General features: G+C 40.3%; 1 protein-coding gene across 1 annotated transcript; it reads right to left on the reverse strand.

Annotated features, from left to right (window-relative positions):
• Window positions 1-10,264: 10,264 nt before the first annotated feature.
• Window positions 10,265-38,374, reverse strand: OPRK1 (opioid receptor kappa 1). The gene is made up of 4 exons (XM_033202976.1): window positions 38,132-38,374; window positions 37,463-37,767; window positions 21,448-21,800; window positions 10,265-14,373 (listed from the first exon to the last, which is right to left on the reverse strand). Exons 2-4 carry the CDS (start codon window positions 37,717-37,719, stop codon window positions 13,841-13,843), a joined length of 1,143 nt encoding a protein of 380 aa, XP_033058867.1. The 5' UTR covers window positions 37,720-37,767; window positions 38,132-38,374; the 3' UTR covers window positions 10,265-13,840.
• Between the last annotated feature and the right edge of the window lie 33,715 nt (window positions 38,375-72,089).

The following is a 72,089-nucleotide window of genomic DNA, read 5'->3' on the forward strand; positions in this document are numbered from 1 at the left end:
GTGCTTCAGCATATGAGTTTCTGGTGGGCAGAGAGGGGAATAGAATTCAGTCTAATGTATGTACTTTAATTTCTCACTATCAATTTTCAAACTAACAGTGATCACAAATTCAGTACAGACTTGATTTACCAGGAGTGTGATACACGAACTTTATGAAAAGTGAGTCAGGAAACTTTTTTGTTTTCATTTGAGGAAAGCACTCAGGGGTGCCCAGCAGGACAGCATCCAGCTCTTCCAATCAGAGCTGTAACACTATTTCCTGAAACACCATTTTCAACTAAGCTTTGGAGTGACAAAAATACCTGTTATCACGGACTAATGCCTCCAGGAAAGAAACCCTCATGACGTGCATCTGTCCCCAATACGGCCACGGTAAATCTGAGAGGAAGAAGGCACAGGTAAAAATTAGGCTTGCTCATAGAATACGATATTTATGACCATTGTTTACACTTGCTTGTTTTACAGAGGAAAATTAAGAGTCATGGAAGTTAAAGACTAAGATATGCAGCTAGTTAAAAGCAGCGCATAAGCTCCAGGTTCCTGATCCACTGCTCATTATTCTTTGAAGGAAAGATAACTCCATATTGTTAAAGATTCTTTAGATCGTATATAGAAAACTAAAACACTTACACTTCTATTCTGAATATTTAACTGACTCTGAAATATGCAAGGCACTGTGTTGGGCCCTGAGGAATAAAAATTATGTGTAAGACTCTGAAGCTGCACTGAGAGGGCTTGTGTTTGTATACAGGTAGCTAATGGGAAGGAGATTGGAACATGTTCCCAAATGTTTCTAGAAAAAGATAATTTAATACAAATGTTGTGTGAATGGAACAGAAGGGTACCACGGGTACACTAAGGGTAAAGAAAGTACTTCCTGATGGAATAATCAATAAAGTTAAGATTCCTACAATAGATCAATGTCCAACAGGAGACCTTGGGTTTTTCAATGAAAGCCATTAAGCAGCAACAGCGATCTCAGTCCCGTAAAGGGATTCCATAAACCAAACATTCAGTTGGTATAGATAATAACTGTAAGATACCTTATTAAATATCCCACTATTAAAATTAAGTTTGACAATTATCTACCAATTGGATAATGCCACCAATCATGTGACAGTATTAGTGTTCTTGTTTTATGAACATTGTTGTGTGTGTGTGTGTGCGCGCACGTGCACGTGTGTCTTTGTATATGGATGTGTATGTATACATACATAACAGGGGTGTTATTGAGAAACATTTAATGAAGCTAATGTAAAGTATCAATGTCCAAAGCAAAAATTAAAACTAAATTTTTATTTTCTAGCTAGAACTATGTGTGTATACGTATAATAAAACTGCTTTCCAAGTGATGTAAGTTCAAGTCACTTTAATCATTCCCAAATCACCTGTTGAGTTTTAGCATTTCTTTTCCACATATCCCATCACACTGTGTCACTCCTCACTGGGTCTCCGCGGCACACTTGGTTGCAGTGAAGGAATGGCTGCTGTGAGTGAGGGTCTGTCTGCTCCTGGCTCCCCAGGGCTCCCAGAGGCCGCGAGTCAGGACATGTCCACCAACGCTGTGGCCTGCAGCCTATTCCACTGCCCCTGCCTGCTGAAGCTTGGGGTGAAGGGACAGTAATCCCTAGGCCTCTGCTCCCACCTCCAGCTCTGTGTGCCCGGCAGTCATGGGGCTGCCTGTATTTGGGCTGACTCACAGCCTCTGCTGGGGACAGCATCCTCATATGCTCTTTGCCAAATGGTGTGGAAGGCTTTGCAGCATTTATGCTTCACACAGAAGCTACAGTTTGAGTGTGTGTGTGTGGGGGGTGTGTGAGTGAGAGAGAGATTTATATGTTTGTTAGATAATAAATGATTCTATGCATTTAAGTCAATTATAGCCTGTCTTTTATGGAGAATGAAGGCAATAAAAGATTCCCTCCTCCCCACCCTTCACTTTACCTTATATTGTTGTCTGAAAATCTATTATCAGACTTAAAGGAAAGTTGGACTAAACTATGCTCCAAATATTCTGAGTTTTATAAAGCCAACTTTAAACCCCACTGGCCTTCCTGTTCTGTAAAGCTTTAATGAACTTGTTTCTCTATCTATTCATATAATCCAAAACCCCAACTGCCATTAATTCAGATCAAATAAATTGCTACTACTCTGAGAAGAAACAATTATGGACTCTTTGATGTTTTCTTCAGCTTATTAAACTTTATATAATTTGCCTTGGGAAATCCATTTTAACACAGTATCAAAAAAAGCCTATATCTATTTGTACTTCTGATTCCTAACTCAAAATCTCAAACAATCTAATATGCTAACAGATCGAGAAGATAAGCATTTTTATCTTTGTTTTCAGTGCACAAAGAAACTAGGTCTCAGAACTGTTAAATAATACATTCATAGTCATAAAGTCAGTCGATGAAGGTGATTTCAAATACAAATTTCTCTGGCTTCCAAAACCATGATTTTTTAACTTTCTCATAATTTTGTCATTGACATTTGCATAAATTTGACACAGTAATATTTAGGAATCTGAGATAATGTGCAATGACAAATTTACTTTTTATCACAAATACTTTATTATGATAGGGAAATTATTCATATCTAAGAGAAATTGTTTTCTGTGTCCTTATAAAATGTTTCAATGTATTGCTCATTTCCACTGTTAATAATTTCATTGCACTATTCTCCGCCACCACTAGGCTGTCTTTTTAGTTGTGTTCATTGTCTGGCTTTCTGTGGCCCAGCAGTAGTCAGAGGAATGGGGTTTACCTGAGTTTCTTAGAAGCCTTAGCATTTATGTATTACTATTCCTTAAAGAGGAGGTGAATTGGTGAGCTAACGAGGTTATGAAGAAAGGCTGTATCTACTTGGGATGAGTCTTTTTATCATGGAGAGGAGTAGATTTCCCACATGCACTGTGGAGAGGTAAGTGGGGAGGTTTTAGTGGAGGAATGGGGTGAAATTCAATAACCTTCTAGCCGTGTGCCTTCCAGTTTCTATTGCTACGTAACAAACTGCTGCAGAACATGGTGGCACAAAACAAACTCAGCTGCACTCACAAATTCTGTAGGTAAGGAATTTGGAGACAGCAAGAACGGATTGCTCTGAACCACATTGTCTGGATTTCCAGCTGCAAAGACAAAAGCTGAGAGTGACGGTACGGCCAAGGGTTGAAATCTAGGGCGTTGCCTTCACTCACCTGTCTGGCAGTTGATGCCCTCTGTTGGCTGGGGCCTCAGTGGAACTGGTACCTGTGGCATCTCTGCAAGGGCTTTCCTGGGATTTCTCACAAGATGACAGCTGGTTTCAAGAGCAAGAATCCCAAAAGGGAAAAGCAGAAATGCAGGGTATATTTTTATTTAGTCTCAGAAGTCACATACTCTGTGGATTGTGACAGTAACACTGGTTTGTCCACGTTCAAGGAAGGGATAGATCCAACACCAGATGAGAGACATGCCTAGGTCTTACTGTATGAAGATCATTTAGAATAAAAGATATTGTACCATTTGAGAACATCCAGTCTGCTGCAGTGAGTCAGATCTTAAAAATATACTTTTATTACTTTGTGAGCCATGTGATTTCCCAATAGCACAAGCAAGTAGGAAAAGAATCAATGATCTGGGACCATTTGACAATTAAATTTCTCATATTATGAGACTCTCCCTAAAGGACAATGAAAGTTGATTGTATATTCATTCTTCATGACTGAATCGTTACTCCTTCAGTATTCCTGTGATACAGAGTGTGATGATATAGAGAATGTGATGTAAAATAGTTGATACTTTACCCATCGATTGCCAGTCATTAGGATCTGTTTTATGAAAACGGTGAGAAAGACGCTAGCAAAGCCTGCTTGAGTAGATATGGCCAGGAAAGCTCAGTGCAACTGGCAGCTGATTCACAAAACACAGAAGCCTAACCATACCTGAAAACTTCACCAAAACAAGTCAGTAGCAAAGACAATGTTGACTCACAAAGTTTTTACTCCCTGTCAAAATATTTGTGGGTTTTTTTTGGAGGACGGTGGGATACGGGATAGTGTTAACATCCTTACTTATGTCTGAGCAAATATTTAAATGACATATTCTGAAGAGACCTCTCTTAAAGCAAATAATTCTTGCCTGAATGTTGATCTAACTGCAAGGACCCTTGTTCTTTAAAAGTAGCCCTTAGAAACAAATGCTGATATGGAAGAACAATTTCAAAATATGACTTAAAGAAAAGCAGAGATACAGTTTGAAATTTGAAAATGAAGTTGTGAGGAAGCTCATAGAATGAAAGAAGACACCTTGGAGGGTCATCGTATCACAGTGTGGTCATCAAAGCGGAGCTCCAAAATGTAAACAGGCTATGGGAAAATATTTTGTGCTTTACCAATAAAAGTCATCATTAAAGACAAACCTAATCAGTATTTGGTGGTGCACGCCTCAGTTCATCCCAGAGAATGATAAACACTCTTGATTTTCACTCAAATTGAAGTATGCTCCAGCTGGCATAGGTCACAGTGTTGTGTGGGGTTGCAAGGAGGATGGCAGAATCCCCTTCTTTGTAAGTAAGCTAAAGACACTTTATTTTGTGTCTTTTCCTCTCATTGTCCCTGCATCATAATCACTTCTCCATGCCAACAATATACCTAGATCTACATATCTCAAAATGGTGTGTCATTTAGAGGAGACAGTCATAGGATAAACTAGGTGCAGAGAGCCACCATATGACAAAGTCCATGAGTTGAAGAGCCTATCTTTACAGAAGGTCCAGGAAAAGCATTAATTTAGTCAGCAGAGGGAAGCAATTGTTGTATATTGTGTTTTGTGTTAGCAGTCCCATTTTTAGTGTTTTTATTTCTAGCAACTGAAAATGCTCATTGATTTCTAACAGATGCCACCTTGTACTATTTAAAAAATAATGTAGGCCGGGCGCGGTGGCTCAAGCCTGTAATCCCAGCACTTTGGGAGGCCGAGACGGGCGGATCACGAGGTCAGGAGATCGAGACCATCCTGGCTAACACGGTGAAACCCCATCTCTACTAAAAAAATACAAAAAACTAGCCAGGCGAGGTGGCGGGTGCCTGTAGTCCCAGCTACTCGGGAGGCTGAGGCAGGAGAATGGCGGGAACCTGGGAGGCGGAGCTTGCAGTGAGCCGAGATCCCGCCACTGCACTCCAGCCTGGGCGACAGAGCTAGACTCCGTCTCAAAAAATAATAATAATAATAATGTCAGTGTTGGAACTTTTCAAAGGTATCCCTTACTCTGAGGCTTCTGTGTTAAATTTTACTAATTTTAAGTATCTTCTATTATTTTCTATTAATACAAAATGCATACTCTTAGATATTAGTTGCTACTTAAAATTGATACTCGGGAATGTACATGTTCTCAGTGTGGGTTTTCTTCTTGGCGATATGTGAATTTGGAGCCTATTTCCCAGAGTGGAAGGGAGGAAGTAGTGCGAGGTGTCAAACTCCGTGTCCCTCCAGCCTGGGGCAGTCTGTGCTCATGACACTTCTGTTATTGTCCACTCACCCCACACCTTAGGTCACTCTCCACCTCCACCAGCAAACACGCTGTCCACATACATTCCTTTCAAAGCTGTCCTCCCCATTTTTCCATTCTCCCAGATTCATCCCCTTCCTTCTTGTAGAGTCATTGAGGAAAGGGTGAAAGTGTAACCAGATGAAACTGTGGTAGATAGCCACTGTATTCCTCTTTCCAGCATCACTTTCTCTTCTCTGGTAGTATGACCCCTCTTTCCAGTGGAAACCCATTCTATGAGGTTCAAGGAAAACTAACCCTTCTTGGAGCCTCTCTGCTAATACACACATGCACATGCACCCAAGGAGCTCTGGGAACATGTCGCTGATCCCAGACCCACTGAAGCACACATCCCCCAGCAATGGGATTTGTTCAGGGATAGGACAGTTAGAATCTCATCCTTGAATATATGGGTTCTGGGAAAAAAAAAAAAAAAAAAAGGGTCTCTCTGTTCCTCAGTTTTTATGAGCTGCATGAACTATGTGAGCCGGGACCTGCCAGTGCCACACTTAAAGAGACATGGACTGAAAATGAAGGTACCAGAGAGACACAGAGAGAAGCAGAGTCCCGGCGTCATCATTTGAACACTGAATCTGCCCATATCCCTCATCTGACACATCAGCTCCCTGAGCTTCACTGCAGGGGAAACCCCATGACTTGTGAATCAGCAACCCTGTGCTCCCTCTTAGGTGAGAAAGTAACCAAGCCAGTCCTTTCCCTTTCCTAGGACAAACCCTCACTTCCAGAACGGCTGAGCCAATGGTGACAGGCAATCCATTTGTCAAGAATGAATCATTTTTAGGTTTGGAGAAGGAAGCAAAACTCTCATTATGCAGAAAGACCAAAGACCTGTCTTTCCTCTTGCTAGATACTCAGGCCTTCTTCCCAGCACACAGTGACATCCAAATTTTATTTTGCAACTACTGATGGGAAGGAGATGACAGTAGGAATAAGTCATGTCCCCGCTACCCACTAGATCTCATGAGTCCATTACGTATCAGGCAACTATGAGAAGCAGCCCATGGGAATCCAGAGTCATGTTATTTTAGAATTGGAAGAAACCATAGAAATCATTGAATCCAATGATTTTGTAGTGAGATCAATTGAAAATAATAATAATTATATCAACTAACAGTGAGTACTTACTATAGTTATATGAGCACAATAACTTTATGTGAATATTTGGTCACTATTTTACTGAGGAGACTATAGTGTAGAAAAGATAGCATTTTGCACAAAACCACACCAATCCCAACTGGAGCTGAGATTTGAAACCAAGCAGTCTAATTTCCAAGTCTATCCTAGTTTTTCTCCTCCTAATCTCATTAGTTGCAATTCACTAACCTCCATGAACACTGACCCTGAGAATAGCCATCATTTTGCATGTAAAAATCACATTTTTCCCAACTCTTCCACTTGCTAACAATGTGGCTTTGGCAAATTTACTTGATACATCCAAGTTTTATACAACTAACTCATAGGTCTGTTGAGAGTAGTAATTCAGGACACATAAAACACTTGGTATAGCAGTAAATATAAGGATTTATAATTATTGGTGTTATCAGTAGCAGCACTGTTCTTTTTAAACAAAAACTTACTAATACCTTTCGTTAGTAAATAAGTCTCAAGCTTTAACCTGAATTTCTGGGTGAGATATGTTATGACATGGAAATATCAAGTTTTATTGATAATTTCAAAAATACAGAATATCTCCAGTTTGGGTGAAGTGAGAGAAATCTGGAACTAAAAGGGTGGTTCCTAGTCCTTCCTTCCTGCATCAGACATGGTCTCTCTTCCCCTAAATAATAGTTGGGGTTTCTAATGAAGTTGCAGTTCACCTCAAACAACAAGGAGAACATGTAAGTTATGAAACACATCCATTGTATAACCCAAAATCATAAACTCTTAGATTATAGGTTTATTATAAGTAATCCTCTAGCCAGGGACATCCTGCTAAAGACATTCTGCAGGTTTTTTCCACATAGCAAAAATCACTATCAGAGGTCTAGTTGACAAGGAGAATAGACACCTGTTTTCTTTGCTTTTCCACCTGGTTGCTGGGGGTGGGTGGGCTTCCTTACAAAGCAAATGAACTGGTTGCAGACCAGCTATTTTAACTCTTTCCTCCCTAGTTCCATTTAAAAATATTAAAAACAGCTACACTAGAGCCTGTAGTTCAGTCTGTGTCTTATAGGCACTTTTACAGCATAGCTCATAACAATGTCTCCTCCGCTAGTGTCATTCCAAGGCTGTATTGCTGCCAAATTATTTGGCTTCCAATATATTGGCTTCCTTGACTTACTTAAACTCAGATGAGTCATATATTATTGAAAGTAGTTGCCACTTTAACTGTCTCCAAATAGTTGAATAATTTTTATTTTAACTTTTCTAGTAATTTCAAGTGTAACATAAATACACAGATAAAACAATTTTAAAAAGATATCTGGGTGGATGGATAAATAGTGTAACCAAGTACCTTTAATTTTCTAAATTGTTTTATTTTTATTATTATTTTCTCTTCTTTTTTTTTTTTTTTTTTTTTTTTTTTTTTTGAGACGGAGTCTCGCTCTGTCGCCCAAGCTGGAATGCAGGGGCCAGATCTCAGCTCACTGCAAGCTCCGCCTCCCGGGTTCACGCCATTCTTCTGCCTCAGCCTCCTGAGTAGCTGGGACTACAGGCGCCCGCCACCTCGCCCTGCTAGTTTATTTGTATTTTTTAGTAGAGATGGAGTTTCACCATGTTAGCCAGGATGGTCTCGATCTCCTGACCTTGTGATCCGCCCGCCTTGGCCTCCCAAAGTGCTGGAATTACAGGCTTGAGCCACCGCGCCCGGCCTCTCTTCTTTTCTTCTTTCCCCCTTACTTCTACTCCCTTCTTCTCACTTAGTCCTTTAGAAATGCAAATGCCACCTTTCACCTCCCCTGGCCAGACCTTCCCTACAGGGCAAGTTCATCTATGTGCTCCAAGATCTCTCCTTGACAGTGGATTTGCAGACCAAAGCAAGCCCCAGGGAACCCTCACCTCCAGGGGGTCACCTCAGGAGAGCATGTCAAAAGCATGCCCACTTGGTCATTTTTACAACTTATTTCTGCCCAGGAAGGTACCAACTCAGCTGCCCAGTATATAACTGCCCAGTAGCAGGGGGACGCCTTCCCTAGCTCATTTACTCCCCTACCTTATAAAAGTGCCCTCTTTCTGCTCCCAAAGTGAAGCAGCACATTTAAATACAGGGTGCTTTGTGCCCGTCCCCAAGGTAGCTTCTGAATAAATTCACGTGTTTTTTTTTTTTGTATCAGACCTCACTCTCCCTAACTGGACTCTGCATTCAGCAAGCAACTACCCTGCTTTTTGGTTACAATAGACCTTTTAGAATAGGTTATGTCCTACTAAAATTTGTGCTGCTGTTCCAATATATTGCAGTTACTTGCTTAATTGCTTGTCATTTGTAGACTGTAAGATCAAAAATGTATTTGGCCACTTAAGACACTAATAAATCCACTAGTAAAGCACTAAGAAAAGGGGGGGGGGCGGTGTCTGTTTTGTTTACCACTGTTTATTCAGAATCTAGCATAGTTCCTGACAAAAATATATGAATATACTGAATATTCTCTCAAACACAAGTTATTGAAAAAAAAGTAACTGTCCTGTCTGTTCATTTGTTTTATGTTATCACTAGTTTTCACAAACATAGGGACCATCAGCAGGAATGTGAGGAATGTATAGTGCTCCCAAATAATCATAAAGAAGATATTATAAGGCCTAAAACTTGCTATATATTGAGTTTTCTCCCCAAATATATTAAAATTTTCTTTAGAGAATAAGTTTCTAATTATATTCCATATTCAGAATTTATATACCCAAACACACAACAACCAGTGCAAAGAAAGGACACTGATTCAGATGAAAAACTGTTTGCTCTCTTATTTCCTTAGACTTTTTCTAACTTATTTTCATCCTTATTTCATTAAGCAACCAAAGATTCCACTAACAATGGAAGTGGAGGCCCCTACCACACTTGCACTCCAATCCCTTATGAAATTGACTTACCAATCAAAGATAAACAGGAATAAGAAATTTGCTTTGTTTTGAAAAGAGACTAGGACTTATTAGTGTGTTCTTCCCAGTTAGCAAAATGAGTCCCTTTTTACTTCCCAAGCCTAAGTTTTGCTTCTACTTCCACAAATCTTTCTTTTGTCTAGATACTGGGTTTTAAGTTGTTCTTTGTTGTAAAATACCATTTGGTTTAGAATACAGAAACAGATCATTCTTGGCAGTGATGTGGTTGTATTGTACTGGGAGCAGGGCAGGGGCTGCTTGCGCTTCCAGGTGGAGCTGCTATTTCGTTATGCTTTTATTGATGGAACAGTTTGATTTTGAATGATGCATGCTTCTGTAGTGAAAAAAGTGGATTTTCATTGTGAGGGCAGTAGGTCACATTGATCCTGGGGTCCTCACAGCATTATTGTGAAAACAGGTGAATTATCTTAAGCAATTCACAGGTCTGGGAATTAAAGACCACAGTTTAGATACCCACAATTCCTAGGTCTGGAAACTAAAGATCACAGTTTAGATCCCCACGTATTTTGTTTCTATCCACTAATCACCCACAACATTGTCATGGATGGAAAGTTAGAGTAACCCTTACAGTTTTGAGAAACAGTTTCCATTGTTCTTGCTGAAGTGCAGCATCACTGAAGTAATTACAGAATAAATAATTTACCACAATAATTGACTGTCGTGATTTTTAGCAGGTACAATTTTGATTTTATTGCAAGGCACACAATTGTATATATGATGCATAATTATCTTTTAAAGTACAATATAAAATAATATACATTATAGTAAAGAACGTAAGAGTATACTCTTGTCTCAGAGAAGAAAATTGCCTTAAGGAAGCTGGATTATACCCTTTTGGGATGTGATTTTCAGATTTACACCGAATCATCCAAATAGCTCTTGGTTAGAAAATAAATCTCATTGATAGGACACACAAGCTTTGACAGCTTTCTCTTTACAATGTTCCAATTTAAAGTCAGCTAATGTGCTCCCTGCATTTGCGTGAGTCATCTTATTTCATCCCAGGACTAGATGAAACACCTATAAATTGTCTGACAATAGTTATACACGTTTAAGAACTTTATTTCTTAGTAATATTTCACAGAATAGAACCATTTTCTTAAGATTTTATGTGACTCTTTATTGATTTCTTTTCTCCAAGCTATTTTCCCAAATGATGTATTATTTTTAGTATTAAGCCTGGAGTTTTGACTTAAACTCGAGGGATGCTCTTAGATTGGTAACTACTCTGAGACACGAAGAGCGTTTCCACTCTCCTCCCAGTTAGAGCGGGGAGTTTCCCCCTCAGTGCTGCCCCTGCGTGGCTGGTTCCTTTCTCTGTGCCTTCTCTGACCCCTCGCTAGGACCTGTCTTCCAGACCTTCTTACCAGGGTGGAAAGATAGGGTTCATGTAAAGAATGGATCTGAAAGTTAAACATATGCAGTTCTGGTCTCAAAGAGACACAACAGACAGTGTCCTCCCCGTTGAGGTCAGAGAATAGGAACATCAAGAGATGAGAGATATCGGAGAGCCAGAGGGGTTTGAACAAATGCACTGCCTGGAACAATGAATAAATGGCAATGTAGTCCCTGCTTCACATCAGGACATAGGACATACAGAAAGCATGTACATGCTTTGACAAAGAAGTATATTTGTGCAAGTGGTATTTTCCCTGCCACGTTGTTTACTTTATCATTCCTTTAAAGCAGTACCCTAAAATGATATTCCCTTCTTCACTCCTTTTTCAATGTTGGGAAGTCGGTATTAACAAGAATCAAGAAGCTTGGACACCCTTCGTGGACACATACAAGCTACTGTTCTTTCCTTGGGTTGCAGACTTACATATGAGGAGATGCAGGAGAATCAGGCAAACCAATAATGGCAATTAATGCTATGAGAGCATGTGAAGTGCTAACTTAAAAGAAATGGGCCAGGTGTGGCCACTCACACTTTATAATCCCAGCACTTTGGGAGGCTGAGGCGGCTAAATATTCAGAGGTCAGGAGTTCGAGACCAGCCTGCACTATATGGTGAAACCCCGTTTCTACTAAAAGTATAAAAATTAGCCAGGTGTGGTGGTGCACGCCTGTAATCCCAGCTACTCAGGAGGCAGAGGCAGGAGAATCACTTGAACCCAGGAGGTAGAGATTGCAGTGAGCCAAGACCATACTACTGCACTCCAGCCTGGGCAACAGAGTGAGACTCTGTCTCAAAACAAACAAACAAACAAAACAAGAAGAAGACAGAAAAAATTAAAGGAAACACACTACTCTGATTACTCTGATTTCATCTCACAATCCTATCTCTGTTACATTTTGCACTGGAAAAGAATCTGACGAGAAAGTCTCTTGGGTTTTCCTGTTCCATAAAGAAGTTTTTATATTTCCTATTTCACCAGGGCTTGTTTCTGGAACTATCCTCTATATAGATATCCTTCCTGTACCATAGCCAAGATTTTTTACTATGGGATTAGTGTAAACCAGTATTTAAGCCATTCCTGTTTATATTCAGTTATAAAAATACAAGGCAGCTAGGAATTTCAATAAAACAAGAAATACTCAAAAGAGCACTTCATTTTCATTAGGAGAAATCACTTTCATTCTGCCATATGTCATCTGTGTTCAGTGCCATGATAACCTGGAGTAGAGGCAAACATGGTCAGAGTAACATTCTGAAGCCATGTGTAAAACCTTCAATGCAAGGTTTTGTTTCCAAAAGGTGAGAGTACACCCAGAAAGTGCATGGTGAACAGTACTTAACAGTTTTAATGATGTCTGTAGTTAGATAGGGCTATATATTTATTTTTTCTATTAAATTCCAGAGGATGCTGCGCTAATAATATATAGGCTTGGAGATGAGTGTTATTTCTAAATTATCCCTTTTTTCTTCTCAGGCAAATTACAGAAAAAGCCATTACCTCTGAAATGGTAAGTTTCAGGGGGAAAAAGAGGGAATTTATATGTCATCTGGAAGTTTTAGCAAAATTACCCTAAATGTGCTGCTCCTGGCATTATCCTCAGCAGGTATGCCCTTCACAGAATGCCATGCAGGATGCGTCCTGGCACCAGGAGGGACATCATGTCCTCATTCAGCACACATTTAGGAACAATTCTACTTCCTGCTGAGAGCCACAAAATAGTACCTTGAGATCTATAGAAGCAAAACACCTTCCTCTCTGTGAATAGAGAGGATCTGCGAATCGCTATATATTCATAAAGAGATGTGGCAAGTAAACTAGATCCTGCTAAGGCTACAACCTGGGAGCTAGTTAAAGCCTTTGTGATTCATTAACACATGAGTTATGAGCACTGTTACAGGACTAAATGGTATTCAGGGAGTCTGAAAGAGATCATGCCATGACTAATTCCCAGCAAAATTTCTCAGCATCAACTTAGCAACTCAGGGGATATCACTAGTGTGCCCTCAGGAAATCGCCTGGCTGGGAGGCAAGCCTATTCCTTATTTGCACATGTACTATTATTTACAGAAGATACTATATATATTTTCAGTGATATTCACACTATTTTATTTCTTGACAATGGGACATGCTTTATTATAAGACTGTCTACCTGAATAGCATGCTAAGAAAAAAACTGTAGTTTTCGAGAAATTAAACCATGTTAAAAACAACCTTTTGAATGTTTAAATAATTTCATAAATAGCAAGATAATGTTCTGGTATAAGTGAACATCAGATTCCTCAGATGTGGGTCCAAGCCATACATAAGCTGGAATTCTCACCACACAGTCACATGAAATGCGTGTCCACACAGCATACAGTGGGCTGGGCATGAACCCTGGAAATAGTTCTCATTCCCTTGGAGGTCGTTGCTGTCATTGTTAAACATCTGGATTGGATACCCACTGAGCTCTGAAAGCAATGTTTTTTCTTTTCCTTTTTTCTTAAACCGAGCTTTGAAACTACATTTCATAGGAAGGCCACAGCAGACGGGTGCTGAACCTTATCTAGGAAACCAGAAGGAAAAGACCTGTGCCCTCGTTCATCAGAGGAACTGAGGGTCTGCCTCACTTCTGTGCCCTAGAGAAGAGGTGCATGTGTTGCGTGGACCTTTCATCCTTGATGTTTCCACTGATCACGAACGTGGTCTGCATCTGATGACTTCAGACCATGAGATCTCTAAAAGTTTATTTAAAATTCTATCTTTTCGTGTCAGACCGCAGTAGTGATCTGAGTTAAACCCAGATCATTGAACTCCTCTCTTCCTGAAGAACTGTACGAAGACATCTCCACGACTAGTCATACTGGTTTATTGATCCCATCGACGTCCCTCAGGTAAGCAGGATCCTGAACTGTATTTCGGACTCTGCTAGTGCTCTGCCGCTCCATCCTCATCTTCAGTGGAAAGCAGAAGTCCCGGAAACACCGCTTAAAGTTTTCATCAAGGAAGGCGTAGAGAATGGGATTCAGGCTACTGTTGGTATAGCCTAAGGCGATGCAGAAGTAATAGCTGGAGAGAGCAGCTGTGCTGTGGGAGGTGCTCCCCAGAGCCTCCACCAGGATGAATATGTGAATGGGGGTCCAGCAGACGATGAAGACTGCCACCACCACTAGGACCAGTCTGGTGATCCTACGCAGGTTGCGATCTTTCTCTCGGGAGCCAGAAAGGAGCCGGACGCTCTTGAGACGCAGGATCATCAGGGTGTAGCAGACAATGATGATGAGGACAGGGATCACAAAAGCAAAGACGAAGACGCAGATCTTCATGAAGAGGTCCCACCAGGAGTAGTCATCATCTGGGAACTGCAAGGAGCACTCGATGACATCCACGTCTGGAGGAGGGCAATAAAAACCACAACACAGAAACCTGTTATTGTTATTACCGTGGCTGCAAAATGTTTTAAATGTGAATTTTAACACCTTTTATTGCAATGGTCCCATTATGGTAAGATGACATTACCCGAAGTAGATCACCAAATTACTAATGAATTCTGTATTTTATTAGCCATCTTAATCTTTGTGCATAGAACAATGATGATAGTCACTGTTTACTGGTAACAAACACAATACTGTAGAATTAAGATTAGCTGACAATCTTGCTCATCTAGCTGCAGAAGTTGATTTGACACTGATGGCTTGCAGAAGAGGTAAAGAGCTAATGTATAGCATGAGTACTTTTTTCTATTTCCATTCATTAACACTTCTACCAGACCTAAGGCTCTGGCAATAAAAAAGCTAATGTGTATTTGTAATAAATGACTAAATATTTCAAATCTAGCCACTGAATTTAACAAAAGCCAACTTGTTTGAAAAACATTAACTAGTTTACAGGAAATCATTATGTGGGTCAACAAACATTGATATGAAATTTGTTTAAATATGACTCAGGTATTGTGATTTAATGGAACCAATGACACTCACGATTAAGGGCATTACTGAAACACAAGTAAAACCTTTGGAGGAGGTAGGGGAGAATCATCATCATCATTAAGGGAATTCTGAGTAAATCAGGCACATTTATTTTCATTTTTACCAACATTATTATGTAACTCAGATAAAACAAACATTTGTATGTGATTACTTAGAAAATTGCTTTATTTGCTCTGCTTCTCTTTGCTGGGTAGTATTCTCTTTGGAGTAGCCTTAATATTAAGAAGACCAGGGACTCAGAATGGACACCTTCTAAACTATTTTTATGGGACCCCCATGGGCTCGCCTTTCCCCAAACACCAGTCAGCCCACATTTCCAACCCCTGCCCCAAGCAGTCAGCGAGCACAGAGCAGAGCTCTCTTTGCCCTGGTCCTTCCTCACAGACAAGGTAGTCATGAGCAACACCGTGAGTATGATTACTATAATGAAAATATTTTCTTCTGACATTGGAAAAATCTTCTTCAAAAATTGCACATGAATATTTTTTAAATAGCAAAACAGCTTTATTAATGTTTTCTAAAACATTTTAATGCAATCGTAATAGATTGGGATAGTAGAATATCCCATCTTACTAGAATTTTAATTACATATAATTTAAAATAAAAAGGATGTAATCATTTTGGGCAATTAATAAAGATAACTATCTTAGAGACCTTCATGTATCAATGAAATACCACATCAAACCTTGGAGTAGTAAATGAACACTTCCAGAGAAATTTGTTGTTTTTGATTTTTTAAAAAGTCATTGTCCAAAGTAATAGTACTATGAAGACTATTAACTTTTGCTTTAGTGTTTATGGTAAATTATTTTTAAATCACTACTATTATCATAGAATATAAGATACCCATTAAACAACTTTTGATGAGTGACACATGAAAAAAAAATCTGAGTTCAATATAAATATTCTATTCTGGGTTTTGACTTGTTTGTTGAATCTAGTAGAAGAGTTTCCTTAGAGGTAGGGACCATGGTTTGCTTTGTTTTTTTCTGCTTGGCTTTCGTTTCCAGCATTAGCTCTTTCTTGTGGCTGACCTCAGCTTATACGTCCTTCAGAGATGTTTAGATGGAGATCTGTCTCTTAAATGGCCTCTCCCCAGTAACTTATACTTTGTCTACATGTTATACTCACCCAATTTCCTAGACAGAAGCTTGTCTGATCTGTAATTGTGTGTTACTTTCCTAATGTTTTTCTCTCCATCCAGAATGTGAACAGCCTTGGTGGAGAACCTAGCCTGCCTTAATCAACATTGAATCCCTGAATTCACAGGGCTGCTGCTTAATTTGGATAGACCTTTAACTCCGAGGCTCAGCTTCCTCCCAAACAAACTGTCTTGAATGTAGTGGGAGATGTTAAGTATTAGATGACTGGGTGAAATAATCAACAACAGCTACTTTACAAGACTTTAGGAAACAAACGTTCCATTACAGAGTTGGAAATATCCTCCAGAAATGTCAATGAAGTTGAATTTGTAGCGTAAAGAGAGTGCTGACGCAATCATCAAGAATTCCAGTGCACTTCACGTTATGCTAAAGGGATCAAGCCAGGTACAGAAAGACAAATATCACATGTCATCAAGCATCATATTTGGGAGGTTAAAAAAACACCCTGAACTTACAGAGATGGAGAGTAGAACCTCTAGTGGTGACCACAGGTTGGAAGAGTCGTGGGGAGGGGGATATACAGGGTTGGTTAATGCATAAGAAATACACTTAGAAGAAAAAGGATCATGTTCAGTAGCACAAGAGGGTGACTACAGTTAACAATAATTTATTATATATTTCAAAATAACTAAAAGAGTGAAATTGGAATGTTCCTAACACAAACAAATGATAAATACTTGAGGTGATGAATATCCCAATTACCCTAATTTGATCATTACACATTGTATGCTTGTATCAAAATAGCACTGGTACCCCCTAAATATGTACAACTATTTTGAATCCATAAAAACTAAGCATTTTTTTTTAAAAAGAAATTCCTGTCCAAGCATGCCATTTTTCTTAAATGTTCTGTTTCAGGACAAAGGGGGCATTTTCAGGTTGAAGTATCCATACAACTGCCTCAGTTCAACAAGCAGACTTTCGTTTCCTTATATATTAATATCAGAGGGCAGCGGCTTCTGCTGGCTCCTGTTCCAGCATCTCATGGTTGTCATAATTATAGAGTTAGTTCTAATAGCTAAACTAAAGCTTTCCTTGTGGGTATTCATTTTGTTAAGAATAACTGTTTCTGCTTACAGTGATTATAATAAGTCTTAGCTACTATAATAAAAGTAAGAGCAGACTATAAATCCTCACATAATACACACACATATACTACTAGCACAGAGCAGAGCTCTCTTTGCCCTGGTCCTTCCTCACAGACAAGGTAGTCATGAGCAACACCGTGAGTATGATTACTATAATGAAAATATTTTCTTCTGACATTGGAAAAATCTTCTTCAAAAATTGCACATGAATATTTTTTAAATAGCAAAACAGCTTTATTAATGTTTTCTAAAACATTTTAATGCAATCGTAATAGATTGGGATAGTAGAATATCCCATCTTACTAGAATTTTAATTACATATAATTTAAAATAAAAAGGATGTAATCATTTTGGGCAATTAATAAAGATAACTATCTTAGAGACCTTCATGTATCAATGAAATACCAGATCAAACCTTGGAGTAGTAAATGAACACTTCCAGAGAAATTTGTTGTTTTTGATTTTTTAAAAAGTCATTGTCCAAAGTAATAGTACTATGAAGACTATTAACTTTTGCTTTAGTGTTTATGGTAAATTATTTTTAAATCACTACTATTATCATAGAATATAAGATACCCATTAAACAACTTTTGATGAGTGACACATGAAAAAAAAATCTGAGTTCAATATAATATTCTATTCTGGGTTTTGACTTGTTTGTTGAATCTAGTAGAAGAGTTTCCTTAGAGGTAGGGACCATGGTTTGCTTTGTTTTTTTCTGCTTGGCTTTCGTTTCCAGCATTAGCTCTTTCTTGTGGCTGACCTCAGCTTATACGTCCCTTCAGAGATGTTTAGATGGAGATCTGTCTCTTAAATGGCCTCTCCCCAGTAACTTATACTTTGTCTACATGTTATACTCACCCAATTTCCTAGACAGAAGCTTGTCTGATCTGTAATTGTGTGTTACTTTCCTAATGTTTTTCTCTCCATCCAGAATGTGAACAGCCTTGGTGGAGAAACCTAGCCTGCCTTAATCAACATTGAATCCCTGAATTCACAGGGCTGCTGCTTAATTTGGATAGACCTTTAACTCCGAGGCTCAGCTTCCTCCCAAACAAACTGTCTTGAATGTAGTGGGAGATGTTAAGTATTAGATGACTGGGTGAAATAATCAACAACAGCTACTTTACAAGACTTTAGGAAACAAACGTTCCATTACAGAGTTGGAAATATCCTCCAGAAATGTCAATGAAGTTGAATTTGTAGCGTAAAGAGAGTGCTGACGCAATCATCAAGAATTCCAGTGCACTTCACGTTATGCTAAAGGGATCAAGCCAGGTACAGAAAGACAAATATCACATGTCATCAAGCATCATATTTGGGAGGTTAAAAAAACACCCTGAACTTACAGAGATGGAGAGTAGAACCTCTAGTGGTGACCACAGGTTGGGAAGAGTCGTGGGGAGGGGGATATACAGGGTTGGTTAATGCATAAGAAATACACTTAGAAGAAAAAGGATCATGTTCAGTAGCACAAGAGGGTGACTACAGTTAACAATAATTTATTATATATTTCAAAATAACTAAAAGAGTGAAATTGGAATGTTCCTAACACAAACAAATGATAAATACTTGAGGTGATGAATATCCCAATTACCCTAATTTGATCATTACACATTGTATGCTTGTATCAAAATAGCACTGGTACCCCCTAAATATGTACAACTATTTTGAATCCATAAAAACTAAGCATTTTTTTTTAAAAAGAAATTCCTGTCCAAGCATGCCATTTTTCTTAAATGTTCTGTTTCAGGACAAAGGGGGCATTTTCAGGTTGAAGTATCCATACAACTGCCTCAGTTCAACAAGCAGACTTTCGTTTCCTTATATATTAATATCAGAGGGCTGCGGCTTCTGCTGGCTCCTGTTCCAGCATCTCATGGTTGTCATAATTATAGAGTTAGTTCTAATAGCTAAACTAAAGCTTTCCTTGTGGGTATTCATTTTGTTAAGAATAACTGTTTCTGCTTACAGTGATTATAATAAGTCTTAGCTACTATAATAAAAGTAAGAGCAGACTATAAATCCTCACATAATACACACACATATACTACTAGCACAGAGCAGAGCTCTCTTTGCCCTGGTCCTTCCTCACAGACAAGGTAGTCATGAGCAACACCGTGAGTATGATTACTATAATGAAAATATTTTCTTCTGACATTGGAAAAATCTTCTTCAAAAATTGCACATGAATATTTTTTAAATAGCAAAACAGCTTTATTAATGTTTTCTAAAACATTTTAATGCAATCGTAATAGATTGGGATAGTAGAATATCCCATCTTACTAGAATTTTAATTACATATAATTTAAAATAAAAAGAGTCAACATTTTACGTTCACAAAGTGGAAGCTTTGCCTTAAAAGAGTTTCTTGCACTTTATTTCTATTCGCTGTAGGCATGAAGAAACAAAATCCTATGTATGATTAATCATATTTTAAAATGCAGATACAATAAAGAAAGTTGGGCATTTCTTAAAATTTGCCTAGTAGTATAACTTGACACCTGCTGTGGCTATGCTAGAAATTCATTTTGTAGTTTCAGAGGGAAAAGATCAGCTTCATTAAAAAACAATGAATACAGTCATTATACATTTGTCCAAACCCATAGGACGCATAACCTGGAGAGTGAGCCCTCCTGTAAACTCCAGGCCCTGGGTGAGAACATGTCAGTGTGGGTTCAGCAGCTGTAATAAATGTACCACTCTGTGAGGGAGGATGTGCCTGTGTGGGGTAAATGGAGGTAAATGGAAGCTCTCTGTGCTTTCTGCTCAGTTTTGCTATGAACCTAAAACTATCAACTGAAACCTAAATAAAGTCTAAACACAAACAAACCATGTATCATGCAAGACAAGCTATGATTTTAGCATCTTGCCCTTTCACTATGACCTGGAAAGTCCTCACTATACACACTCAGTTATCTGCTATCACAGGTATTATGAATCCCCTAATAAACTGGAGCATTTACATACCTGCTGGAACATTAAACAGCATGAGTAAGGCCCAGAGTGACTATTCTGCTCACCTCCCCATCATGAATTTCTATGAGCAACAAAGATGCTTTCCATACCTTTATATTTTGCTAGTAAAGCAAAACTCTTTTAGAACAGTACCTCTTACCTTGGTTGCAGGTCAGAGTCACCTGGGGAGAGCTCAAAAATCTTGACACCCAGGCTGTACCCCAGGTTAATTAAATCAGACCCTTCAAGGGTGAGATGCAGGCAGCAGTGTTTTCTAAAGTACCCAGGTGATTCCAATGTGCAGCCAAGAGTAAGAACTACTGTCCTAGAAATACAGGAAAAACATCAACGTGGGGACGGGCATGGTGGCTCACGCCTGTAATCCCCGCACTTTGGGAGGCCAAGGCAGGCAGATCACGAGGTCAAGAGATTGAGACCATCCTGGCCAACACGGTGAAACACTGTCTCTACTAAAAAAAAAAAAATTAGCTGGGCATGGTGGTGTGTGCCTGTAATCCCAGCTACTCGGAAGGCTGAGGCAGGAGAATTGGTTGAATTCGGGAGGCAGAGGTTGCAGTGAGCCAAGATCGTGCCACTGTACTCTATCTAGCCTGGTGACAGACTGAGGCCCTGTCTCAAAAAAAAAAATTATATATATATATATATATATAATTTATATATATGTATATAATTTATATATATATATATATAGGCTGGTTTGCATGCGGTAAAACCTGATATGTCCAAAATCAAGTGGTTCTGCTCATCTGTAACTATCATCCATCTGTTAACTTGATTTTGAATGGCCTATAGTCAAAGCTGTTAAAATAGTGATTTGGAGGTTATCCTTTAGGAATAAAAGAGGAAAGAACGAACATATGTCGCCAATAATTTATATCCCTTGTTAAAGAGAAAAAAAAAGGAGTGAGAAGGTACATCCTAGAATTGCCAGGTTGTACTTTAAAATTCCACATGCCTGTGGTTTCTTACCTCATCCTCACCCCTCCACTTTCTACTAGGCATTGCCAGAAGAGGAGACAGGTCAGGCATCTCTCTTCTGGCAATGTCATGATTGCATTCTGTGTTTACAGGTGGAAAAGGACACAAAATTGTTCTATTTCTCATCTTCCATGGATTTAGGCACTACATTTCCATCATCTTTTGGCATCGATTTCTACTAGATATATGGCCTACTCACTCTCAGATTAAAAGTCTCTGTAATTTGAAGCTACATTTTTATGAATGGAATGAAAATGACTGCTCTTACCTTCCCTGACTTTGGTGCCTCCAAGGACTATTGCGGAGATGCCAACAGATGACGACAGCAGCCAGATGCAGATATTGATGATCTTTGCCTTCAAGGGCGTGCGGAAGTCCAAAGCCTTCACGGGGTGGCACACGGCAATGTAGCGGTCCACACTCATCATGGTCAAGGTGAAGATGCTGGTGAACATGTTGTAGTAATCAATGGAAATTACTATCTTGCACAGCACATCCCCAAAAGGCCAGGAATTCATCAAGTAGACCGTACTCTGGAAGGGCATGGTTGTAGTAACTAAAGCATCTGCCAAAGCCAGGTTAAATATGTAAATGTTGGTTGCTGTCTTCATCTTTGTGTATCTAAAAGAAAAGAAACAATAGCATTTCCCTCCATTTTCAAGTCAAACCCATAAGGTGAATGTGTTTGTGATAGCCTTTGGATTACTGATTTTGCTTCTTCATTCAATTATTCTTATATTCATTGAGGGTCTAACATGTAAAAGGACTGTTCTAGACATTGATAGAAAAAATGGACAAAGATCTCCGACTTTATTGTTTATTCTACTGCTTTAAAACATTTAAATAAAGAAGATACAGAAGATAGCAGAGATAGATGAATAGACATATAGATCTAGCATTGCATATAATACAGGTCTTTATTTTGTGGCTGACAATTCATCTTAATCCTGCCCAGAGTCGCTTGGCTTTGAGCATATTTCAAACACTATATTCATTTTCTTTGCCTTGTTTAAAACATTTTTTTCCTCAGAGTTCTTTTGAGAAATCAATCATTGTAATTATGATGTCATTTGAAACTACAAAATGGTTTTCATTTTGATATATGTTCAGTTGCAATCACTGAAACACAATTAGGTTTGCTGATTTTTGTTCTCCAGTGCACCATTAATTTGTCATTTTAAATATATTATATAAATAAAGCAGGTTGAATCCTGCTCTTACACGTGTCATAGCACTAAGCATAGTATGGTACAGTAGGAGAGAAATAATTCTTTCTTTACTCCTTGAGATATTTTATAAGCACGTAATATGTCTCATCTTCCAATTGAGGGAAGAGTAATTTTCAAGGTAGGTAAGAAAGATTGCTTTTATGCCTGAGTTATTCTTTATATCATAACATGATGTTTAGGACAACTTCATTTTCAACTAAGACTGAATTCAGAGGGTTGTTTTGCTTAGAGAATGCTTTGTCAAATATCCATAGAGTATTAAATAAAAGTTCCAAACCATACCATCAGGTTTTCAAAAGCCAAGAGCTGAAATATGTTGGGAAAATCCATATGTTGATTACTTTCTACAGCCTCAGATTTGAAGACCTTGTCACAATGCAAGTGTGCTCCATTTGATACATGAATTTCCACATGAGAAACAACTCTGAACATTTCATGATAGAACAGAACAGCCCTGGCTCCTCTTGGAGGCAGTGTGGTCTCATATGAACTCAGACAGTCCTGAGTCTGAACTCAGAGAATGACTTATCTGAGTTTCAGTTCCTGCTAAATAAGAACCATAAAACCTAACTCACAGTACATAAGACAAGGGCAGTAGATGGCCTGACACACAGAATCACACTCCAGCCTCAGTATCTGCTGCCTTTCCTCCCCACCTCTCATCTCTACTCATTAGGAAGTGGCTGTGTTTGGGGTCAGCTGGGAAGGCATTGTGAAGACGGGTACTAGAGTTGGTATCTGTTGGTTTCCATTTGGATGTTCTGCTTACTAAAGAGTGATTTAATCTGGAAAGCGAGGAGTTTACTTAAAAATGTGTTTTGCCTTTATACTTTCTATTCAGACACTCTTAAATGACCTATAAGTTTTAGAAAGTGACTAAACATGGATGGCCAAGGTCTCATAGCACAGGCTTTGCAAAAGCAGAGATAGCCAAGCAAGGACAGTTACTGAGAAGGAGCCCCATGTTTCCAATGAGAAAGATTTAAATGCTATCTATTCAGATATTTTCTTAAAAATATGGTTTTATGTTTGAAAAAAATGCATCTTACAAACCTACCTTCTACTCTTTCAACTCCTCCCACCCCAAAACCCCCGATACTAGCAAGGATTCCAGCAGGAATCTGACTCCTGCTCTTGTATTTTGTGACCCTGATATTCCCCCTCTTTCTTCATGAAGTCAGAGTGGCATTCTTTTTGCTATAAACTTAGGCAGACCTGGGTCCTAGTCCTTAATTTTCAAACTAACAAGTATACTTTAGAGGGTCCTTAACCACCCTGAGCCTCAGTTTCCCAATTGTAAAATGGAAACTATAATATTTATGTCACAGAGTTCCAGGGGTAATGAATGAATGCACCTGAACCAGACAGCATGTCTAATCTAGGTCATGTTCCCCAACTCCCACCTTCCTCCTTATGTGGGTGGAAGCTACCAGTTACCACAGGAAGCAGAAAAGACTATAGTTTCTAGGTAACATCCATGGTCATATTTACCCAATTCAGCTTAAATATAAAAGGTGAGAATAAAAATGAGCCCCAGGACCTGACACAAAGAACATGAATGGAATGATACATAAATTACCATGAAATGTAATGTGCATCTTTAAGTAGTCACATAATGTAGAGTAATAGCTTGGTTTTAGGTTTTCAAAATATTTATAGCCAATAGATGTATGAAACTTCATAAGACTTGTACATGTAAAGAATTCAAACCCCATCTTCAGATCTCAGACAGATGAGCACAGGCAATAATCACACTGACCACATTTCTGAAGTGCCCTGCGTCAGGCCCTCTGCCAGGCCTTCCCCAAGCTTTGTCTCATTTCGTCCTCACAGTCACTTCACGTGGTAGGTATTGGTATTCTATAGATGAAGTGACTAAGAATCACAGGATTTTCTTTAAAATTCTCAAAGCGATATAGCTATAAAAGGCACAGCAGAAATTTAAACCTAGGGGTTTGATCCCAATTCGTGTATTCTTACATCTCCCCAGCACTTTGTAATTTGCAAAGTCCAGTATTTTGACTTCCACATATCTTGCTTGATTCTCAAACCTAGTGCCCTTCTAGTTTCCCTGACAGACTTAGGTGTTTTCCCTCATATAGCTGAAGAAAGTGAGGCTCAGGTAAGTTAAGTGATTTGTTTGGTGTCAGCAGAGGCAGGACCTCAGTGGGAGGATCTGCGAGGGATGGCAAGGCAGGGCCCCTCTTCCAGGTTTCTGGAAGACACATGCTTATAAACCTGTAACACTAGATGGGGAGAACTCATAGAGTATAATTAAAAGTAATGAATAAACTATGACTTCAATGAATATTTATAGATAGTCTTCTGTGTACTACACTGGACTACTCTGTGAACGTGAATATAGAGCTAGGCTGTGGCGCTCAGAGGCAGTCTGGTTGAGCACTGGGGTATTGTTTGTATCTCACCGCAACAGAATTAGCCAGTCTTTTCATTCATTGTATGTCCACCACTGAAAAAACAAGCAAGCTTTCTCATTACACTATGATATGAAATTCTTTTCCATTTCACCCACACTGCTTTACAAAAATTCACAAGCATTTCAAGCAAAATGGCATCATCTGGGTGGGAAGTTCTGGCTTGTGTGGAGGAGCTGGAAGTGGGGTGGCAGCTCATGGCTGCACTTTTGAGCATACACACCGCAGGAACATATGGTATGAAAAGAGCAAAGTCCGTGGGCTGTCCTCGCTAAACTGACAACATAATAGACCTGAAAACAACAGTACGGTGCATGGAATGGGACATGAGGGGCAGGCCGGGAAAGAGGGCTTACCTAGGGAACTTGAGTTGTGAGCACTGGGAAGGCTATGGTGGCCAGGCAACAGGGCGGAGGGTGTTCCAGAGACTTAGAAATGCTCCCCAATGACACCTTAACTCAAGACCATCCTAGTGTACTTCTCTTTACAGAGAAATGAGGGATGGCTTCAAAACTGGCAGCCACTGGTGCTTGTGTGATGGTGAGGGGAACAAAGTTATCTGCTGAGATGTCAGGAACCAATGTTACCAGGCAGGGTTTCTGGGAAGACGTGACACTCACCATGCTAGAAAGGTGGCACTTGAGGAGGCGGAGCTGACCCTGCAACACAGCACCCTCAGGACTTTCTGTCCTTTCCACGCACAGACAATATGCAGGAGGTAGAAGAGGTAATTATTGGATTATTAGCATGCTTTGCTGTTGAGGTGCATTGCCTAGGTTTGTTTTCTGTTTTTTAAATTTCAGTGATGCTTCTTTAATCAGGAAGTCCTTTTTACCTTCATGACAATAGTATAATATGCCTTTAATCTTGATGACTGATTACCATATACCTTTCAAACCAACACACTTTCAGTTGCACTGATTTCAGTTATTCTGAGTCTTCCCTTGCACTTGTCCCCCATGGTAACGCATGCACCCTCTCTTCCCTCTCCACTTATGGGCATGGCCCCTCCCCTGTTTTTACCCTTTCATTTCTTTTAACACGTTTTTAAATCCCTACCCCATAAGTAGCAATATACTAGACTTTGAGGATGACTGAAAAACTCAGTATACAGACCCTGGCTCTGAGGATCTTTTAAACTGAGACCAGATTCTAATGTGAACTATAGGAATACATGGAAGGGAAAGATTGCTGTGTAGTGAGGAAATCAGGACATATTTTGAAGAGAAAACTTAGCGAGATCTTGAGCTTTGAAAAAGATTTGGACAGAGAGAGAAGTTTTCTGGCTAGTGTCTCATTCAGAGTCAATGAGGAAATGGATTTCCTGGTTCAGGGATCCTGCTAAGGAGTCACAGGTGGCTGCCTGGGATGGAACAGTAGTGTCAGGCCACAGAGGGACCTGAAAACCAGAAGGAAAAAAATCACTGTAACATTTATTGATGACATTATGTGACAGACACTGTTTGGGGAATTTCATATTATCTGATGAAGTTGTCATAATGATTAAATGAGACATGCATAAAATTACTTAGCACCAGACTGGTACTTGATAATTGCTTAGTGAACGCCAGCCTTCAATGTCACATGACTGCTCCTGCTGTTGTTACTGTTATTATTCATTACCTACCACAGCCCTAATATGCCATATCACAATCCCATAAGATACCACTGCCCCCACTTTCTTCTGAAGAAAAAAAGGTTGAGAAAACGTCTTAAAAATACTCTCTTGCTTTTCAGTTCTTGGAATCTACATGTAATAAGCAAAGGAACTCAGGCTTGTCTTATTCCAAGGTTTCTTTAAAAATCAGGTATTTTATCAGAGACATAAATACTGCCACTTCCTGCAGTTCAAGATTAAAAAACATTCTGTGAGGTCAAGTATGCATCATGAGGGTAGAAAACATTTAGCATGAGAAACAGGGCAAGGCAGAAACACTGTAATAATACATTAATACAACTCCTCAATGGACAAAACAATGTCATGTACATTCTGGAATTTTTCCATAGGCCCATTTTTGGGGGTGGGGAAACTGAGTTAAAAGGGAGTAAGTGACTTGCCTGAAACCATAAACTAGTGAGACAGTGAGAATTCAAACTTCAGCTCCAATATAATAAAAAAGAAACAGGAAACAAACAAACAAACAAAAAAAGCCCTGGTGATTTCCTAAATAGATTCCTTTAATACAGCAAAAACCTAAAGGTCCATAGAATGCACCTGAACAAATGCTGTTTGGTGAAAACACGAGTGTGATCAAATGCCACTGACCCACAGGAAGCTGGAAGCTCTCTTACAACACTAGAGGTGCCCTTGGAATCCAAAGATGCCCAGGACACCAAACTCATTGGGAGGAAAGCTCTGCAGCAGCAGGGAAAATGCAGTCCTTTTTCACAAATGATGGAAGATGAGCATGATGAGAGATGAGTTTGGGAGCTCTTTTCTCTGTATTGCCAACAAGCATTTTCCTGGGCGTGTCTTCCAGATGCATGGCATTCTAGATTTTATGTGCAAAATGATCACAAACAGTGGGGGAAATGGAGAGTGCTGGTCAAAGAATACAAAGCTTCAGTATAAGATGAAAAAATTCAGGGGATCCAATGTACAACAGGGGCTAGCATCAACAATACTGTATTGCTTATCTTGAAATTTGCTGATTGAGTAGATCTTAAGAGTACTCACCCCCGCAACACACACCATACACACACAAAATGGTAACTGTGTGTGGTAATGGCTGTGTAATCTGTGGTAATCACAAATTAATGTGTAGCAAATTACCATGTTGTACATGTTTAATATATGTAATTTTTATTTGTCAATTATGCCTCACCAAATCTTGGGGGGAAGATAATGAACCCTGATGTAAAGTATGGCCTCTGGGTGATGATGTGTAAATGCAGGCTCATCAGTCCCACAAATGCCCCACTCTGGGGGAATGTGAGAATGGAGACTGTGCATGTTGGGGGGGGCATCGGGTATATGGGAACTGTAACTTCCCTTCCATTTTTCTGTGAAGCTAAAACTGCTTTTTTGAAAGTCTGTTTAAAAAATAAAAATAAAATGAAGATTGATAACCGTGCTGATATCACTTCTCAGTGGAACTTACTTAAAAACATAGAGTGTTTCATTAAATTTTTCAGTTAGTTTCTGTTCACCTCAATGAAATTAACTGCTATACGCTCTTCTGGGTTATTTACTATTGAAATTGTAGGGTTTTTTTTTTTTTCTAAAGGGTCAGTAGTTTATTAATTTTAGAAAAAAAAGGAAGGAGGCAGAGGCAGGAGGATGGCTTGATCGCTCCACTGCACCCCAGCCTGGGCAACAGAGACAGACTCCATGTTTGTTTGTCTGCTTAAAAAGAAAGGTAAAAGAAAAGAAAAGGAAAGGGAAAGAGAAAAAAAAGGAAAAAGAGAAAGCAAGGAAAAAGGAAAATGGAAAGGAAAGATAAGGAAATTAAATTCACTGTTTCTCAAAGGATCTGACTTTGATATCCCTCAGTCTGTAGTATTCTGAAGGAGTCATAGTCACATAGGAGCCAGGCCCTTGCAGCTCTCCAGAATCACTCTCCTGCATGCAAAGTGCAAAGCCATCAAGAGAACAGCAGGCAGCCACGTGCGAGCAGGACTCCGGATGCACAGCCTCGTGCAGGGGCAGGCTGTCCATGCAGGGTGGTAGCAAGCAAGGAAGGAAGGGTAACGGGGAATGATGATTCCACGGGAATAGCCAGTGCCCCCGGGAGCTGCTAAGCTCCTCCTCTCAGTTGTTCCGGCTGGGGAATCATGCGCCTCTGGACCCAGAAGGAATGTTCTAGTGCATTCAGGGGTACGTGCAGGTTGAGCACTTCTCACGCCCAATAGCACCTATAAGAAAACAGCACCTGGCTAATGACTGGTGTGCACTTTCCTAGGGCACAACTACCTGGATGCCTAGCAGTATATGGATACTTAAAATTAGTTTTCCTATTTTTATACAGAAAGCTGACCTAAGTCAGAGCAAGCCACAGAGTGTGGGCACATGGAGAGGGGGATGATGGCCCTCCTGTGCTGCCCTCTCCCCATGAAGCCAGTCCTCCACTGGACAGGAAGCAACCCAGTCAGGCAGAGGGCGCTGAGAAGATTCAGGGCTGAGCAAATTGGGCTGTGATACTGGATTGATCATTTAACAACTGCCTGCCCTTGCGCAGTTCATTAAACCTCTGTAGTTGATTTCCTCAACTGTAAACGAGCTCTAACCATCTTCATTTCATAGGTGTGTTGTGAATTTGTGTGAGCTCAACAGGAGCTCTGAAAATCAGTCCTGTCATAGCTGATCTCTGACTGCATGTAACTCCAGCCATTCTTAATCCAAGGCTTCCCTGCCCAGCTTCAAACCAATTCTTTGGGATCTCTGAATTCATCACATGGTTTTGTCATCCTCCATTGAAATTCCAACCTGCTTGGCCAATGGAGAAGGCAAGTGTTAAACAAGCCATTTACAGTATTATCCCCCTTCTAAAATCTATTCTTCATATATAAGCCTTCCTTATCAAATACATAAACCTGCATCCCCTCCAAAGAAAGGGAAAAAAAGGGACGACTGCTGATCTTTCTGTTGAGGAATAAATAAATGTTATTCTGAAACCATCTCTTGTTAATATGATTCTAAGCATGTATTACGTGCACCACTGAAACCACATAAGCTAAACCTTCAAAAGGCAACTGTCCTGCAGCCACACAATTTGAGGTTTTTAGCTGAACACAGAGACTCCTGGGGCCACGACAATTAAGTGCACCCAAGTTAATTGGGAATGAAGGGAGGTGCCAACTGCACAGCCACATAAAAATATTGCTGCTGATGAGATGCAGCTGAATGAGTCATGGAGAGGAGCTATTCTGTACCAGTGAGAAGCAAATTCCTCCTGAAACTAACTCTGAGACAGGCATCAGAAAATATGTAAAGTCAACAAATCAAGAAATGATTTTGAAGGCTACAGTTTTGCCTGGAGTCTATTAAAGTTTAGGAGCTCTACACCTGATCACCCAACTGGTTTCTTGCATTCTTGCTGTCTCTGTCTCTCTCGCTGCAGTTGTATAGTCTCTGATCCCTGAAAAACAGTGCCACGAGGCTTTGGCCTCCATCTGTGATCACACATCCCACAGGGGAGAAAATAATTTAGCTAATCCATGTAAGCAGTTGCAATTCTCTCTTTCAAAAGGTTGTCAAATGTATACAAATTACTTTGAGAAATGAAAGATAGTCTCTTGAAAATAATTTCTGAAGTTATTTTTTGCTACATTTGTATTAAACTGTTTAAAGACAGGATCAATAAATTAAAGACAGTTTCAAGAAAAATTAGAACATACTATATTAACCAAAGCCTAAAATAAAACTGGTGTCCTGTAGGGAACAGCCATTGGTGAATTATACAGGTACCATACTGTACCTCTGCTTTTTTTTAATGCCTCTGTACGTGTGATTTGGTGATATTATCTAAGGTAGGCTATGTTGACACTTGTGAGAATGTGGAACATGTATGTACACACAACTACAGTGATTACAACAGGTACTTCAAGGAGGGAGAAGAAGAAACTTGGGAGAGAAGAGGCAGGCATTGTGCCAGACACTCTGTCACCCCATTCCGTCCCACACTTCTCTAGTTCCAAGACAGCCACATAGTTTTGGTGAAGCTGAGAAAAGAACAGCCATGAGGCCCAGACTGGCTCAGGGGTGACTTGAATGAGTCAGTAAATGGCACATAACCTAAGACGATCCCAGCAGAGGAAGCCTGGAACTTCTGTTCAGTGGACTGGGGAAGAAACACTGTATCCCTCCATTTATAAGCAAGAAGATGAGTATTTTTATAAGGACCAAGTTCTATGCCTAGCAAGTTTGGGTGAGTTGGCTCCCTTTGGTGCAGAAATTTGAGGTCAGGAAATATGGAAACCATTTCCATAGTACCTTTGCAGTTTTGTTTTCTTCTAGGCCCCTTACAAAGCTCCCCCTTTGGGGAGGTTTCAATATTGCTGAGGCTGAACTGTAGGGAAGCAAAGGTCTCCCAGAGGATGGTTCATGAGAGATGGAACCCTATAGGTCTGTATTCTGATAGCAACAAATTAATTACAACTAATGAGAAAAGGAATAGGCTAAACTTAAGACCAAGGATCAAAGAATTTTCTGATTCCTCCTATTTTTTCTTAACAAATTTTTCTTGTTTATCCTTACAATTAATTTACAAAAATAAACAAAAAGAGAACATATACATAATTGTTGTGAAAACTGAAGCTTGACAGAGTGTCCTGTTAAGGAGAACAGAAAAAGGATGGGCAGTGTTCTGAGCTGAACCATGACCTCCCAAAATTCCTATGTTGAAGTCCTAAGCCCCAGTACTTCAGAATGTGACTGTACAGTCCTGCCTTGGTATCCTTGGGGGATTGGTTCCAGGATCCCCCGTCGGATCCAAAATCCATGGATGCTCCAGTCCCTGACATAAAATGAGGTGGTGTTTGCATGTAACTTATGCAGATCCTCAAGATTACTTATAGTACCTACTACAATGCAAAGGTTATGTAAATAGTTGTTATACTCTATTGTTTATGGAATAATGACAAGAAAGAAAGTCTGTACATCTTCAGTACAGGTGCAATGTAAAAAAACAACATTTTTCAGCCATGGTTGGTTGAATCCATGAATGCAGAATTCACAGATATAGAATGAAGGCTGACTGCATTTGGAAACAGGAGCTTTAAAGAGATAATTAAGGTAAATGAGACCATATGGGTGGGCCCCAGTCTGATATGACTGGTGTCCTCATAAGAAGAGATTAGGACACAGATGTGTAGGGCAAAGGCTATGTGACGTTACAGGGAGAAGGCAGCATCTACAGGCCGAGGAGAGAGGCCTCGGGCCTCAGGGAAAGCCCTGCAGACACCTTGATCTCAGGCTTCTGGCCTCCAGAACTGTGAGACAATCAACAACAGGGCTTGCTGAACCCACCCAGTCTGTGGAGCTTTGTTATGGCAGCCTCAGCAAACTAATGGAGGCTCTAGAAACCTGAGGTGCCAGGGAGATCATCACACTGAGCCATTTAGAAGGAAGGAGGCCAGCTGAGTCTGCAGAAAGGAATGGATAACTGGGAGAGAGAGAGAGAGAGAATTAGATTTAGGATTTGTCAGAATGTACCTGACAGTTATGGCCACAAGAATGGATGAAACCATTGAAAGGGAGTGTGATGGTCAGTTTGATGAGTCACCTTGGCCGGGCTATAGTCCCCAGGTTTTCAAATACTCATCTCAGTGCTGCTGCAAAGGTGTTTTGTAGGTGTGATTAGAGTCCATAATCACTGACTTTAAGCAAGGGAGATCATCCTAGGTAATCTGAAAATGCGGCCTGATCCAATCAGTGAAAACCTTAAAAGCGGAGCCGAAGCTCCCTGAGGAAGAAGAAATTCTGCCTGGAGAGCAGCAGCTTGTCTCTCCTGACTTCCTATCTTACCCAGTCCCACAGTCAGCTATGCCACTTTTTTTGTGAGAAATTTCTTAACATGGACATCCCCTACTGGTCCTGCTTCTTTGGCTGATCCATGACTAATACAGAGAATGTGCAAAGTGAGGACAGAAGAGGGCTGAGAAGGCTCTGGAGAATATGAGCATTTAGGAAATATCAGAGGAAGGACATTCTGTGCAGGGGGGCAAGGAGAATGCCAGAGGATGCGGGGGAAGCCAAGAAGAGGGTGCTATTCGAGAAAGTGAGGACCTAAGGTCGCCCAAGCATGCCAGACCCTCCACACGAGCCAAGTGAAAGTGACCTAAAAGGAGCATCTAAAACACACACCAGGGCTTTGGTGAAGGAACATGGGGGGAGCTCAAATGCTCAGGGCAGAGGACCGGGTGGAAGAAAAGGAAGCAAAGAGGAGGGATTACTCCTCCAAGAAGCTTGCTTACCCATGACAGGCAGGAGGATGAAAGGACATTAGCTAAGGAAATGAGGAAAATGGAGGGTTGGTGGACAGTGGGTTGCTGATTATTTGTAAGATGACAGACGCTTGGGTATGTTCATGTGCTGAAGAGCAGGTGAAGAAGGAGAGATTGCAGACACAGTAGAAAGGAGATAGCTTATATGGTAAAGACCCCAGAAGGCAACAAGCTTCAAAACCCAGGAGCAGGAATTAGCCTTGGAGAGAAGGAAGGAGAAAATTCCTGTGAGACAAAACAGAATGCAGGGAGGGTGGCTGCCAGTGTACGTATGTAGAGAAGCAGTGTTCCTGAGGGCTGCACTCCAGTGTCTTGGTGAACTACTGGGTAAGACCACTCATGAAGGGAATACGATAAAGAGAGTAAAGAATGTGACCATGAAGAGAATATGATCAGGTGGAGGGTTTTGGAATAAGTGTAGATTTGAATTCATTTTTTAAAATGGGAAATGAAAGAAGGAATTGGCTCTTTCTGGAAAATAGAAGAGGGGCACAGAAAAATGTCTAAGGAGAATTAGGGTCAGATATACTTGAAGGTGGTGACTTTGTCTTGACAAAGATAAAATTGATTTTATCCAACAGCATCCGACTAGCTGGGTATAGGAATAAGGAAGGTAGGTTACTGGCTTGATCAAGGGTTAAGGCTTTAGTGGAAGACACTGGCAGAAGTACAGGAAGGCAGGACACTTGAGTGTGTTGTCAAGACAGAGCTTTAAGTGATAGCTCATGGAGTCTAGGATGGGGAAGAGAAAAAGAGATAGTCTGGGAGAAAATGTAGAACCTCCTGGAAAGAAAGAATCCAAACGTTTGCAGGAGTGGTATGGTGGGAAATGAGGAGCAGAATGGATAAGAGCACAGCATCTATGGTCAGGCCACTGGGATCATTTTGGCCCCGTGAGTTACCCAGGTGTGACCTTAGTTTATTTCAATCTTTTGTGCTTTAGTTTCCTCATCTATTAAGTGGGTATGGTAATGATATACCTATAGGTGCGAAGATTAAATAATTCGTGTGAAGAAGGTAGCTTTACCTGCTTGACACATATTAAGTGTTCATTAAATGTCAGTCACCTTCTTTAAGGGAGGAGAGAGTCGAACATGTATGAAGTTGTGGTAAGAGTGGGAGAATGGATGTTTACGATGTCAGAGGTAGGGCTGCCTCTGGCAGGGCAGAGGGGTATGGGTGTCATGGTGTTCATTAATTAATAAAAAATGAAGACTGCATGGGGGAATCCTGCACAGGAGGAATTCATGAGACCACAGGATTAGAATCCTGATGGTCAGCTGAGTGTAGTGGCTCACACCTGTAATCCCAGCACTTTGGGAGGCCAAGGCCGGCAGGTCACTTGAGGTCAGGAGTTTGAGACCAGCCTGCACAACATGGTGAAACCCCATCTCTACCAAAAATTAACTGGGCATGGTGGTGCCTGCTTGTAATCCTTGCTACTTGGGAGGCTGAGGTGAGAGAATTGCTTGAGCCTGGGGGGCAGAGGTTGCAGTGAGCTGAGATCATGCCACTGCACTCCAGCCTGGGCAACAGAGCCAGACTGTGTCTCAAAAAAAAAAAAAAAAAAAAAAAAAGAATCCTGAGGGTCACACCCATATTCACACCCAACAACCACAAACTCCAAAGCCTGCTGAGTGAGGAGGCTGGAACATTTACATTTTAAGGTCTCCACAGTGAAAGTTAATGTGCCCTAATTATCAAGGGATTATATCAGTTGGTACACACTAAATGATGAGAACTCTTGAAACTTTAAATCAGAAGATATGAGGCAGCACTCCAGGGACCTGAGGTGGCAAAAACTATTTGTAAGGCAGGTCTAAAAGTAGCCAAATCTTTTTCCACAGCTCTGCCTCCCCAGGTCTCAGCTGAACAGTCTAGATCTGCGCCTGCCCACACTCTGACCATCTAAGTTCCATTTCTACAATTATTTTCTATGAGACTGAACTATGCTAGGAGCCTTTCCCATGTAAAATATTTTAAAATAGTATCTTCCATCTTTCGAGCACAGCTACTCAGTCTCTTCAGTTACAAGGGCTGCAGGGCCTCCACAGCCTGGTTTGCACTCAAGCCTGATGATCACAACGCAAGCCACTTTATGCCACCCTCTCTCCAACTTCAGTCTCTTCATTTCCTAAGATAAATAAACCCAAGTACATCAATTCTTCTTCAAAGGTTTTATTTTTCAATCCTTGAACCATCTATCATTATGAAATAATGCTAAATACTCCTTTTCCCTCTTAGCTATAGACTTAAGTGTACTAGGTTCACTAGACATTAACCTTTTACTTGTGAAGAACTTGAGATGTATGTGCCCTAGCCATAAGTGAACTAGCTAGATTTCAGTAGGTTGGCATTCCAGGATGGCAGTAGAACTCTTCGCTTTTCATTTATCATCAAATGTAACCTTTAAGTATTGAGAATGGTGTGGGAGAATGGAGAACGATGTATGTGAACTATCCAACTCCTTTTATATTTTTAGCTGAACTTATCCCCTTATAACACACTCTAGTGTTGGATATCTTTGGGAAATCTATCCATTAAAAGTCCTAGCTAATCTACAGGATTTTTTTTCCTTCTTCCATGTCAAATGTTCCCCGCGGAGTTATATTTGCACATAACATCTAAATGTTATTTTAGGATTCTTCATTCTTTTTAATCCTAGTCTGCAAAAGGTTGTAGAGCAACTACAAAGCTCTTTTCAAACTGGAGACTTCAGGGGCTCATTTAAATAGCAATAATATGTATCTGTTTTACTTAAGCACCCAAATACGATATGGGTAGAAACAGAGCTAATTTTTTTTCTTAGAGCTTTCTTTTGTGTAACAATGTTTCTATTACCCCACCACCAAAAAAAAAAAAAAAAAGGCTTCTGTACCAAAGATCTCCTAAAATTTTTAATTAAAATTGGCCGGGCGCGGTGGCTCAAGCCTGTAATCCCAGCACTTTGGGAGGCCGAGACGGGCGGATCACGAGGTCCGGAGATCGAGACCATCCTGGCGAACACGGTGAAACCTCGTCTCTACCAAAAAAAATACAAAAAACTAGCCGGGCGAGGTGGTGGGCGCCTGTAGTCCCAGCTACTCAGCTACTCGGGAGGCTGAGGCAGGAAAATGGCATAAACCCGGGAGGCGGAGCTTGCAGTGAGCTGAGATCCGGCCACTGCACTCCAGCCTGGGCGACAGAGCGAGACTCCGTCTCAAAAAAAAAAAAATTTTTTTAATTAAAATTTAGAATGCAGTTGTCTTTTCTTTTGTCTAATTGTCTCTTTAGTGGAGGCCAGCCCTGAGATTACTAATTACTTGGACAAACAATTTACTTGTAAAATATTCCCTCCTTTGCTCATCATGGATAGAATTCCTGCGAAATGCAATAGGCAATTATGAAAACCAAGAGCACCAAGCTATAAACACTAGTTGTTGGTGAAATGAGCTTTATAATAAATGTTTGGAGACTTAAATGATGGTTTTTAATGTCAGAGCATACATAGGAATAAAAGACCTGACATTCTCAAGCAAACAAAACAAAAAACAAAAGATAAAGCAGTATTTTTATTATGATAATATTCCAAGGGAAAGATTTATGCTATCATTCATGATATGGTTGCTAAAGTTCATAATAAACAAAAGGCCTGTTTCAAAACTAAAATCAAGCTTAAAAAATCAGTTATTCGTCCTTTCAGAGTCCCTAGACAGGGTGACTTGCACCCCACCCTTATTTCACAGAGACTTCTCAAAGGAACACAAGTGTCCTACTCCCTCTCACAGGTGTGTTGACAAAACTCGAGTGCTTCCAGAAAAGGAAACACATCTATCTCAAGAAGAGTGCAGAACAAAGTTAGGTTTTTCTTTTCTTGTTTTTCTTTCTTAAAGTCAGAATCACTTTGCTTACCAGAAAATTAGCATATACGTGGATATTGGGATACTTATTATTGGAAATTGACCTAAAGAAATTTCCACACACACAAAAAAATAACAAAATAAAACCTTCAATTTCTCATGGTGGAAAAAAAAAAACAGCAAAGCAGTTTTTGAAAATCTCCACAGGCCATGCTTTAGAAGATAAATATTATTTACTGATATTCCTAACAAATGGGATGACATTTGGTACTAAAAAGGGTCATATATGCATATCAACAACGCTAGATCATATATCAGCTTTTGTTTCATAAGCCAAAACACCAGTCTGAGGAGTCACAGGAAATGAGGAATTATCGTCAGTGCATTGGGTGGGCTTGAAATTTATCTTAAGAAATATTTGCGAAGGGCGTAACAAAGTGCTACGAACTGGCACAGGTAACCAGGCAAATGGATTAACTCCTTTACCAGGAGACCCTGACCCTGTTGTCAGCACTCTGGCACCTTGCCCTGCGCAAAGAGTTTGCAGCAGAAACGCTGGGCCCTAGGGTGGAGTCGGGGTGGGGGGGTCACTCTGAAATCTTCCAGATGCCCCTGGCCGCTGGATTCGCCTGTGTGAACCTCTCAGCACTCCACCAAAAACTCCCAGAAAATCCTTCGCCTCTTCTAGGAGGCCACCCTGTAGCACTTCCAGCATCCTTCACAGAACAGAGTTCCCACCGCCTGGCTAGCTACCCCCACCACCGCTACAGTGGCGGGGCTCGACCCTCACTCCCTGCCCTGCCCAGCCCCCCGCGCCGCGCCGACCCCGCGCTCACCGGATGATCACGAACATCACCAGCGAGTTGCCCACCAAACCCACAACGAACACCACGGAGTAGACCGCCGTGATGATGACCGGGATGGCCGGGGAGATGTGCGCGGGCTCCAGCTGCGCGTCCTCCGAGCCGGCGCTGCCGTTGCTGTCGAGCTCGGCCCAGCCGGGAAACCAGGCGCTGCTGTTTGGGGGCAGGCAGGCGCTCGGGGCGCAGGTAGGGCCCGGATCCCCGCGGAAGATCTGGACCGGGGAGTCCATGGTGGGGCGGCTGCAGCGGGAAGACGAGGACAGGCGGCACCTGCGGGGCTGCGGAAGCGAAAGAACCGGCTGGACGCGGAAAGGCAAACTTTGCCCCCGCCCTGGCTGGCGCCGCTGGGGACCCGGAGCCTGCGGACCCCCACCCTGGCCGCAAGTCGCGGGGGACAGGACAGGGAGGACAGACTTCTCGCTTCCTTCTCGGCCAGCACGCGCGCCGCTGGGTGCCAGAGAGGGGAGAAGAGCGCTCACTCCTTCTCTCCCAGCTCCTGAAGTGCCTCCCTCACCATTTCTAGGCACCGACCCCTGGTGGAACTGTCCCCATACTGCCTATCTGAGCTCCCTATCAAGCCCCTTTCCCACCTCCCAGAACGGAGGTCTAGCTAGAACTGCGCCTCGAAAGCCCAAAGCTTACCTCTGGTTCCCAGAGACAGGCGAAGGCGACGTAATTTAGGGGACGCCCTGGTAGGTGCTGAACCGCGCGCGCTCAAGAGTCCCACTCAGCTCTTGGCGTCACCTGCTCTCGGACTTCGGCCCCACACTCGGCCCCAGCGCTGCTGTTTCGCTGAGCGCAGTCCCCGCCTCTCAGTGCGCGGCTCCCTCTACTGGCGGCGGCTCCGCGGGGCGGGGCGGAGCGGGACCCAGCCGGGACGCTGCTGGGCGCTGGGGACCAGCGGGCAGAGAGCTCGGCTGGTGCCCCCGCCCCAGGCCTGCCGGTCCTTGCCCCGCCCCGCCCGCCCGGAGTCAGCCCCCAACTCCCCAGCCTCTCAGCCCCGCGTCCCCTCCAGCCCCGCAGGCTCGCCCGGCCCACTAACTGCCCCAGCGGCACACAAGCTAGCCCCCGGCCATGCAGCCTTCCCCGAGACTTGAGACTGAGCCATTTAGATTTAGTAAAAAGGAGGGGCGTGCCTATTTTGTGCAAGTATGCACCTGGATTTTCATATTGTGTCTAGAACTTCTTATCTGCATAGTTCGCAGTCAGGAACTACTCTTATTAGAATGACCCATCCAAAGAAAGTAGCAAAATGATCCACTTAGAATAAGACCAGTTCATAAAATAATGACTTAAAAGACACATAAATAGAATATTTCCTTGTGTTCTCTTCCATTCCGTCTGCTGTAACTGGGATGACAGGCTGCAGACAAACTGCACCTTACGCGTATTACCTGAATTGCTGATAGTATCTGAGAAGGGCAAAACACTCTCCTTACCCGGGCCTCAGTGGTGCTCTAAGGAGGTGACAATGCCTCTGTTTTACATTTGTCCCCGCAACCATCATGTTCTCCTCACTTCTCCCTCACAGTAGCACCGCCTCCATCATACGGCCCGCCGCGAATCTGAGCGTCCATAAATAAACTGTCACCATCATTTCTTTGCATAACTCTGCTAGTCCAAGGATCACTGTCAGATTCTGCTGGAGTAGAGACATTCTCTTCTCAGGCAAAGGGACCGGCAAGACCCAAGGGGAGCAAGGGCTCAGCCCCTAAAATGAAGGTTCTGAAAGGGAGTGGGGAAAGTTCCCCTTCTCCATAGGGTACTGGAGGCAGGCCTGGGGGAGACTGGGGTTTAGGCACCTCAATTTTCCCAGTGGATTCACTGCCTCAGGCTGACAAACACAGGTCCCCACTGCATCCCACAGGTAATGTCCATGCCACACCTGGACACACTAATGGCTGATACAACCCTTCCCTCCATCAGCCAAGGGCAGAAGGGAGCTCCTGTCTCTTTCAAGACGCCATAACCCCAAAGTGGGATTTGACCACCAGCGTCTTCCCGCCTAGAGATGCACAGATGCACAACTCTTTTGAGCAGTGTAATACGAAGAGCATAAGGAAATCTTCTCTTTGTTCAACCATATCCTTCAACTCCTTCAAATAATTTTGAAAATGATTATCAAGTCTTAGAATTCTTTTAAGTCTGATTGCAAACTGTCATTGGAGGATCACATCTGCTTCAGTAACACATCAGACCTGCTGAGACCTCTGCGTGTCTAAGGGTGCCCTCTTCATAAGGAAGATGGCAGACTGTCTTCCCCACATGTCTGGGAGCTCCTTTCCTGCCACAGTGATCACATGCTGCCCCCAAACCAACCCAGCAAATAGCTTACTTGAAACTAACAAAAACTGGGCGGTGTCAGTGTTAAAAAGAAAGTAAAAATAGTATGTCAAAAGGAAATAAGTGGGAAGTTCAAAATTATCCATCTATCTTTTTATCTATTACCTATTTGTCTATTTATGATTCCATGCATCAAAGATACAATTGTGTTTGTGCTACACACTTTTGAAGGTGCCCATATTTTCTATCTAGGCTTTTTTTGTACTCATTTACCACATTGGTGGTTTTCTTTGGTTAGTGCACAGGTGGGTCTCACAGCTGGTAATGTTAGATCTGGGTTCAAACACAGGTATTTCTGGCTCTTGCCATATGCTTATTGAATGGAACTATTTCATGTAAGAAGACAAATACAGAACCACTTTTCCCCTCCAAAGACAAAATACATTTAGGAAGGGGATATTCAGCAAAGATGGAAAAAGAAAGGAAAAGTTATTATTTGAAAAGATTTAGGTAAAATTGTAAAGAGGTGAAAACCTTTAAAGAAGTTACCAAGTTGATACAATTTCAACAATTCAGACTCTTGAACTCCATTTCTCACATATATCATGAGTGCAGAGGGATTTCCCTTCCATAACAAAAGCAGGGGTACAAGTCTAGCCTGGGGTTATTAAACTATAATAGGAGGTTCTCATTCTCATGGATTTAAAAAAAAAAAAAGTCTTCTTCTAGTCGAGACAGTCTTTTGAAGGTAAAACAAGACTAATTATGATAAAAGTAGTTTTATTTCATTTGAGCACTCTTATCTTTCTTTTTTACCAAATTAATGGTCAAAATAAAGGGAAGACAAAATGAACAGAGCATGGAGAAGCCTTCAGGTGGCTCAGGTTGCCAGGGGAACCCACCCGAGTCTCCAAATGCAGGAAGTACGGCTGCTTCTGTCGAGTCATGCTCTTGGGAATATGCAATTTTATCATAATATTGGATAAAAGCTCATAAAATAGAAAGGAAAAATAAACTGCTAAAATGCTGTGCACTGTTACACACTGATATAAAGCACACGTGGTTAGGCTTGGCCATTCTACTCAATGCAAACACTATGCTTATAACTAAGTACATGGAAAGCACTTTTAAAGATGAAAATGTGGTGATTTTTATTGGATAATGCTACAATGCTAAGGAGCATCTTGGGTGGTGGGTGGCTTTGACATTTTTGTTAGAGAAACTAGATAACCCACCAGTAAATTGCAATTAACTCCCTTTCTTGTGGCTCCAACAACAGATATTGTTGTGCAGCAATGAGTGCAGAGCTGGAGGGAGCAACTTCGTTAGCTTAAGACCCTAGTGCAGCCAATGGAATCTTGCTGAGCCGGGATGCAGCTGGCTTCAGCTCACTTCACTCAGCAGATATTGCAGAGTATCCCCAAGTGGCTGAAGAAAAGGCACCCTCTGGGGGTACAACAATACCAACACAGAGACAATCTCTTCTCAGAGAGGATGTGCAATCTAGTGTGAGAGATGGGATCTAAATTTTTTTAATGTTAGGAATAATTAATAAATAATTAACAACAATTAAATCCGTCCAGCTTTGGCTAATGTTATGTAGAAAAGGTGTTTAATAAACAGTGATAGCCAATGCAGCAAATTTGCATGAAATTTAAAAATAGCATCCCTTTCATAACGCACTTATATCTGTCAGAAAACTGTCAAAATAAATACGCAAATCAGTCTTGTCTTCAGCGTGAAGCATCCTGTGAGATACTGCACACTTAGGTGGAGTGTAGTCTACACCTGTGTGCAGATTCCCTGAAGAAGACCTGGTGTCTGGGAACCCTGCTCAGTCAGAGAACATCAGGGAAGCCCTTCTTGAAATGGCATTGAAGCTGATATTTAAGGACTGCAGTTACGGCAGTTATCCAGGAGAGGCGGGAGAAAGAGCATTCCAGGTAGGGAACGGCATATGTGAAGAATGTAGATGGTCAAGAGTGGGGCATTTCTGTGGCACCCTGACGAGGCTGAGGTGCTTGAGCCTGGTGATCAAGAGCAGTTACGGCGCAGACCATGCTGAACCTTGTCAAGAATGTCAAAGATTTTGGATTTCAGCCTAAGAGTAATAAAGAGCCAGTGAAGGCTCTCAGGCAGGAGAGTGGCATGCCCAGATTGGGGTCTTTGAAGTATCACTTGTCTTTAGTTTGGTGAACATACCGGAGGGAATGTGTAGGTGTGAGGAGCTCCATATTGAATCGGAATCGTATGTTGTTGCAGCTAAAGTTGCTATGCATTTGCGTGTGACATAGATGACATGCAACCAGGACTTTCTCACGGCTGTAGACTTAAACTTGAAACTGCTTATACTGAAACTGTTGACTGCACTGAATCCACAGGTTTGAAAAGTCAGTGCCGGTCACATGTCAGGCTCTAAGTTGGGGAGTGGGAGAAAGATTGGCAACACAAAGCAATGAATGGCTTATAAGATGTACGGGCAGAATTATTTCAAAAGAAGTTTAGATTATCTCTGGTAGTAGAAGAAAGATGACACTAATGTAGGGATTGGAATTTGAGCAAGAATTTATCAAGAAGAAAAGCCATGGAGGCACACGTGTAAAGGTGTGAGAGCCTGACACGTGGTGGTGTGGGGCTTGCAGTGTTACAGACGGTGTGAGGAGAGGAAAGTGGTGCATCGGGACAGGCAGGTCGCAGACTCTGGGAAGAGTAGATCGGCCCCGCCGTGCTGGAATCGTGAGCTGACCGTGTGGTGGAAGTGGCCCTGACGGACGTGAGGAGGATGCCTTTGGACAGAGAACAGTAATAAAGCTCTCCTAACCATCTAGGTGAGAGGTGAATCGACCCTAAAACAACACAATTGCTAAGCAGATTTGGGAGGATAGGATAGTTTTGAGAACCATGTAGGAAATCAAATTGACAAGAAGTGGTTTGAATGAATGTGGAAGTAACGGAGGAGAAAGGGTTTATAATTACTTTAGGATTATGCTTGGGTGACCAAGTGAATGATGGTGCCATTAACTGAAATAAGAAATACAGGAGGAATCACAGCAAGCTGTAGAAAGAACAGAATGAGCTTGGGTTTGGAAGGCTGTGCTTGAGGCACCAGTGAGGCATTCATTTGTGTGCGTGGTCCAGGGCTGTCTAATGCTGGGCAGATTGTGTTGGAGAGACACAGGGCAGAGCCATGCAGGTGAATAAGGGCATGGAAAGTGAATATGGCAAGAAAATCAAGCTGATGAGAAAATTCTGGAGAAAGCATGCACTTTAATAGAGATCTATCAAAGAACACTGATGAAGAACAGGCATCAATGAAGGAGGAGGAAAAGAAACAGTCAGAGAAACCAAGAGGAGAAAGAATTTCAGGATGGAGAGGTGATCAACAGTGTCCACATGGCCAAGAAGTTAAACAAGTTATTTGGCAAAGAGAATGCCACTGGAGACACCAGTGCTATCTACAATTAAAATTACATTTTATATTTGCTCAATGAACAGAAATTAACAGACAATAAAATAGTGAAAGGGCAAAGACCCACTGCGCCTTAGAGTCTCTGCGGAAGGTACTCCTACCCTGGGGTAGAGGGTAGGGGTATGCCACATGGCTAGTGCAAAAGACACCTGCCTCTCTCTCACTGCCCAGGGCCACACCCCACTTTATATCACAACCATGGGAACACAAAAAGCACCCTTTGCCACTGGCCATGGGAGAATTTTGCACTCTGGAATGGAGGTGCCCTCTCTCTGGTAGGCAAGGTCTCAGGCCCTTAGCTTGTGTGATGTTACTCTCCCTTTTACTCATCGAAATTCAGTATGTTTTCACTGAGGTTAAAACACAGCCAACTCCACACACTATAGGTCATCACTAGTCTGGATTTTGACCAAAGGTCATCCTTATTGGTGACTGTGGGGAGAGAAGTCTCCTGCTGCAGTGGCCAGCTGCTCCAGTGTTGCCAGGCCATGGGTCACACATGGCAAAGCCACTTTGTGTCTCAGCTGATCAGCCTCTCTCTGCCTAGTTTTTAGAAAGTTGAGTTTTTCATAAGGTTCTCTGTAATAGAATTTTCAAAATCACTTTGTCCAAATCCTTTTGCAGGCAAATTAAATTAAGGCAATTATTTTTAAAAATAAATAATCCTTTCGCAAAGACATATTCAAGTTCCAAGGGATCTTTTCTTTTTCTCTCTCTGTTTGGTTTGTTTTCTGTCAAGTCCAGGAGGATCCTCTACCCCTACCCAAGCCCCTGTCAATACCTCACATTAATGGTTACTAAGACTGTTTCTGGGAATCACACTCTCTTCCTCAGTGTGGGGATGCTCCTCATCTGCCTTAGAAGAGGCATGGTAGGAAGATCAGACCCTTCAAGGATTATTTTCACAAACGTTGCCTGAACTGACTCTCCCGCTCTGATATGATGCCCCTCAAGTGGGTCTGGAGGACAAGTGGATGCCTCTCTACTTCCATCATTTCCGCCTTCACTGTACTTGAAAATTCTGGTTTGGAGTGTAGTTATAGGCACTTTCCATTCTCAGCTTCCGAGAACTGAATCAAAAAGGCCATTTTAAAGGGCTTGAACACATTCTTTACATGAAGGTGTTGCTCATAGTTCAGATGACTGCCTTACAGTTTCAGTTTATGGATGAAGACATGAGTCTCCAGGGAGAGCAAGAAGGCCAGGAGCTTTTCATCTTCAGGAATTACCATAATTACTTATGCACAATTGAGCAAGCAAGGACATTTAGGGCAGATGCACAAAAGCACTGCCCAGAGAGGGACTGGTTGACTACTAGTTTGGAGAATAACTGGCTTTCCTGGGAGTGAAGGACTCCTCAGTCCCTGAATGGCTGCATTTTGCCTTGCTCTTGAATGGACTGGGAAAGGCTGTGCAGAATCTCCAGAGTGTAGCCTGGGCAACCAGCAGACATTAAACTCTTCCTCCCTACTCACCTGGCTCCTTGGCATGCAAATGCTCTGACAAGGCGGCCATGCTGTCAGCTTCTGCAGAGGGAAGACAAACTTCACCCTGGGACAGCGGGTCTTTATTACCAAACCCACAGTGCTCAGTCCCCAGAACTTGGTCTGGTCATGCAAGTATTCTGATCACCCTCCACCTCACCAAACCCACTGTCCTGTATGCAAAGAGAGAAAAGCATTTTCAGTTAATAAATATTCATACTGATACTTTTACTCATACCTCCAATACAATTTCTGGCATCTACAAAGCATAAATTAACTGGATGAATTAAAAATAATGGCAGGCTGGGCGCAGTGGCTCGCACCATCATCCAAGTGCTTTGAGAGACCAGCGAGGGAGGATCTTTTGAGGTCAGCCCTGTACAACGAAGATTTTTTTAAAAATCAAAAATTATTAAATAAAAATAAAAATTAGCCAGGAATGGTGCCCACCTGTAGCTCCAGCTTGAACCCAGGAGTTCCATGTTACAGTGAGCTATAATGGTGTCACTACTCTGCAGACTAGGTGACAGAGTGAGACCCAGTTTCAAAAAAAAAAGGACAAATTATATGTTACATTTCACATTAAAGAAGCAAAGGAGAATGGATGGCCTCGGGACTAGAAAACATGCTTATAGAATATAAGCATGTGTTGGAAAGCTAGCATTACCTTAAGACAGTGGTTATATTTAATTTACCAACTTCGAGAGCATTTTGTTTTCTTTTTTCTTACATAAATCTTGAAGTATAATTATGACCAAGGTGGTAGAACACAAGTCTAGAGAAAACTGGTTGGTGGATTTCTTTGGATCCCATACAGCATTGTGCACATTTATTAAGATCAATAAATTCACTGAATTTAACAAAACTTAAGAGTTCATGACTCCAAAGGCAATATACTTGGAATAAGCTTTGTATCTGAAGGCAGTGATTGCTCAAAATTTTACTTATTTTACAATAAAGTTCACAATTATTCAGTTAGCACTCAGAGTCTAGAAACAAAAATCCTCTAGGTGGAGAAGCCGCAGCAGCTCATGACATCTAATAATACCATCTCTACTGACTCCTTTGTCTTAAAAGAAAAAGATCTTCAGTTTCTAGCATTTCACAGCATGTGCCATTCAAATTAAAAGCTTTAGACTGCACTCAAAAAATCATATTTAGAAAGAAGATCAAAGCATGGTTCTACAAACTATATGAAAAGAAAAAAAAGAATAGAGAATGTTTGAATAATCTACCCTAAGAAAGAATGAGATAATTGCAAGCATGTTTCACTTGACACAGGGGTGAATTCTGTGTGATTTATTCCTGCCCCCAACTCACAGTTTAACACAATGTGAAAACAAGGACGTTCAAACAGCAGAGGGAGTAGGTACTATAAAATATTACTCTTGGTAAAGAGATTAAAAATAAACAGAGATAGAACTGACATAAATACTTTCAATGACACAGCAAAATTTGAATCCAGCTTTATTTCAAAGGTATTGACATTTTTTATATTTCAAAATCTATGCAGCATATTAAGCTGCCTCTGTGGTCATGGTGATAATAATATCATGAATTTGTTTGAGTCTTTGCTTTCATCAAGGCACTTCATACAAAAAAAATGCCTTATTTGGTCATATCTTCCTTGTACTTTATGCAGAATAAAACACTATCCCTATTTTATAATTAAGAAAACACATTCCAAGAGGTTAAGCCCTATAACCATTATCACTTAATAAATGGAGGACTAGGAATAGAATCTTTCTCCTGAATTCCAACCCAGTGATTTTTTTTCACCTTCCCAGGTTGCACAAAAATTTTAGTTTGAATGAAAGCAGGGATGAGTCATAAGAGTAAAATTAAAATGTGAGAAGACTGTCAAGTGTTCTTTTTAACACTGAAGCATGAACTGTGGCTTCATTGTCTTCATTGTGCAAGAGCTACCTAATGTAATTTTAAAACAGAAACAAATGGTCACAATGGAAACAATTTTGAAAAACTGCGTCAATATTAGTATGTTAAACTTCTCTATAAAAAGGGTGTATCTGGACAACCAAAGCAAGTAGAAGGAAAGACTCATCGATTCCATAGTCAATGAAAAGAAAAATATCAAATTAGTGAATACGGCAAATATGTTTATTTGGGGAAAAATAATTGACATGAACAGGATTACATGAAGCATGTGAAAGTAACATTCAAAGTTATATAGGATAATTTATCAAGCTTAGATGGTAAACAATAAAAAATATTATGTATAGGTCAAAACAAGCAATATTTCTTTTTAGTTTAAAAAGAAATTTTAGTTTAAAAAGATTGTTGGCCAGGTGTGATGGTCCACGCCTGTAATCCCAGCACTTTGGGAGGCCGAGGCAGGTGGATCACTTGAGGTCAGGAGTTCGAGACCAGCCTGGCCAACATGTCGAAATCTTGTCTCTACTAAAAATACAAAAAAGTAGTCATGGCCGGGCGCGGTGGCTCAAGCCTGTAATCCCAGCACTTTGGGAGGCCGAGAAGGGTGGATCACGAGGTCAGGAGATCGAGACCATCCTGGCTAACACGGTGAAACCCCGTCTCTACTAAAAATACAAAAAAAAAAAAAAAAAAAAAAAACTAGCCAGGCGGGGTGGTGGGCGCTTGTAGTCCCAGCTACTCGGGAGGCTGAGGCAGGAGAATGGCGTGAACCCGGGAGGCGGAGCTTGCAGTGAGCTGAGATCCGGCCACTGCACTCCAGCCCAGGCGACAGAGCGAGACTCTGTCTCAAAAAAAAAAAAAAAGTAGTCATTCATGAGCGCGTGCCCCTGTAATTCCAGCAACCTGGGAGGGTGAGGCAGGAGAATCACTTGAATCTCAGAGGCAGAGGTTGCAGTGAGCTGACATCATGCCACTGCACTCCAGCCTGGGCAACAGAGTGAGACTCTGACTCAACAACAACAACAACAAAAAGATCGTTAATTGTTTTGCTAATATGTTCACATGAACCAAAAGTCAAAACTATTTACAAAGATATTTGGAAGCTTTTCTCTCTCCTATTCTCCTCCTCCCATCCTACTCCTATCTCATATAAGCAAACTAACTTTCTCAGTTTCTTTTACATGTGTTTTTGTGTTTCTCTGTGCAAACGCAATCAAATTATGTACTCCATTTTTTTACATAAAAATATTAATTGTTCCCCACCATTTTTTTTTCATGTAGTTGTACATTCTGGAGATATTTCTGTATTGAGACACAGGTTTCTCAATTTAAAAAAATTTTTTTTCCCTTTTTCAGAGCATTCCACTTTGAGGCTATACCAGAGTTTATGTAACCAATCCTTCACAAATAGAAACTTGGGTTGTTTTCATCTCCTGCTATCACAAGCAATGCTGCAATTGTATGTTTACATCATTGGGCAGGAGTGCAGGTATACCTGTAATTCTCAGAGGGGGGTGATTTATTCAAAGCATAGTTAAAGTAAGTAGTGTGCTAAAATCAGCTGTTAACATTTTGGGAACATTTGATCTGTTGTTAAAAACAGACTCTACTAAAAATTAAATTATATAAATGTTAATTATATATTATATTATAAAATTATATTATACTATAAAATCACATTATTATATTAATAAAGTATATTATAAATAAAGATATTAAACAAACAAATGAATCACTTCCTCACTATTTTACTGTGCTTTACTCTAGTCTGTGCTCTGGAGATGTCTATTATGTGGACATGGTGGGTACTGTATAATGGTGTGCTGTGTTCAGTGACATCACATTGGTTGCTGACTCAACCGTGATAGGGAAGTATTGAAACGACAGAAGCTAGCAGACGCTATTAGTCAGGGTCTTGTTTTCTTTTTTTCTAAAGAGCCACTGGTTAAACATTTACCTGCACACCACCCGTTAGATATCTTTGAGCTATTTGTAACCTGTAGCAATTTAGTAGACTCCAACTTTATAAAAGGAAATTAAATATTTTTAACTGACATCTGATTCTCACTCTCCACATCATTCACTTCTCTTATTGAATCTCTCTACTTTTTAATGGCCATATAGATTTTTGCATAGGTTCAATAAGAATCTGCTCTTCTTTTTACCAGGATGCAATTGGGAAAAAAAATCAGAAAAAAAATTGGAAAATCTTTTCTGGTGTTAATTTTGGCAAATTATATCTTCCTCTAGTTTCTTCCTTCCTTATGATTACTTAATTTTTATCTTTGAAATTTTCCCCTTTTCAAACATAGTGTTTTACCTATTCTATCATTTCTCATTTTTTTTTAGAACCAAATTTGAATTTAGTCTATCGTATTACTTTCTAAAAGCTTCGTAATTTCTGCTTTTACCTTTACTAATTCCTTTCTTCTGTTTTTGTTCAGTTTAATCTATTCCTGTTCTTCCGTCTTTTCCATTTGGAGGATAATTTATTTCTTCCTTTTTTCAATAGTTGAAAGTATGTAAGGCTTGAATTTTCCTCTGAATTCTCATTTTATTTTATTTCGAAGGTCTTTAAACACAATATTTTCATTGTCTTGCTTTCAGGAAATTCTTTAATTTTGGTTTCTACTTACTCTTTGATCCAAGAGTTGCTTGAGAGTTTTGTAAATGTTCAAAAGGAGAAATCTTTCTGTTTTCTAATTGTTAAAATTTATTTCTACTCTTATGTGACTATGATCAAATTGTCTGAACTTTTTTCTTTTCTCCTGTTTTGGAGTATATTGAAATTTACTTATGTGGCTCAATAGATGGTAAATGTGAATGTTCCATAAACTTTTGAAAAAGAAGATATTTTCTCCAATTTAAGGATACAGAGTTTAGTAAATGTCAATAACATGTACTTATTAACCGTGTTTAGTCTTTTATATTCTTATTTATTTACTGTCAACTTGATGTGTCTTATACGAAATAGGTGATCTAAATTCCCTCACCACAATTGTATTTCTTGTGTCTTCTGCAATTTCTGTTTTATGAATGTTATTGCCATATTTTTTGATGCATTGCTATTTACAATTGTTATGTTTTCATTGCACAATTTCACTTATTAACACTAATTTAGTTCTTTCTGTTCCACATTTCATCTTGTCTGATAGTAATATCTGGGAAGGATGGAGTTAAGCAACTATCCTACAATCCATTTCTCTTCAGTTATAGGATTTGGGAGAAACTCCTTGGGAATAAAGGAGGCAGTTAGCTCAGTGTAATCACTTTGTAAACATATCTTAAAAAATGCTTTTGAAAATATGTTGAATAATTGAAATAGCTAAGAAAAGAGTCCTTATCTATTGAATGCTTTTAGCAGGATGTTCCTGTTCTAGGATTGTTTGTGGTAAATAACTTGAGAATCTTTGAACATATGAGCCATGTCTCCTGGAAAATATCACATAAGTTATGTAAGTTATATAAATCTGAGATAAAATAAAGGCATTTCATAACCTAAATGCTCTCTGCCATGCATGTAAAGTGACCACAGACCCATTTAGAAATATCATCTTACGAGTTGGCCAGAGAGTATGTCCAGTGCAAGAAAAAGGGACCTGGTGAACATTTGAATGTCCTGGACACCTGGCTGCTATAGCTGTGTCACTAGGAAATTACTAATAAAGTTTGATATATAGTAGATTGTCTGGTTCATGGAACTCTGATTTAACAATTCAATCCTTTGTGTTAGGACAACATCACTACCTCTGCTTTCTTTTTCTTTGCCTTTTTCTAGAATAATGTTTTATTTCATCTGCAACTTTTCTAAATCTCTTTATTTAGGGAGTGTTCCTTATATGTAGCATGGAGTTGAGATTTGCTTTTTAATTCAATTTGAAAATATTTTTGTATTTGTAGGTAAATTAAGCCCATTTGTATTTATTAATTTCACAGACATATTTTGACTTAATTCCCTCCTATTATTTTGCATTAAGTTTTCTGGGTTTTGTAAAGTTTTTGGTGAGTTTTGTTTTACAGCTTCTAATAATATAAGGTACTATTTTTTCTTGTTTTTGTATTTAGTTCCTCTGATACTTAGAATGGGTTCTGTTTATATTGGTCTGCTAGGATTGGCATAACAAAGTACGACAGACTGGGCGGCTTCACCAGCAAAAATTCATTTTCTCACAGTTCTGGAGGCTGGAAGTCCGAGATTAAAGTACCAGCATAGGAGGGTTCTGGTGAGGCCTCTCTCCTTTGTTCTTTGATGGCCACCTTCACGATGTGTCCTCACACAGCCTTATCTGCATGTATGTAAAAAAAGAGAGAGGGGGCTCTGGTGGTTCTTCTTCTTCTTGTAAAAACACCAGTCCTATAGAATTAAAGCCCCATCCTTATGACTTCATTTAATTCAATCCAATCACATTGAGGGTTAGGGCTTCAACATATAAATTTGTGGAGACACATTTTAGTCCATAACAATGCTTATAAAGGTGAAATGGTTATCCTCATAATCACGATTACATAAAATCACCTTAATCATCTGTGTCTGAAGAAAATACACAATAGTTTCTGTGGTAAACTGAACAAGTGCCCCCAAATATGTGCATGTCCTAATATCTAGAACCTGAATATCATGTTACTGTATATGGAAAAGGGGACTTTGTAGCTATCAGTAATGTAAGGATCATGATATGGTGAGATTACCCTGGGTTACCCATGGGACCCAATGTAAGAGGCATGCAAGAGTCAGATTTGAGGAGAAGGTGATCTGATAACACAGCAGAGACTGGAGTGATGCACTCTGGAGATGGACGAAGGGTTCATCTTGCCTTTTTCAGTTTCTAGTGACCACTTGTATTCCACCAGCCAAGGAAGTCAAGTGGCTACTAGAAACTAAAAAAGGCAAAGAAATGAATTCTTCCCTCAGAATCCCCCGAAGGAAGCAGCCCAGCCAACATCTTGACCTTAGCTTTGTGAAATCGATTTTGGACATCTGACCTGCAGAACCATAAGATAATACATTTGTGTGGTTTCTTTTTCTTTTCTTTTCTTTTTTTTTTTTTGAGACAGAGTCTTACTCTGTCACTCAAGCTGGAGTGCGCTGGTGCGATCTCAGCTCACTGCAACCTCCGCCTCTCGGGTTCAAGTGATTTTTCTGCCTCAGCCTCCTTAGTAGCTGGGATTACAGGTACATGCCACCATGCCCGGCTAACTTTTGTATTTTTAGTAGATATGTGGTTTCACCATGTTGGTCAGGCTGGTTTCAAACTCCTGACCTCATGATCTGCCCACCTCAGCCTCCCAAAGTGCTGGGATTACAGTCATGAGCCATAGCGCCCAGCCTAATTTATGTGGTTTTAAGTTGCTAAGTTTGTGGTAGTTTGTTAGAGCAGCAATAGGAAATTAATACAGTTCTCTATATAAGATAAAAATTAGCATATTTCTTTTCTCCTTCCACTGCCAAGATTTAGCCAATGTATTTCTTAGTTTTCACCTTTGAACTGTGAAGCATGTTTATGATTTAAATACTTGATTTTGCAACTTCATGTGATACTTTTGATTCCCAGACATTACAAATTAGGCAATTAGCAAAACTACGCCACTTCACACTTTTTTTGCTACCTTCTCTTTCATATTCATATACTAGTATATGTATCATTTCCAGATTTTCAAGGCATATACATTTCCATTATAATCTGTCACATTAATTTTCATTTTTTTAATCTTAGTTTTACAGATACATATTATCAGTGCTCACTGCTGTTACCTTTGCTCTGGCTTCCTTAGCCAATTTATGTTTTATTGAAGTTTTTCCAGCGTTACTTTTTTAAATGGCTCAGAAAACAGTGTTTTCTGAACTTTTATATATTAAAACCTATTTTAAAACATATCTAGTTTGGCTAGATAGAAAATTATTTGCTCACACTTTCTTTCCTTGAAGATCTTGTAGGCATTGCTTCCCTTTCATCTGGCTTTATATGTTGCCATGGAAACGTGAATTCAGCTTACCTGCATTTCCTCTTATAAAACTTGATCATTTTCTCAACTTTTCATAGATTTTAAAATTATCTTTTAAAGTCCAATAAGTATACGTGACTATTTCTCAATATTGATCATGTTAGACCAATTTTTGTCATTTCAAGTTGTAAAACTCTGCCTGTGTGGCAGAGACTTTCAGAGCTTTGAAGCATGGAATATGATCCTGATGTCACCCTTCACCATGAGAACTTCCTGCAGGTAGGTACTACAGGAAAGTAAAAGTCACTGATGAATAATCAAAAAGAAAAACTAAAAGAAAATGTATATAAAACAAAAATGATAGAAAAATAACAGATATAAAAGAAAAACAAAATTGTATCTCTCTCTCTCACACACACACATACACAGCACAGCTCCACCTGTGCAAGAGCTCTTCTAGTAGGCTCAGCAGCTGAGTGGCAGCTCCTGTCTCCCCCAGCTCCCTGGATAGAAGACCTAGTCCTACTGATTCAGCAGCCAGGGAATATCAACAGATTCTATTTCATACAACTTCATCTTGTGGAAATCCTGTACCAGGAGGATGGGAGAAGCCAAGAAAGGCTCCTATTCACCCACCGTCAACTCCCACACCATAGGGAATACCTGAGCAGAGAAGATAAGGAAGAATGAAATTTGCTTTTCCTGCACAGCTCTATGTTTCTGAGAGCTGCTCTGGTTTTCTCAGCAATGAAGTGGTAGTCCCTTTCTTCCCCAGCTTTCTGGGGTGGAAGAACTATTTGGGGTAGCTTCAGCAGCCTGTGAACATTGGCAGATCTCAAGTTCCTCAAAGGTTGTCTGCAGGAAATTCTTACTGGGCAATGGCAGCACCAGTGGCAGCACTAACTCCTAACCTTCCCCCTTCCCCACTCCCCACACCCATGCAGCTCTAGCCCATAAGGAGGATCTAGATGGAGGAGCTGGTGAAGAGTGAATCCTCATCCCCACTGCAGCCTACCTTCTGCTCCATGGTACAGAAGTTCTTCCTCAGGGAGGGTCAGAACAAGACCCAAAGGTGAACAATACCCTACCCTGCCATGGGACCTGGCTATATTTGGATCAGACAATGGAACAATTTATGTCCCAGGACAATGTAAAAATCAATAAAGCAATCAGTAGCAATTAGTGAAAGCTGCCAGTTGGAGGTGATACCACAGAGAAGAACAAAAGGTAAATGGGGAAATTAGTGGAAAAAAACAAAGAGAGCCCAACCAAAACCAGAGTCATGTCTGATGGTCGGGAAGATTATGTGCTTGCCCACCACTAGCCTCTGAGAATGACCAGAGAGGGAATCTCTGAGTTCGAAGTCCTGAGTTAAATATAGGGCAAAACTAGTCTCTAAGCCACATATGGCTCCAACCATATTTGAATAATATGTTGGAAATAAGAGCTCAGAGTCGCCAAGAGAACAAGCACTCAAACAGATCATTTCTCAGCAAGGTAAAGTTTACTTCTGCAGAAGGGTGCTGCCTGCATCAGTCACGATCACAAGAGCACCCCGAACAAAGGAGAGAAGGGTTTTTATCCCTAACACAGCTTCTGTTTCTGTGTCCTTTCTCCATTGACTGGAGTCAGACCACACAATCTAAACTATCCCAATTGGCTAATACCTGAACTTTTCCAAATGGGGTGAATGCACAATTTGTGAAAAGAGGAGGAGAGGGAGAAACTGTTGGTTACTAAGGTGGGAAGGATTGTCTACAGAACAAGTACAAAGTATGTCTGGGCATGTCAGGGCACAGCTAGTTACAAATTAAGCTGAGAAACAAGAAAGAATGGAGAAGGTGGGTTACAGTTCAGGACTAGTGGGAATAGTGGTTTACAGAGAAGTAACTGGGGGTAAGAACATACAAGGAAGTTGATACCAAAAACAAAGAACAAGGAAGTTTCACCTTTGAAGAGGAACTCACTGTACCTGACAACTTCCCCTCTTTTGATTTTTAGAATTCTTCTTCTTCAAATTTGTCTAACATATTTTGACTTTGCTGTTCTTCTTGATTTTCTAAAAGTAACAGTTTATCTGAATAAGGTGGGGGAGAATTGGAGAAGGTTTTAGTGAGAAGTATTTCAGCAAGTTTTTGCACCAATCCACAGACACAGGGTATAATGCAGCATCCTACAAGAATAAGTACACCTCCTACAATTGCAAGGGAGGTGAGGATTGAGATCATGAGTCCCTTCCATTTGCCAAACCCCCTTTCCATTAAACTAGTGAAGGGGTCATTTATTCCAGAATTCTCAGCTAACTCGGTGGGTAAGGTAGTGAGACCTTGTAGCACCTTTGTTATGGTTCCATCGGGGGCAGTGTTATTAGGGATGAAAGTACAGCCTTGGGTCCCAATCAGGATACATACTCCACATTTTTCAGCTAATATCATATCAAGGGCTATCCTATTCTTCCAGGCCATTTGGCTTGTAGGGCCTACTTGTTCAGCTGGCATCTCTTATGTAACTGAAAAATCACTGTTGATTATAGTAAGTGTAATTTATCCAATCTACATTCTTGTTTATAGTTGGTCACCAGAATAATGCAGATTCAAATCCTGCAGCTAGTTGATTTCAGGCTTTAAATTCATTTGGCACCCCTCATGGAACTCCGATGGCATCTACATAAACAGGGTCAAAAGATCCATGAGGGGTACTTCTTTTTTGTGTGATTTTCTTTCCTGTTTGGTTGATGAAATGCCAGGGTAAAAGGGACAGCCAACTGGACTAAAGCACAAGTGCTTCTCCATTTACTCTGACAGAGTACCCAATAGTGGTCCACCGCAATACCACCACACATCCCCTAGGGAAAAAGCAAGGGCAGCTTGACTAGTAAGCTCCTGGAAAGGCTTGGTTTCACTGAATTCTTTTAGGTCTCTGAGGGAGGTTAATCAGAGCTAGAGGCCATATGGCCCTCGGGGCTGACCCACAGAGCCTTTAACTTCAGGGAATAGCAGTGAGAGATTCTTGCATGCCTCATTGCCCCAGGCTGTGGGGTTTTGAAAGAGACTCACCATGCTGCTCATGCCTAGTCGGTCAGAAGACCACCCAAGTGGGAAGGGGACTATCTGGGCCTCTGGCCTCGCTGCCACACAAGCATAAACTGCCGCTTTTGTTTAACGTGTGAACAGAATATTTAATCCATTCCGGCCAGGTATTTGCATCGTGGTATCCTGTTTCAATCGCTAAAGTTTTTTTAAAAATCTTTAACTTCTACAATGTCTACTATAGTTTTGTCATTGGGTACGGAAAGAACAGCTGTTTGATTGGAAGAAGGTTCAGAAGGAGGAGGAAGGGAAGGGGGTGGAGGAGCAATGAAGTGCATCTCAAAGGATACTATAGCATTTATTCCAGGAACACCAGCTCCTAGGCCATAGAAGCAACCTAGAGTAGGGTTAGTGTTGGTAGAGGTGGGGAAAGTAATAGAGATTTGCACAAGGTTACATTGTTGGAGTTTACAATTAGAGGGAGTTGTCTCTTTGGTAAAGTGGATGTAAGGCTCTAGGTTAGTGCAGCCTTCTCCTGGAGAGGTCCAGCCTTGATACTTGAAGGTCCAGACCACATCTCCCCAGCCAAAATAGAACTTCCAATAACTGCAACTGCCTTGTGCTTGTTTGGCGAACTCTTATAGGCAGTTTTATTTATCCTGGAAGGGCAAAGGTACTTTTCTAAAGTGGCTAGCTTCCTTTGGCTTTGGAGATCTCCACAGAGCATAAAAAGTCAAGCATCAAACGTAATGGTTTGAGGGGAACTAGACCTAGTTATATTAATAATAAGATGTGAGGTAGCTGGGGAGAAGAGGAAAAGGAGGAAGAGACAGATTAAACTGTTCTTTTCAACATTACTGTAGTTGGGGTGGGTCTGGAAGTAGATGGTGCTCTTTTGACCCGGGTGTAATGAGTCCAACCCTTTTCCCTGGTCCAGGCTGTTGTTTCAGGTATTAGAAGCACTAAATAAGGTCCTTCCCATGTAGGTTTGAGCTTTCCTTCTTTCCAACTTCTGATGAGGACGTTATCTCCAGGCTGGTGGTGGTGAACCAGGAATTCAAGGGGTGGGGTCCGTGTCAGGAGACCTTAAATCCTAAGGGAGGAGAGGGTGGAAGGCAAACCTAATATGTAATTCTTGAGAAATTGGTCTTTTGTTTCAAAAGCAGGAAGGCCAGTAGTAGAGTTTAGGTAAGGCAACCCATAAAGCATTTCATAAGGGGATAGGCCTATATCTTTTCAGGGGTCAGTTTGGACTCTTAACAAGGTGATAGGAATGCATTTTGTCCAAGGTAGCTGGGTTTCTAAAATCGGTTTTGTTTAAATGGGTCTGGAGGGTTTGATTCATTTTGTCTACTTTCCCTGATGAGGGTGGATGCCATCCATGGTGTATGATATTCCCATTTTATTCCTAATGCTTGACTTAGCTTCTTAATGATGAGGGCAGTGAAATGGGTCCCATTGTCTGAATCAATATTCTCTATTAAACCAAACCTTGGTAGGATATGTTCTAACAGGGCTTTGACCACATTGTTAGCTGTTGCACTTGAAAAAGGGATAGCCTCTACCCAGTGGGTGAGATGATCTACTATGACTAGTAAATATTTAAGGTGGCCTATTGAGGGTAGTTCAGTGTAGTCAACTTGGACACTTTGGAATGGCCTCAACCCTGGGTTTCTTCCCCTGAATGGTCTTTAGGTTTTATTTATTGGTTTTTATGCATACTCTACAACTATCTGTGACTTGCCTGGCAAGAATATAGATTCCTATACATCCATAAACTCTAAGAACTGCATCACACATCACTTGAGGATCCCAATGAGTTCCCTGATGAAGTTGTGATAGTATTTCTCTCATAAGAGGTTTAGACAATATTTCCCTTCTGTCTGGTAGTACCCACTTTCCCTCTATGTTTTCCTTAGCTCCTAATTTTGTTAGTTTTTCTTGGTCTGCATAAGAGAAGATGGGGGTTGTGTTTGGAAGGGGAAGATGAGGGGTTAGGTGGAAAATGGGTACAGCTTGGGAAGAGGCAGCTTCATTGGCTATTTGGTCAGCTAGATTATTTCCTTGACTTTCAAAAGAAGGGCTTTTTTGGTGTCCTCACAGTAGGACATGAACAACAGTTCTTTCTTCTGGCAGCTGGAGATTATGTAGCACTTGTATTAATAACTCTTTGTGGACTAGGTTTTGACCTTTACTGTTAATAAGGCCTCATTCAGTCCAGATTTTTCCAAAGGTATGGACTACACCAAAGGCATACTTGGAGTCAGTGTAAATTGTTCCTTCCAGATTTTGTAGAAACTTTAAGGTTTGATTTAGGGCAAATAGCTCGCACATTTGGGTGGACCAGTCATTTGGTAATTTTCCTGATTCTATTTCTGTGAGGGTGTTCTTGTCAACTATGGAGTACCCATTATGCCTTTTTCCTTCAACAAACTGGGAAGAGCCATCTAGAGAAAGGTGATGCCGTGTTTGGAAAGACGTTTCACTTAGGTCTAGTCTAACTTTGGTTTGATAACTGATTTGATCTAAACATTTGTGCCCATGGTTCTCTGGGTTTGGATTCCCTGTTAAGAAGGCAGCAGGGTTAAGTGAGTTGTTAAGTGGTTAAGGTTAAATCATCCTTTTCTAATAATGTAGCCTCATACTTTAAAATCCTTGAGTCAGCAAGCCACCTTCCTGCCTTCTGATTAAGGATAGTTTTGAACGAAGTACACCAGATGGAGTATAACAAACAGAGGAGCAAGCTGCTCTTGAGTTGATTAAAAAGGTGAAGAAGTGGGTCCTACCTCTAAATTTATCAAGGGCTCTTGGTGGGACTCGATATAAAAGAAACAGGGCCTCTGACCTCCCTATTCCTCATCAAAGGCTATAAAGATGACTTTTTTTTCTTTTTCCCATTCAGGACATTCTCTTTTGAAGTGACCTGTTCTTCCACATTTGAAACATTTGTTTGCCCTCTTTCTCTCCCTGTTTTTAAGTACCCTTGCTTTGCTTTTTCATACTCTTTATATGGCCTTAGTAGGGGCTTAGTTCTTTACAAGTTTTAGCACCTTGGGTACTTTGTTCTAGAGCAGACAGTATGATTTTTGCCTTTTGTTTTGCTTTTCTTCATCCCTTCTTACACATACTTTTTGGGCCTCCCTCTAAAATTTCTCTGTAGGCCAATCTTTCCAGTTCTCTATTTTTTTGTAATTTCTTCATGATATCTGGCCAACTAGTAACAAAATGGAGCTTTAACATTCCCCTGCCTAAGGGGATCCTCTATGTCTAAGCCTGCATATGTTTTTCATCTTTTCCTTGAGTCTGTTTAAAAACTTGGCCAGGCACAGTGGCTCACGTCTGTAATCCCAGCACTTTGGGAGGCTGAGGCAGGCAGATCATAAGGTCAAGAGATCAAGACCAGTCTGGCCAAACACAGCCCACATGGTGAAACCCCTTCTCTACTAAACATACAAAAATTAACTGGGTGTGGTGGTGTACACCTGTAATCCCAGCTACTCAGGAGGCTGACGCAGGAGTACCGCCTGAACCTGGCAGTGAGCCAAGATTGTGCCACTGCCCACAAGCCTGATGACAAAGGGAGACTCTATCTCAAAAAATAAATAAACAAACAAACAAACTCATGGGCCCTTCACCTTTTCCCTGCTTTATATTAAATAGTCGGAAAATATTTTGGGTTTGAGGTACTGATTCCCAAATCCCTTTAACTATCAGTTCCCTAAGGTCCTTCATGTTTTCTCAGTGTTTCCTTGAGTTTATGGGGCTCAATCTCTCTTACTAGAGATTTATTGCATACTTTCCCTGGAGGCTCAACCCTACTACTGGAGGTTTCTTGCACTCCTTCATTCTGGAAGTTTTAGGTGTTTCCCTGAGTTTCTTAAGTCATGGGGCTCAACCTATCTTACCAGAGATTTCTTGCACCCTTTCCCTGGAGGCTCAACCCCCCTACTGGAGGTTTCTTTCACTCCTTTTCTTTCACTTCATTCATCTCTGGCCACTTCCCTGGGGGGAATTTAAGTCCCTCTTAGCATGGGCATGTCAGTATAAACCCCATGAGAGGAATCTGTCATAAGCCATATGAGGTGACTATGGAACTGCAGATCAGGACCACACTTGCTTCGCACTCAATTGTGTGTCTCATTCATATACTTTCTACCTTCAAGATGTCCCAACCACCAAAGAATACTTCACTGCCCCCACAATTTTTCTTACTTTGGTCTGTGCACAGAGTTACTTGGTCACCATAGTATCTGTAAGCCTTTCTTCCTGTGTTGCTGAGAGCCCAGGTTTATTCATCACACTGGGTGGGTCTCGAGCCCTCACTTCTGAGGCCACTGCAACGAAGCAGTGGGATGCGTCTCCTCACAAGAGGGGATGGACCCTTTCCCTGAGGAGAATGGGATTCTGGACGAGCCCCCAAACTGTTGGAAATGAGAGCTCGAAGTCACCAAGGGAACGAGCACTCAAACAGAGAATTTCTCAGCAAGGCAAAATTTACTTCTGCAGAAGGGTGCTGCCTGCAACAGTCATGATCGCACAAGCACCCCAAACAAAGGAGAGAAGGGTTTTTGTCTCTAATGAAGCTTCTGTTTCTGTGTCCTTTCCCCATTGGCTGGAGTCGGACCACACAATCTAAACTATCCCAATTGGCTAAGACCTAAACTTTTCCAATTGGGGTAAATGCACAATTTGTGAAGAGAGCAGGGGATGGAGAGACTGTTCATTACTAAGGTGGAAAGGGTTTTCTACAGAACAAGTACAAGGCATGTCTGGGCATGTCAGGGTGTGGCTAGTTACAAATTAAGCTGAGAAACAAGAAAAAATGGAGAAGGTGGGTTGCAGGTCAGGACTAGCAGGAATAGTTGCCTACAGAGCAGGTAACTGGGGGCGAGAAGGTACAATGAAGTTGAATCTGTAAACAAAGAACTAGGAAGTTTCACCTTTGAAGAAGAACTCACTGTACCTGACAATTTAATGTATGTTCTCAAACAAAAACAGAATTAAATTATGTGATAGGCATAAATGTTTAAACTTTCATCATAGAAATTAGAAAAAGAAGAGCAAACAAAACTCCAAGCTAGTAGAAGGATGGAAACAATAAAGGTTAGAGCTGATATAAATGGAATAGGAATTCTAAAAACACTAGAGAAAAATCTACAAAACCAAAAGTTGGCTCTTTGAAAAGAAAAATTGACAAAGTTTAGCCAAATGATGCCATCAAGAAAGTGAAAAGAAAAGTCATCAAAATGGAGAAATTATCTGTAATTTATGTATCTGATAAAAGACATATCCAGAATATACAAAGAACAATTACAACTCAATAATCATTTTAAAAGTAACTCAGTTTTTAAACGGGCATAGGATCTAAATAGGCAGATCTCTGAAAAAGGTATACAAGTGACCAATAAATACATGAAAAGATGCTCAACATCAGTAGTCACTAGGGAAATGCATGTCAGAACCACAATGAGATCATACTCGACACCCACTACAATGGCTACAATAAAAAATATAGACCATAAAAGTGTTGGAAAAGCTGTAGAGAAATCATAACCCTCATACATTGCTGGTCCACTTGGAGCAACAGTTTTGGAGTTCTCAAAATATTAAATATAGAGTTGCCATATGATCCAGAAATTCCTGTCTTCGTTATGTCCAAAAGAAATGAAAACCTGTATCTACACAAAAACCTATACACTAGTATTCTTAGCAGTACTATTCATAATAGCCAAGAGTGGAAGCAACCAAAACGTCTACCAACTACTGAGCAGATGAATAACATGTTGTATGTCCACACAATGAAATATTATTCAGCCAAGAAAAGAGAAAAGAATGTAGTATTAACGAATAGATGGTACTGCATGGATGAACCTTGACAACGTCGTGGTAAGGGAAAGAAGCCCATTGCAAAAGACCACATATCACATGATTCCATGCATGTGAAATGCCCAGAACAGGCAAATCTATAGAGACAGTGAGGACATCCATGGTTGCCTAGGTCTGGGAGTGGAAGATAGTGAATGACTGTGAATGATACAGGATTTCCTTCTGGGGTGATAAAAATGTTTTAAAATTAGATTGTGGTGATAATTGCATAACTCAGTAATATACTCAAAACACTGTATTTTGCACATTAGGTGGTTGAGTTGTATGTTATGTAAATTATAGCTCTATAAAGGTGTTAAAAAAGAAAATTACCATAATGAAAGGAGACAGAATGTCTCCAGTATCTCCCTAGGAAGAAGATAAAGGCTGTGTCTTCTTACTACAGTTCTCTAGGTAATATGGTGGGCTAACAGTGCAGTTAGCCCAATAGTTAGAGGAAGAAAGTCTCAAAAGGATGTAAGTTGTCTCTATGGGATATTAAAGAAAACAAGGAACAAAGGGAGGCAGAACAGCCCAAGTGTTAGCAGACACATACCAGCTAATTCAATACCCTGTGGATTTGGAAGCATGTCCCTACTGCAGCTATGAGTGCATCAGACTGCCATAGCAGGAGCAGCCACACCCTTTGTGCTGATTTTATATGCACTCAGCAACCTTTTCTTCGTATTTCACTTCCCCTTTATCCTTTTCTACAGGACAAAAAGGCACTGATCACTCTAAGAAGAAAATTACCACTCATGTTACAATTGAATATCTTATTATAGAAGAGTACATTTAATTTTCTTATTGACCAGTGCGTTGTGAGCCTGCTGATTATAAGTAGGTTGCTGAGACTGGGTCCCTGAGATTATGTTTCTGGACTCTTGAAGCCAAAGACCAGACTGTGGATCATAAAGGTAACTCCACTTCATGAAGTTTCTAGGAATCTAGCTGTATGATTGACACTTTTTAATTTGATATTGTAATCAAACTGTAACAGTTGTATTCCCTGACAACAACTTTTAAGAAATAATCACCTGTATTAAGTAAGAGAAATAATTGGGTAATTCTAAACACTGGGCCCTACTAATGGCAAATATTTAGGCCCAGGAATCAAGCAGCAGTTGAAGAATCTTTGTCTTTAAGAAACCTTATTTAAATGTGTCAAGATAACTGAAATTCAGGTCAACATAAGCATCAAAAGTACATTTAAATATAACTATTTTTGTGTCAGTCTAAATTTGCCCAATTATTTCTTTAATTACAGATCAGGTAGAGAAAATAATTATATTAGGTACCGCTTAAAATGTACATTACATCTCTGTTTTTACTGTAAAAAAAAAGAAGTGTCAGAATATTGTTCTCTTTATATCTGTATTCAATTTTCTGACATAAGCCATCTACCACAACAAGGCCAAATTTTATAATAGGTCCACAGTGCCATATAGAAACCCTTGGGCCCTCATGCTTTTGAACCTAACATTTTTCAAATTTCAGAAAACTAATGCAGTGCATATGCCATGTTTTACATGATTTCTTCAGGGAGGTCTGAGATGGCACTCTTGTAATCCAATATTAATGGTAATCAATGTATTGACTACTCTTGTAATCTATCATTAATATGGCACCAAACTGGGATAAAGATTCACATTACTTCAGACCAGATTTTGCCTCCCTATAAATTTACTGAAATTTTCTGGGGGAAAAAATTGATTTTCAGAGCTTTCTGCTTTTGGAATCATGAATATATGATTCTAGATGTGTAATTTAAATGATTATGTCACCTCAAGAAGAGAACTAATAAATTTGTCATGGAATGAAGGAAAGGAGAACAGATGTAATCCTTCAGGTCTAATAAGAAATTATATATCATTCTCTTACTTTCTCACCATCCCAGTCCACCCTCACATTCATGCCAGAATCAAGCAGGATGACATACTTTACAGATGTCACTTAGCTACACGGTATCATGAATTTAACATAGGATTAAATCTCTTTCTCTCTGTCTTCTTTCTCTCCCCCAGGATTTTGTCAGTAGTGTGGATTGGGACCAGCCTCATGTGAGATCCAGAAGTAGGAAGGACTGGAAAAGAGCTTCTGATGGACACATAACTCCTGCTACATCATATAGATTGACAGAACATATAAATATAAATGATCACATTTTATTGTCCGATTTAAGCATTATATTTTATTGATAGGTGTTTTAGAAAACAAGATTTTATAAAGCTTTCCCAGATGGCAGAATTTAGAGAAAAATATTTCACATCAAAATTCAGGGACTTCCTCCATAAATATAGCACCGTTTAGCTCTAAAGCAAAAGACTGCATTTCAGTTTGTTCAAGACATACAGTGGGTAGACAGGTAAGAAACCAAGTTGGCAACTGCTTGATTTACATTTTTGTAGCCATTATAAACAAGACTGGTTCAGATTTTGATTTGATGACTAAATTGGTTTTTTTTTTTTTTGCAAAGGGAAATATTTCATTACTCACACCAGAATTCAGTTCTAAGAATTTTCTTGCATGTAATGTTTTCCAGTGTTTCAGTGTGACTTCCACTGTCTTTGACCCTAGAGAAAACTCTCATGGTGAAGCACAGGGCTTCCTGCAGAAGGCTCGTATGGAGACACTGGTACCAATACTGCTATGAAACACATTCAATGGATGCTTTAAAATTCAAATGACCAACATTCCTTTTAGCCATATTTGCTTATGATCCTGGCCTTTTATCTGGCAGGGATATTAACAAAAACTTAGTTTTGGAATAATTTTAGTTTCTCTCTTAAAAATGGAAAACAGCTCAAGTCTGTACTTGTTTGGGTAGAAGATAGAATGTCTTATACAGAATTCATTCCATATAACAGCTCTCAGAATAAAGCAAAAGAAGAAGTCATTTCAATATGGAGTGTCATAGAAGTCATGGAAATTGATATCCAATATGCAATAAGAAATGTAGTGATATACAGATCATAGGATGATATTGAACTCTCCCATCTTTTTTCATTCCTTTGTCTAGAATTGCTGACAAATCAACATTTTTATCATACATATGCCAATATCTAGTTACAGATTAAATTTTTTGGATCTATGAGGGCAAAAGTGAGTTGCTGTAACTTTAAAGTAGGGACGTTAAGAAAGAAAAGAAAAGGAAAGAAGAAAAGAAGGGGAAGGAAGAAATGAAGGAGGAAAGAAAGAAAAAGCAAAGAAAGAGGGAAAGAGAGAAAGGAAGGAAGGAAAGAAGGAAGGAAGGAAGGAAAGAAGGAAGGAAGGAAGGAGGAAGGAAGGAAGGAAAGAAGGAAGGAAGGAAGGAAGGAAGGAAGGAAGGAAGGAAGGAAAGTAAAGAAGGACAGCAAGCCTTGACATATTTGGATTATGCTTATACCAAAAATATTGCCATTTCTCAAAAAAAATTAAAACATTCCTTTTAGAATTCTATCCACAAATTTCTGTATATGAAGAAATGGTATGTTTTAGTATTTGGAAATGTACAGAAGTCACTTTTAGGCTTGTATAGTGAGTGAAATTAATCAGATTGTGTTTTGGATGTGCTATAGTTTAAATGTGTTCCCTCCAAAATTTATTTGTGGTGATATTAGGAGATGGGCCTTTTGGGAAGTAATTAAGCCATGTGAGCTCCACTTTGATGAATGAATTACTGCCTTATGAAGGGGCTGGAGGTAACTAACTTAGGCCTTTTTCTCTAGCCCTTCTGCCTTCCACTACCTGAAGACACCGCAATAAGGCACCATCTTAGAAGCAGAGAGACGGGACTTTTACCAGACACCAAACCTGCTGGTGCCTTAATCTTGGATTTCAAACCTCCAGAACTATGAGAAATAAGTTTTTATTGTTTACAAATTACCCAGTCTGAGATATTTTGTTATAGCAGCACACATTGGCGAAGACAAAATGTTTTATAAGCGTATTATGATGACATTTATAAAAGAGGAGTCCCAAAATGTTTTGAGCAATGACAAAATTTTGGAAATACGTGTGTGTATTAGTTGGAGTCCCATCAGGAAAACAGCAATCACTCTACATATCTTAAAGGATATTTAATCCAAGGAGTTGGTTATGTAGCCAATGGAAGAGCTGAAGACACAAACAGGAGACCAAAATAGAACCAGAGAATAGCAGGAAATTGTACCAGCTCTGGGACTGGAGGGCTGTGGGGGAAATGGAGTTCATAGGGTCCAGGCAGAATCTTGGAACATCTGGCAAGAGATAAAACCACCGGAGTGATGGAGCAGGGAAAGGGAGGCACCAGTGTGAGCTCAGACCAGAGAGGGAAGGACTGGCCAAGGGAGCTGGAGCCACAGCGAGGTGTAGCTACTGCTGGAGATGCTGCTCAAAGTAAAGGCTGAGGAAGGAACACTCTGGCCTCTTCACCCCTCTCACACCAAGCTTTTCCACGACTCCTGTTGATTGAGCTCCTGGGAAACCAGAAAGAGGTGAAATACGGAACTGCACGTACGTATTCCTGGCAATACAGTGCAAATGGAGGGTGCAGATTATAGCTGAGAGCAAACCAGTAAGTATTAGCTGCTCAAGTACACTTAAAAAGAAGATTTATGTGGAATTTGGTATTTCTCTATGTCTGTTCATTTGTTCCTCAGATAACTGAGCACATTCTGCATTCAGGCACAATTTCAGGCTTTAGGAGGAAAAACACCATCTCCTGCTTCACAAAGCTTGCCTACTAATGAGGAAGACAGGCAAGAAACAAGAAAACACATAAATAAACACAGAACTGTAAGACAAAACAAAGTGTGTGATTGGGCAAAGACCCCTTTGAGGTCTTCACGTGTGAACTGAGGTTGGCCAGGCAAGCAGGACTGAGCTGTGGGGGAACTCGGCAGCCTGAGCATTCCAACTAACAAAGCCGCAGTGCCTCTGGAGCACCACTGTGAGGGAGGACAGAAGGGTGGGAGATGAGGCTGGAGGGCTAGATGGCATAGGGCCTTGGAGGCCTCATTGATGTGTCCTGTCCTAAGGGTAATGAGAGGCCCATAGAAAATTTCTTTATAGCAATGCAAGAATGGCCTAATAGAATGGGGGTTCCATTTACTGAAATGGGGAGGATGGGGTCTTCTAACTCTTCATTGTTGAAATGTCACTGAAAGGCTGCTTTGGATATGTTAATGTATGAATTATTCCTCAACAGCCAAGTGAAAGTATTTTATGCCATTTCATTAATAGAATTATACTAATCAGTGGAAATAAAGCTAGATATATAAATAAATTTAGGCAGCACTAACATTTCGATGGTAACATAAAGCAATAGGATTAGGTATGATCACCAAAAGATAGGTCGTAGATAGATTTCATGTCCCCCTGGAAGAAGCATGATTGACTTATATTAAAAATTCAACATAAAAACCTCTTGTCTGAGGGATGCATGGGACACCTTTTGGAATAGATGTTTCCATATCTGAATTTCTTTCTATGGGTACTTTGAAGAGCACTAATTGAAGGGACTTTGGGCATTTGTCAAATGGAAAATATACTGACAACTTGCCACTTAGATTCTTCTTCCTGTCATTTTCAAGACTTCTTGTCTTTTTCAGGACTTTCATTCAATTTGGAAAATTTTAAGTCATTATCTCTTCGAATTTGCTCTACCCTTGTTTTCCTCCTTCTCCTCCTCAATGACACAGATGTTACTGCAGTGACACAGATGCTACTCCAGTGACACAAACGCTACTCCAATGACACAGATGTTAATCCAGTGACACAGATGTTACTCCAGTGACACAGATGTTACTTCAGTGACACAGATATTACTCCAGCAACACAGACATTACTCCACAGACGTTACTCCAGTGACACGGACAGTACTCCAGTGACACAGACATTACTCCAGTGACACAGACATTGCACTTTTTGACTACATCCCATACCTCTTGCACACTTTGTCCTGTTTTTGCCCATTCTATTGTCTCCTTTTCTTTCTTTTGGATATATTTAATATACCTGTCTTCCTGTTTACTTATGCTGTTTTCTACTGTGTCCAGTGTGCTGTTAAATGCATTCAGTGAGTTCTTATTTCAGACATTAATTTTTCAGTTATAGAATGCTCACTGGATTCTTTTAATAGATTTTAATTCTTTGTTGAGATACTCCTTTTTAAATTCATTTTTTGTCCAGATTTTGCTCTATTTTATTTGACATATTAATGTCAATCATACTAAATTCTTGTCTTTTATGTCCAAAATCTGAGTCATTTTTGGTATCCTTTGACCGACAGATTTATCATTTGATTATTGGTCACAGTTTCCCACTTATTTACATTTCTAGTGATTGAATGCTGGATATTATGGATGACACATCATGGAAGCTATGCAAAACATTCTCCTCCTCTAAAGAGGGTTAAACTTTGTTCTAACAGGCAGGTAAATTACTGACAGATCACCTATATCCTGTCAGGCTAAGGCAGCCTGAATGTGGTTTTGTGTTTATTGCTTAGTTATAACTTTAACTCCTACTGTGTGATCTTTTCACCTGAGAGTGGTCTTTCTGGGGTCTCAAGTGAAGGCCTGGGACAAATATCTCCCCCAAAGGTCTCGCCATGCTAAGCTGGAACTATAATGTCTCCAAAATATACTACACAGTTAGAGTAACTAAAACAGCACGGTACTGGCATAAAAACAGATACCTACACCAATGGAACAGAATAGAGAGCCTAGAAATAAACACACACATTTACAGCCAACTCATTTTCAACAAAGGCACCAAGATCATATATTGGGAAAAAACAGAAAACTGGACATTAACATGCACAAGAATGAAATTAGACCTCTATCTCTCACCATATACAAAAATCAAGTTAAAATGGATTAAAGATTTAAACATAAGACCTGGAACTATGAATCTACTAAGAGAAAACACTGGGGAAACACTTCAGGACATTTGTCTGGGCAAAGATTTCTTGAGTAAGATCTCAAAAGCACAGGCAATCAAAGCAAAAATTAAAAAATGTAATGACACCAAGCTAAAAAGCTTCTGCACAGCAAAGAAAACAATCAACCAAGGAAAGAGGCAACCTACAGAATGGGAGAGAGTATTTGCAAACTATTTATGTGATAAGAGATTCATAACCAGAGTACATAAGAAACTCAAACAACTCAATAGCAAAAATCAAATAATCCGATATTTTAAAATAGGCAAAAGATCTGAATAGATATTTCTCAAAAGGAGACATTCAAATGGTCAAGAGGTATATGAAAAAAATGCTTAGTATCACAAATCATCAGGGAAGTTCAAATTAAAAGCACAATGAAACCGAGTTAAAATGGCTATTATAAAAAAAAAGAGAGAGAGAAAATAACACATTCTGGCAAGGATGTGGAGAAAAAGGAATCCTCGTGCACTGTTGGTGTAAGTGTAAATTAGTACAGCCACTGTGGAAAACATTATGGAGCTTTCTCAAAGAAACAAAAGTAGAACTACCCTATGTCCCAATAATCCTACTTCTGGGTATATTTCCAAAAGACAGAACATCAGTATATCAAAGAGATATCTGTACTCCCATGTTCATTGCAGCACTATTCACAACGGCCAGAATAGGGAATCAACCCAAGTGTCCACCAGCGAATAAACGGTTAAAGAAAATAGGGTATGTATATGTATACACACACGAAGAACTATCATTCAACCATAAAAAAACCAAAAATCCCGTCATTGGCAGCAATGTGATGGACCTGGAGGATGTTATATTAAGTGAAATACTGCAGGCACAGAAAGACAAACACCACATGTTCCCACTCATATGTGAGACCTGGAAAGCATTGATCTTATGGAAATAGGAATAGACTGGTTGTTACCAGAGGCTATGAAGGGGAGGGATGAAGAAAGGTTGGTTAATAAGTACAAAAATACAGCGAGATAAAAGGACTAAGATCTAGTGTTCAGTGGCACAATAGGACAACTGTTTATCATGTATTTCAATATAACCAGAAGAGAACATTTGGAATGTTCCCAACACAAAGAAATGATAAATATTTGAGGTGATGAATATCCCAGTTATGGACATTGATTATTACACATTCTACGCTTGTACCAAAATTTCACAAATACCCCCAAAATATATACAACTGTAAGAATAGGTTAAGAGTTATATCCAATATGACATTCTGTGTCTTCTTGTTGTTGTAAGTTCATTTCTATTTTTGTGACTATTGATCTATTTGAATTCATAAAAAGTAGAATAAAAAAGAGAAATGCCTGCTCTCCAGGATCTCCCCCTGGCTCTCAGCCCCAGCAGCTGCTTTTCAGTGTACGCACACAGCAGGGTCACCCAGGCCCTGAGACATTCCCACTCACATGCTGAGCTCCCCTCTCTGTGGTGCACCCTCTTTGGGACTTTGTCTCCCAAATCTCAGTCACCTTAGTTCCTCAAACTCATCTCTGTCTCTTCTACCAGCAAGACCACTGCCTCCTTCCTGGGATCATTTTTCCCTCAGCAATGACCCAGAAATATGTCCACAAGGTGCAAGCCTGGGTGAATTTGGGGCTAACCTTGTGTGTCTCTGTGTTTTCAGCATTGCAAGCCAGACTTGATTGCTTTCTAATGCCTGCAAACTGTTTTTCTAAGTGTATTTTTCCAGATGTTACAGTTTTTTGTTTTTTTTTATGATAGGGTGGTAACTCTGATTTCCATCTACTTTCTCTATGGCTGGCAATCTAGTTATGCTTTTATTGTTGATTTCTAACCTAATTCAGTTTTGATCTCAGAATGTGGTCTTTACACTATCAAATATTTGAAGTTTCCTGAAACATTTTTATGACCTAGTAGATAGTCAATTTTTATAAATAGTCCTTATGTGCTAGAAAATAATGTGTATTTGTAATGTGTGGCTATTGGAATCTACTAGTACCAACTATATTAAACTCACTAATTGTATTGTTCACATCATGTACATCATTAAATTTTTTTTGCCTGTTTTATGTATCAGTTACCAAAAGGAGCATGTCAGTTGTTTCTGTTTCTCCTTGTGGATTGTTCCTTGATGTGTTTTGAGGTATTTTCAAATTCTGAATAATTTTAGGATGATTTTAGTTCCCTGTGTATTCGACCTTTACTAACCACTCTTCAGTATCGCCTTATCCCCATTGATACTTTGACTAAAAGCCTAGTTTGTCTTTTATTAATGTAGCAACACCAGCTTCTCTTTTTTATCCTTTTACTTTAAACATTTTTGTGAACTTGTATTTTAGGTGTAGGCCTTGCAAGAACAGGTTAACAGTTAAATTTTGTTTTTATATCCAGTATGACATTCTCTGTCTTCTTGTTGTACTGGTAAGTTCATTTCTATTTTTGTGACTATTGACCTATATGAACTTATCTATCATTTTTTTTCTATATTTTCAGCTTTTCATGTATTCTCTTTTTTTCTTTCTTTCTTCTTTTAGACTGACTTGGTTTTCAACATTTCATCCCTTAACCTCTACTCTTTGAGAAATTATTCCCGGTTTTGTCATTTACTTGGTGGTTATCCTTAGACTATTAACATGCTCTAAAAATCAGGATGCTGGTAGGAAATTAATCGCTTATATGAGAACATTTCAATAACGGGGGTCTTCTCTGAGGCACAGTCAGGGTTTAGCTGGGTTTTATAAGGAAGAGTAATCGATCATTGTCACACTTGGGTTTGAAAGGTCAAGGAAAGGAGAGTGGTTTCCAAACCCACAAAGGGTAGAGATAGCTGTGAGAGCTTTAAAAGAGGGTGTCTTGGGCTGGGCATGGTGGCTCACCCCTGTAATCCCAGCACTTTGGGAGGCCGAGGGGGGCAGATCATGAGGTCAGGAGATCAAGACCATCTTGGCTAACACGGTGAAACCCCATCTCTACTAAAAATACAAAAAATTAGCCAGGCATGGTGGCGGTTGCCTGTAGTCCCAGCTACTCGGGAGGCTGAGACAGGAGAATAGCTTAAGTCGGGGAGGCGAAGGTTGCAGATCTCACCACTGCACTCTGGCCTGAGCAACAGAGCAAGACTGTCTCAAAAAAAAAAAAGAAAAAAAAGAGGGTGTCTTACAGAAGCTGCCTTTGGAGAGCAAAGCAGCCACCTGGGATGACCCAGCAGAGGGAGCCCGGGAGTACATCCCTCTTCCTCACTCCCTTCTCACCTTCAGTGCCTCCCAGAGCAAACCCATGAAACAGGCACAAGGGCCAGTCTTCCTGCCCACAGCGGGACACGCCTGAGAGGGTAACTGAAGAAGTCGAGCACACAAACATATCTGAAGCTAAAGTAAATCCACCACTCCACTCTCTCCCGAATAAAACAGGAATCCTAGAGCACATCAGTCCGACCACTTCATTGTAAATTAGTATAATATTGTTGTCAGCCTTTTACTTGCATTTTAACCCTCAAACTTCACATTGTTCCTTCTTTTACTCATTTATTGCTTTTTGCACCCTAAGTCAATGTCTTTCTTTCTCATACTCCTTCAAGAGTTCTTTCAGTGAGGGCCTGGTGGTTGCGAATGCCTTCAATTTTTGTTTGTTTAAAAATGTCTCTATTTTGTCCTTATTTTGTAATGAAAGTTAGGCAAACCAAATAATTTGAAAGTGACAGTTATTTTCCCTGAGCCCTTTGCAGATATTATTACAATTGTTTCTGGGTAACAGT

This window comes from Trachypithecus francoisi, unplaced genomic scaffold, assembly GCF_009764315.1.
Source record: "Trachypithecus francoisi isolate TF-2019V2 unplaced genomic scaffold, Tfra_2.0 Lachesis_group7, whole genome shotgun sequence".
Classification (NCBI taxonomy): Eukaryota; Metazoa; Chordata; class Mammalia; order Primates; family Cercopithecidae; genus Trachypithecus; species Trachypithecus francoisi.

Bases quoted from the DNA above. Each gene is read 5' to 3' on its own strand.
- OPRK1 (XM_033202976.1), bottom strand. From the start codon at position 37,719: ATGGACTCCCCGGTCCAGATCTTCCGCGGGGATCCGGGCCCTACCTGC. The intron at 21,801-37,462 runs GTGAGCGCGGGG...CTTTTCTTTTAG, and splicing joins GTGATGTTCGTGATCATCCG to ATACACAAAGATGAAGACAG. The intron at 14,374-21,447 runs GTAAGAGCAGTC...GCCCTCCTCCAG, and splicing joins AGGCACCAAAGTCAGGGAAG to ACGTGGATGTCATCGAGTGC.